Below are 72,089 nucleotides of genomic sequence, written 5' to 3'. Positions count from 1 at the left end.
AACCACTAACCCTCAAGCCTGTGCATAAAAAAAAAGTTTTCTGAGCCACGCATAGCCAAGTTGGAGCTTCTCTTCTCAAGGCTGGACAGGATGATGTCCCTTGTTGAGACCCTCTTTCAGGCACTTCTACAGACGCTTCTCCTCCGCTACTCACAATGGGTGTCCTTAAGATGGCTAACGCAAGCGGGGCCTCCTCGAAAGTTAACGAGATACTGGCCTTTATTAAACTACACGAATCAGACATCCTCTTGCTATCTGAATCACACTTCTCCTCTCGGTCTACCTTGACAATACCTGGATTCACCCTACACAACGCCAGTCATCCAGATGACAGTATGCATGGAGGCGTTGCGATCTTTATAAAATCCTCCATATCCCATCAGCCTTTCTCCATACTTTGCAAAACAACATCCAGGCAATCACGATTCAGCTTTCCGCAAGCAGAGGCTCTTTTAATGTGGCTTCTTTTAGCCTATAGATGGACCGAGGCCAACTTATCGTCGTTATTCCCACATTTTAAAACCAAGTTCCACCAAAGGCTTTAGACCGCAACAAATATCAGTACAAGTACTTACTGATGTGTCGTCAAACCATTTACCTCTGCTCTTTGAGCTAAATGAAGACTCCCAATTCTTCAAAGGCGTTTCAAAATTATTGCCACCACATGCAAACATTAAGGCTTTTAAAGCACACACATAGATGCCTCTATTAAACTCAACGTCCCCATTACCAATTGTAGAGAGCTCGATGATTACACAGTGTCTTTTACTTCCCTCATCACTGAACCTGCGCGGCAGGCTACCCCAGCGCCAATCTTAGAAGGTAGTACATTGCGTCAGGTGATCCAGCTGTGAAACAAATGTTATCACGCGTCACTAATAGACTGCACCGGCTGTTAGCCAAAAATCGGCAGAAAAACTTTGACACCTTGCTGGAAGGAGCTGGTCCAGACAATCACAGTGACTTCTCGATTTGGAAGCTCACTAGAGGTATGAAGAGACAACCGTTATTCCAGTCACTCATCCGGAGTCACAGTGGCCATTGGCTCAAACGGATTATGATAAGGCAAACGCCTTTGCTGTGCACCTCTCCTCTACCTTTACTCTCTTCGAGCTAACAGCCGATCATCATCGCGCTGAAGTTGCAACCTTCTTGAGCTCTCCTGTTCAAACGGCCCGCCCCATAAGACACACAGGAAATCATGTTGCAACTGAAGGCCCTACAACCGAAAAAAACGGCGACACATGAATGCATTGATAATCGAGCGGCGAAATTTTTACCACGCAAAGGAGTCCTTGGTCTAATAAAAAATTTTAACGCCATGTTTAGCCTAGGGTACTTTCCTAAACTGTGGAAGCGTGCGCGGATTGTCATGATCCCCAAAGCTGGAAAGCCACCCATATTGAGTCCCATCGCCCAATCAGCCTGCTGGCAACCTTCTCCAAGATTTTTGAGCGCATCCTCCTTAGCCGACTAATGGATCTTCCGCAGGTAGTGAATCACATACGCACATAAGTCTCTCAGTTTTAAAAACTCTCTCTCTCAGTTTTAAGAACTTTCCCAAAAGTTTTGTTATATTGCAGGTAAGTATATAAGTCGGAACCAGCCTATGCTTAAAATCAAAAAACTATCTGCCCCAATTTTTAGAAATCAAATAAAAGTCAGGCCAAATAGTTTTAAAAGATCATGACTTTTTTTCAATTCCTGTCAAAGTGACAAGGGGTGGACGGCTCCGATCAGAACATTTATCTGGGAACTCTCTAAAAATGTTAGATCTGCCAGAATGGCAAGATCCGGTGGACGGTAGCTTTCCGGCCAATTTAGGCAAAACGTAAGCTGCGGTTTCTAGCTGAAGGCCTGCGGAAGTTGACCAACGGGAATTGGGGTTGCCTTTATGCAACAGTGTATGAAGCCGCGCTCGACATGTGAAACAGCTGTGAGTTCTAGTACATTCGAAACAATTTAGGCAAACCTGTTTTTTTTTATGTAGTTCGTTCGGGCATCCACAGACATCTGGAGAAAACGCTGGCATAAGCGCACCGGATGACTTCCTTTTGAGCACAGATCGCAATTCTTTGGTTTTGTGATCACCCTACCTTCGAAGGAGTTGAGCTTCCTGGAAAAAGTTTGACTCTTGCGTTAGACTGATTGCTGGTACTGGGTTGCATATCCTCAATCGCCTATAACGTTCAGTATCGGTAGCTAAGAAACGTGTTCATTTGAAAAGGGACTGCTTCCATAAGGAGAGGGGCAGTTTTGGTAATGTACAGGCGCACAGGAATACCACGAGAATGGAATGTTGGAAAGAGCCAGCGCTATCAAACACCCTTGTATTGTGCTCTGTAGGTCTTTCAGAGCCTGGCCAGATTCAGATCTTAAGGAACTTAAATTAAAAAGGATTTTGAGTTGGCTGTTTACCAGCAGTTTCTTATTTTCGAAGCGGTCTCTAAGAGCTGCCTATGCTGAATCGAAACCCTCATATGCGAGAGGGGACTTGACTGCGATTGACTGATTAGCCTCGCCGCTAGCTTTAGCGTTGAGATAAAAACGTTTTTTGACCGATATCAACCTAGAATTGTTGACATAAGCTAATGAAGACTCCCAATTCTTCAAAGGCGTTTCAAAATTATTGCCACCACATGCAAACATTAAGGCTTTTAAAGCACACACATAGATGCCTCTATTAAACTCAACGTCCCCATTACCAATTGTAGAGAGCTCGATGATTACACAGTGTCTTTTACTTCCCTCATCACTGAAGCTGCGCGGCAGGCTACCCCAGCGCCAATCTTAGAAGGTAGTAAATTGCGTCAGGTGATCCAGCTGTGAAACAAATGTTATCACGCGTCACTAATAGACTGCACCGGCTGTTAGCCAAAAATCGGCAGAAAAACTTTGACACCTTGCTGGAAGGAGCTGGTCCAGACAATCACAGTGACTTCTCGATTTGGAAGCTCACTAGAGGTATGAAGAGACAACCGTTATTCCAGTCACTCATCCGGAGTCACAGTGGCCATTGGCTCAAAACGGATTATCATAAGGCAAACGCCTTTGCTGCGCACCTCTCCTCTACCTTTACTCCCTTCGAGCTAACAGCCGATCATCATCGCGCTGAAGTTGCAACCTTCTTGAGCTCTCCTGTTCAAACGTCCCGCCCCATAATTAGGAAATCATGTTGCAACTGAAGGCCCTACAGCCGAAAAAAACGGCGAGTCATGAATGCATTGATAATCTTAAGGAACTTAAATTAAAAAGGATTTTGAGTTGGCTGTTTACCAGCAGTTTCTTATTTTCGAAGCGGTCTCTAAGAGCTGCCTATGCTGAATCGAAACCCTCATATGCGAGAGGGGACTTGACTGCGATTGACTGATTAGCCTCGCCGCTAGCTTTAGCGTTGAGATAAAAACGTTTTTTGACCGATATCAACCTAGAATTGTTGACATAAGCTGCTGTAAAAAGATCCCTAAATGTTGGCCATTTCAGATAGAGGACTATCTGTTCGAATACATCAGTATCGTATGGAGGTACCCGGCACCCATACGGAATGTAAGTGGACTGTTTATTGGAGTTTCAATCGTCGCTCTGAAATGGCTCAAATGGTCGGACACCGTGATGAACCGTGCGAGGACTGCAATTGCGATTTCATTACTCATTTTTGTCTGAGAACGGGTTGCTGGTGACTTTACGGAGAGACGATCGTGTCTGATTGCTCGTAGGAACAGACAGCTTCTTGTCGTCTCCTTGGGTGGCTAAGGAAGTTTCGCTATTTGCCTTTGCGATCGACTTTGGGTCTTCTGGGCTTGCTGTGCGCGAGCTATTTTTGATGATGGTAGCATTAAGCGTAACTCTTTCGTCAGCGTGCAGTTGAACTATTGAGGAGTTGAGTCAACAATTGACATTGACTATACTATGCTGATCAGCAGTTTTTATAACCAGTGGGAGATACTAAGCGCCTGGTACTATCCCTAACTTGGCTACTGTTGGATTTTATACATTTGCAAGTGATTCTTAATCCAATAATATCAAAATGTTCTTGAAGTAAGAACAGGAAGGGCTTAAAATAGAACAAAAAGTGCAATTCGACTTAAAGTGGTGTACTGTGGGCTTTCTATATCGCGTTAGTACCTTTCGGTTTTCAGGGCTTAAGAACTAAACGCCCGCGAAAAACGTTATGCGATAGACCGCTGTTAAGGCGTTTGTTTCTGATTCGAAAGTTCCCAGGTTCAAGTATGCAGTATTAAAGAATAATATCTAAAATCTAATGCTGCATTATTTAAATAAAAAAATAAAAATAAATTTGTCACGGGGAGGATACGAACCACTAACCCTCAAGCCTGTGCATCAAAAAAAAGTTTTCTGAGCCACGCATAGCCAAGTTGGAGCTTCTCTTCTCAAGGCTGGACAGGATGATGTCCCTTGTTGAGACCCTCTTTCAGGCACTTCTACAGACGCTTCTCCTCCGCTACTCACAATGGGTGTCCTTAAGATGGCTAACGCAAGCGGGGCCTCCTCGAAAGTTAACGAGATACTGGCCTTTATTAAACTACACGAATCAGACATCCTCTTGCTATCTGAATCACACTTCTCCTCTCGGTCTACCTTGACAATACCTGGATTCACCCTACACAACGCCAGTCATCCAGATGACAGTATGCATGGAGGCGTTGCGATCTTTATAAAATCCTCCATATCCCATCAGCCTTTCTCCATACTTTGCAAAACAACATCCAGGCAATCACGATTCAGCTTTCCGCAAGCAGAGGCTCTTTTAATGTGGCTTCTTTTAGCCTATAGATGGACCGAGGCCAACTTATCGTCGTTATTCCCACATTTTAAAGGCAAGTTCCTAGCAGCAGGCGACTGGAAAACCAGACACAGCCTGTGGGGCAACTACAGAATGTGCGCTAGAGGCAGGGTCCTGTGCGATGCAATGACTGATGAGGGTAATGATATTGTAGCTTCTGGTGAAGCTACTCACTACCCCTATCGTCCTAATGCCAAACGCTATTGACTTTGGTATCTCCAAAGGCTTTAGACCGCAACAAATATCAGTACAAGTACTTACTGATGTGTCGTCAAACCATTTACCTCTGCTCATTGATCTAAATGAAGACTCCCAATTCTTCAAAGGCGTTTCAAAATTATTGCCACCACATGCAAACATTAAGGCTTTTAAAGCACACACATAGATGCCTCTATTAAACTCAACGTCCCCATTACCAATTGTAGAGAGCTCGATGATTACACAGTGTCTTTTACTTCCCTCATCACTGAAGCTGCGCGGCAGGCTACCCCAGCGCCAATCTAAGAAGGTAGTAAATTGCGTCAGGTGATCCAGCTGTGAAACAAATGTTATCACGCGTCACTAATAGACTGCACCGGCTGTTAGCCAAAAATCGGCAGAAAAACTTTGACACCTTGCTGGAAGGAGCTGGTCCAGACAATCACAGTGACTTCTCGATTTGGAAGCTCACTAGAGGTATGAAGAGACAACCGTTATTCCAGTCACTCATCCGGAGTCACAGTGGCCATTGGCTCAAAACGGATTATCATAAGGCAAACGCCTTTGCTGCGCACCTCTCCTCTACCTTTACTCCCTTCGAGCTAACAGCCGATCATCATCGCGCTGAAGTTGCAACCTTCTTGAGCTCTCCTGTTCAAACGTCCCGCCCCATAATTAGGAAATCATGTTGCAACTGAAGGCCCTACAGCCGAAAAAAACGGCGAGTCATGAATGCATTGATAATCGAGCGGCGAAATCTTTACCACGCAAAGGAGTCCTTGGTCTAAAAAAAAATGTTAACGCCATGTTTAGCCTAGGGTACTTTCCTAAACTGTGGAAGCGTGCGCGGATTGTCATGATCCCCAAAGCTGGAAAGCCACCCATATTGAGTCCCATCGCCCAATCAGCCTGCTGGCAACCTTCTCCAAGATTTTTGAGCGCATCCTCCTTAGCCGACTAATGGATCTTCCGCAGGTAGTGAATCACATACCGGCCCACCTATTTCGTTTCAGGAAATCCCATGGCTTCCCTGAACAGGTGCATCGTCTGGTCATCCAGATCACAAACGCTTGAGCACAAGCGTTGGCGTTTTCCTCGATGTCAAACAAGCATTTGACAAAGTATGGCATGAGGGTCTATTATACAAAATAAAGGATCTTCTCCCTGCGCCTTTCCTTGCCATCCTGAGATCCTTCATATCTGATAGGACCTTTGATGTGGCAATAAGAGACTCCTATTCCAGGAGTGAGTGTGAGATTAGTGCTGGGGTTCCACTTGGACCCTTCCTGTACACGCTGTACACTGCTGACATGCCGGCCCCCGGCAGCAACAATGATGACGACTCAGCTGCGAAGCTGCTCCTGGCCTAGCCTCCCACTCATCGCTGCAATCTGCAACAAATGCAGTTCAGGTCTGGGTCCATGCTGTGGTGAACTAGACTGCGAAATGGAATATCACTATTAACTGCGCTAAATTCGCCCGCATGACCTTCTCCCGTCGGCACGGTACTTTGGCTGGTCTCACCTTCATTAGAGAAGCCATTACTAATATTACTTCCCATTGCTACCTAGGAGTAGCCCACATCTCGGCAGTCAAAGCCAAATGCCTGCAGAACCTACAAAAGTTTGACTGGCTCCTGCGCTCGAAAAAACTACACTTCTCAAATAAGGCCCTGCTAATCAAAGCCATTATCACGCCTACTTGGACGTACGCCATTTAAGTATGGGGCACTGCTTCTAAGCATCAGCTCGAGAGGCTTAGTGTAGTGCAATCACGTGCAGCTCGGCGAGCATTCGAGCTCCCCTGGTACGTTACAAACGTTGTCATCGTGAGGGACTTTCGACTACTACTTATCGGAGACCATACAATCTACACAGCCAAATGCCTGCAGAAGCCACAAAAGTTTGACTGGCTCCTGCGCTCGAAAAAACTACACTTCTCAAATAAGGCCCTGCTAATCAAAGCCATTATCACGCCTACTTGGACGTACTCCATTTAAGTATGGGGCACTGCTTCTAAGCATCAGCTTGAGAGGCTTAGTGTAGTGCAATCACGTGCAGCTCGGCGAGCATCCGAGCTCCCCTGGTACGTTACAAACGTTGTCATCGTGGGGGACTTTCGACTACTACTTATCGGAGACCATACAATCTACACAGCCAAATGCCTGCAGAAGCTACAAAAGTTTGACTGGCTCCTGCGCTCGAAAAAACTACACTTCTCAATTGAGGCCCTGCTAATCAAAGCCATTATCACGCCTACTTGGACGTACTCCATTAAGTATGGGGCACTGCTTCTAAGCATCAGCTTGAGAGGCTTAGTGTAGTGCAATCACGTGCAGCTCGGCGAGCATCCGAGCTCCCCTGGTACGTTACAAACGTTGTCATCGTGAGGGACTTTCGACTACTACTTATCGGAGACCATACAATCTACACAGCCAAATGCCTGCAGAAGCTACAAAAGTTTGACTGGCTCCTGCGCTCGAAAAAACTACACTTCTCAATTAAGGCCCTGCTAATCAAAGCCATTATCACGCCTACTTGGACGTACTCCATTTAAGTATGGGGCACTGCTTCTAAGCATCAGCTTGAGAGGCTTAGTGTAGTGCAATCACGTGCAGCTCGGCGAGCATCCGAGCTCCCCTGGTACGTTACAAACGTTGTCATCGTGAGGGACTTTCGATTACTACTTATCGGAGACCATACAATCTACACAGCAATCGTAACGCTGACAGAATTGTGACGCATCAAAACAAAATTGGACAACTATATCATATAGCTGCCATAGAAACGATCGGAAAATTAGTCGGAAATATAAAAAATTATATCTATGGTTCTTTTTAACAGATAAGCTTCTTAGTTTGGAAATAAGATTTGTTAATTAGTTTTGAATTTCGAAATTAATTTTAATAAAATCGGACGATTATATCATATAGCTGTCATGGGAACAATCGAAAAATTTGTGGGAAAATAATATGAAGAAATTATAGCTTTGGTGCTTTTTGACATATAACCCTGTTAGCTTGGAAATAACAATTTTTCATTAGTTCTGAATTTCGAATTAAATTTTATCAAAATCGGTCGACTATATCATATAGCTGTCACAGGAATGATCGGAAAAATCGTGTGAAAATTAGTGAAGCACTTTATAGCTTTGGGGCTTTTTGACATTATCTTATACTATTGGGAATTTAACTTTTTTATTTTTTAGAATTTCGAATTCAATTTAACAAAAATCGTACTACTCTAACATATAGATGTCAATAATATGATGAAATGAACTTCCTTTCTTGTTGGAATACTTTTTGGCATAGAAATGGAGAGGATATAACAATATGGCGACGCTAATTACGTGAGTGGGAGCGAAAAAGACCTATTCGAAAATCGACTACTTCACACATGTTGCCTCGCTTGCACTAGCATGGTTTTCATCGCTTTTGAACTTAACGCCCGCGGAAAGCGTTGTGCGATAGACGACCAGCTGATGTCTGTTTCCGATGCCAAAAGTCCCAGGTCCATGTAAGCCCCTAGGCAGAGAATGGTTTAAGTATTTAAGAATAATATCTAAAATGCATGTAATTTCACATTTCAATCAAATAATAAAATTGTTACGGGGAAAACTTGAACCACTAACCCTCAGGCCTGTGCACTAAAGCGAGGTGCCAGCCCTCTGAGACACGCATTCATTTTTTTTCCCCGAGGGAAATATGCTTTATTGTGACAAAAAAGCTATAATGCAAAAATTATATTACCGAAATATCGCTTTTAACATTTTTCGGTTATTGATATTTGACGTATCAGGGCCGATTTGATACTGGATTTCATTATATTGACCATCGTATCATATCTATTTGTATCATATCAATTTGTACTCGTAGAGTAAAAGGGTATACTAGATTCGTCGTAAAGTATTTTACAAGTAAAAGGAATTGTTTTCGACCTTATTAAGTATATATTGATCAGGATCACGAGTCGATATAGCAATGTCCGTCTGTCCGTCCGTCCGTATGAACGCAGAGATCTCGGAAACTATAGGAGCTAGATCAGTCAAACTTGGCGCTTGCCAATGCCTGGGCTTCCTACGCAGCACAAGTTTTTTTCAGAGGGGTGCCACGACTACTCTACCCACAATCCGCGAAAATCTGTAATGCCTACAGTTTTTATGAATATTTTAACTGAAATGTATTTGTCTCATCAGTACCTATCGATTGACGCAAAAAAAATGTATTTGTCTCATTTAAACATTTCGATTGATCTAAAAAATATTTTCCAAGCCAAATCTAACATATACCAAAATAGCCGGTAGGTGGCACTTTAAAACATTCCTTTGCTGATTATATATATCCCTTTTCATTTTGCTCCCGCAAGCTGAGTAACGGGTATCTAATAGTCGAGGCACTAGCGTTCTTCCTTTTTTTCTGTGCACGTAATGAAAATTACATTTCACGAAGCAGGTTCATATAAATTGTATACTTAAATTACAAAACTTATCAAAAGATTTTTGACCAGTTTAATTTCTGCCGCAGAACAATTGTTATGTAACAATAAACGTATTGCTAGAGATAATTTTGAAAAGTGTTATTTTCGGATATAATTGGTTTCAAAACAAGCAGCCCGTAGTGCAACAAAAATTGTCTAATTCAAAAAAATGTATGTATAACGATCAAGCTCGTCCAATGACCATGAATTAAAAATAAACTCGTATTGCCAAGATTTTTTTAAATTTCGTAGCTAGCTTGAAAGCTTACCAGTTTTCAACGAAGTTAGGGAATAATAATCTCCTTTTTTTCCCAAGACTTAAGAAGAGTTCTTTCTAATCCAACCCAACTTGTTTAAGAATATCTACAGAAAGATTTTCTTAAATTGTTAAATCTTTCCTGTTATGATGTTCATGTTGACTTCTATTTTTAATGAGCTATCATCGTGAAAAGGGTCCAATCCAACTTTTAAAAAAACATTTTATTTTTTAAAAAATTGATATGATATTATGGTCAATAGCACAGAGCGCTAGCGCTTCGTTTTTGATGCACAGGCATGAGGGATAGTGGTTCGAGCTTTCCCCGTGAAACATTTTATTTTCATTCATTGAATGATTTCAGTGGGAAGTTTGCAACGCAGTGAAGAAGACATTTCCGACCCCATAAGGTATATGTATTCTTGATCAGCGTCACTAGGCGAGTCGATGTCCGTCTGTCTTAAGTTAACTTAAAGTTAACTTTCTTCCTTGTTTGGTATTAATATAGTATCAGTATCGGACATTATTTTGAGTTTTCATACTACTTGAGATCTGACTGGTAGGATAAATGTATTTTTACTAGAAGAATTTGTTATTTGAATATAAATGTGAATTTTATATATATATATATTATATTATATTATTATATTATTTGGTCTTACTATAAACCAATCCTCTGTAGGGTTAAGATCTATTTGACAGTTTAATTTTTTTTAAAATAGATTCCTATTGTTTTATTACATGGAATCACCAAATCTTGATTTACAATATGAAATATATGGAATTATATATTTGTCTTTTTGGAGTTCTGTTGGATCAAGACCTTTGGATTTTATGATTCCCTCGCCTATTCCTTGAATATTTATTGTCTTTTATATTTGTATATTGTTAAATATATCTGGATTTTCCCTTAGAAATATTTACTATCCACTAGGAACGTAAGCTGCTTCCCTGTTTCTAAATTAATAAATGGTACGAAGACATTATATTGAGGTTAATTGTATAAACCGTTAGTATTTTTAATTTCTCGTATCTAAAGGGGTCTGGAAGTTTTCTGAAACTGACTGGGTAAAGCGGACATTATTGTTTTGTTGTGTATTGCCGTATTTCCTTTTTTTTATTTATTGGTGTTTCCTCTAGAATTTCCACGACCTCTGTTATAGTTATTAGTCAGGTTATTACAGTTTTGATTATAGCCATTATTGTGGCTGTATTTCGCTTGTGGAAGTTATACTGGTAATACTCTACTTCTATAAGAGTAGTTTCCTCTGAAGCTGTTACCTCTATAAGCCTGTCCCCTTCCTGCAAATAGTATTGCGTTTGCATTATCCGTCATTTCAGTACTATGTTGTATGTACTTGGTGACAGCCTCATTCATTGATGAGTCGTCCAGGCTCACACCTTTTGACCATTGATATCTCAGCGGGGAATCTTTCATCAATATATGAAGCTCAAGTAGCTTTCGTAAGTTGTCAACTACAGTTGTGAATTTTTCAGCTGTTTTTACTTCTTGAGTAGTTTTTGCCATTTTCGTTTTGACTACATCGAATTTTATAATATTTTATAATTCCGTTTAAAGTAGATTCATTTTGCACCTTGTACAAAGCTGATCGCACTATTTATCGAGCCCACAGTATCGTCCGGCATTATTAATAGTTGGTGTTGTCCGATTTCGCAATCGCAATCAGCTGGTTCCTGATCTGATAATTCAGATGGAAAAATCGTTCTGTTCAACTGTTCTGTCAAATTCAGATTCTTCCACCTGTACTTGGTCGACTTATGGTGGGTCTTATGATTCCAAATTGTTCACAGTTTCTACTTTCAAAGGGGTGATTAGTATGGTTGGTATTGTAGTAATACCTTTCTCAAATTTCGATACTTCAGTGCAATGATTTTTATCTAGTCGATATCTTTGCTCATGTATTATTGTTGAAGCGAGTTATTAATATTTCTGCATGTTTATTTATAGTAGCTTGCTGTATCAATCCATTTTGCGTTAACGATTTATATATTTTATCGAAATCGCTTTTTAATTTATAATTTATTTAATTTAGATCCTTATATACAATCACTCCATTCCATTATAAGATGGGTATAAACTATTCTTATATACTACTGAAATGCTAGTTCCACCTAATCTGTCATGATGGCTCGAAATTGATCTGTCGTGTATTTTCTGCAATTCGGCGACGAATCAGGCAATAGTTCGGCATATTACAGCCCTGTGGCCGTTTTGCCCTTCTACAGGTAGTCGATGTAGATGTAAGTCCCAAAAAACGGTGGCCATCACCTTTCCGACCGATGGGACAGTCTTCGCCTTTTTCGGAGCAGGTTCGCCGGGAGAAGTCCACTGTTTCGATCCATGCTTTATCGGCGGTCACGAAAAGCAGCTTAAACAGCGTCAAACACTGCTGTGAAGTCCGGAGTGAACAAACGCGGCACCCATCGCGCCGACAGCTTCCACATGCCAAAAATTTTATGCATGTATTTTTTTAACGGTCGCCATCCTTCCAAGCGCTCTTTGATTTCGCTACGCGATTTCCCTTCCAAAAACAATAATCGAATCACAGACCGATATTGCTCTTTCTCTATTTTTCTAAAATCCGCGGACACTTTCACACACAGTCTAAAGAATTACCTTTATTTTTTAATTTAAATTGTTATTATTCATAATTGGTTGTCAAGAGGTGCAGAGCGTATAATGATTTCAGTCAGAAGTTTGCAACGCAGTAAAGGAGACGTTTCCGACCCCATAAAGTATATATATTCTTGATCAGCGTCACTAGGCGAGTCGATCTAGCCATATCCGTCTGTCCGTCCGTCTGGCCGTCTGTCCGTCCGTTTCTACGCAAACTAGTCTCTCAGTTTTTAAGTTTATCGGGCTGGTAGTATATAAGTCGGAACCAGTCGGATCGGACAATTAGAACGATCGAGGAAAAAAATTTTAAAAAAATATATCTTCGGTTTTTGTTAATATATAACCTTCTAGGCTTGGAAAGAACATTTTTAAATTAGTTCTGAATTTCGAAATAAATTTTATCAAAATCGGACGACTATATCATATAGCTGCTATAGGAACGATGCATTCCCTTGCCTCAATGCTTGTATAAGATTGATTGACTGATTCTGCAAATCATATATAACTTTTCGTCGAAATAAGGGTGCTTTCGTCTTTATAATTTGAATTAAGCACTATACCATTAAAGCTATATAGATACTCCGGTAAAGTACTTAAAAGAAGTACAATTAAATTGTTTAAATGTTTCGCTAAAATCATCTAACTGTCTTAGATGTAATTAAAAGAAAATAAAATACATATGTACTTTAAGCGTCCATTTTATCCAAACTTATTTTTATTTTTATAATACATACATATATAAGAGGAAAAAGATCGCAAATTAAGTTTAAATTGCCATTCGTTGAGTGGGTGCTGTGGGTGATGCAAGCGGATGGCAAGTGTAGGGTTACCATGCGTACGTGTATATGCCAGAAAAGTGAGCATTTTAAAACTAATAAATAATTCACTACATAAACGTTATTTTTACTTTTAGTTGACGGTTACAAAATTATTTATAGAATTTATACATGATTTATACGTAATTAAATATTTTACATCTTGCATTGTGTATTAACTATAAATCTGAATTCGACCTACATTCATATGTATGTATGTACATTAAAGTAGACTTTTTTAGGTCAAATAGGCCTACCATCTAAAATGGTACTTTTATGAACAAAATAAATTAATGCAAAAGCAAAAGTTGTTTTAAAGTTAGGAGATGCGCAATGGCCAAGAATTATCAGAAACATGACTCACACACCATCTAAAAATTTTACTTCCCTTACTTAATTTGTGAACTTTTTGTATCTGTTCGAAGAACGGAAATAAAAAATAGTTTACTTTATAAGTTCCTAGTGCGTAAAGTTGTTTGGACCAAAATTATTAAAGCTGTAAGGAGTTTTGTGGAATTTAGAACATTAAGAGCAGTGTAAGCGTAAAGGAACTCTCAAATAGAAGCTATAATTTTTTAAATGTAAGTTAAGGTGATCACGGTTATTAATATTTGTATACTCGTTACTCGTAGAGTAGAAGAAAACGTCTCCAACCTAAAGTATGTGATTTTAAAATAGTCGAGGGACTCGACAAGTGCGTTCTTTCTTGTTTTTAAGCAGGATTTTGTTTTAAGGGATTCCGATTTTATAAACCAATTTAGAGCTTAAATACAAGTCTATATCATCTAGACTAATATTGAATTTGCTTTATAATCTTTAAAACCCAAAAAAAATATATAAAGGTGTGAAAGTATGAATTAAAAAATGTATACAAAAAGTCCGCCCAATGTACATACATGAATATATGTATTTAAATAAAACGCAAGAGAAGAAACCTGGATCTGTTGTATTTACGGCTATAAAAATGTGTCTTCTTCGTCGCTTAAATCTTTTTTAAAATCGCTTGAGAAGGAGCGGCTTATTCTTGTCTGCAAAGGCCGTGTTGATCCACTTTATGTCCGGCTTGGCAAATCGGACTGTCTGCCCGTCCCCGCAAGAGTTCTCACCGGCGAAAATTCCCTTAAGGCGAATATTTGAACCGCTGCCACAGGCCAGAGCGCTACCCACATCAAACTGGCAGGCGTCAAACTTGGTAGCACTGCACACGCTGCTGGCATCGGCACGGCACTCACTACGGCCCATCACAAAGGTATCGGTTACGTGCATTACAGCGCCCTCTTCGTGAACTGTTGAAAAAATGAGGTAGCAATTGATAGTCAACATGAGAAAATAAGTTCAGTAAAAAATTCTTTGAAAACAATTCTTTGAATTCTCGTTTAGATCTTCTACATTTATAAACAAGAAAGGAAGTTAACTTCGGCAAGCCGAAGTTTGTATAACCTTGCAGTTAAAAGAAATAATCGATAATAAAATTTTTAAGGATTCTTGCTGACTTGTGATTTTATAAAAAAAAATTAATTCCCCTTTCATACCCTTGCAGAGGGTATAATGATTTCAGTCAGAAGTTTGCGACGCAGTGAAGGAGACGTTTCCGACCCCATAATGTATATGTATGTCACAAGACTAGTCGATCTAGCCATGTCCGTCTGTCCGTCTGTCCGTCCGTCTGTCCGTCCGTCCGCCCGTTTCTACGCAAACTAGTCTCTCAGTTTTAAAGCTATCGGTCTGAAACTTTACCAAAGGCCTTCTTTTTATTGCAGATAGCACATAAGTCGAAACCGGCCGGATCGGACAACTATATCTTATAGCTCCCATAGGAACTATCGGAGAAAAAATTTAAAAAAATTATATCTTTCGTGTTTTTTAACATATACCTTTCTTAGATTGGATATAAAACTTTTAAATTAGTTCTGAATTTCGAAAAAAATGTTATCAAAATCGAACGACTATATCATATAGCTCCCATAGGAACAATCGAAAAATTAGTGCTTAAATAATATTGAACAAGAAAGGAAGTTAACTTTGGCAAGCCGATGTTTGTATACCCTTGCAGCTATAAAAAAATATCAATAATTTTATTAAATTGAATTTGAAATTCTTAAAAGTATAAAAATGTATACTCCCAATATTATAATATAATATGTCGAAAAGCCCCAAAGCTATAATTTGTTTCACATTATTTCCCAACAATTAACCGATCGTTGCTATGAAAGTTATATGATATAGTCGTCCGATTTTGATAACATTTAATTCGAAATTCAAAGCCAAATAAAAAATGTTATTTCCAAGCGTAGGAGGTTATAAGTTAAAAAACACCGAATATATAATTTTTCAATATTATTTTACCACTAATTTTTCGATTGTCCCTATGGGAGCTATAGTTGTTCGATTTTGATAAAATTTATTTTAAAATTCAGAACTAATGTAAGTATGTTATATCCAAGCTATGAAAGGAAAAAAAGGAAAAACATGAAAGATATAATTTTTTAAATTTTTTTCCCCAATAGTTTCTATGGGAGCTATAAGATATAGTTGTCCGATCCGGCTGGTTCCGACCTATATACTACCTGCAATAGAAAGAAGACTTTTTGGAAAGTTTCAGCCCGATAGCTTTAAAACTGAAAGACTAGTTTGCGTAGAAACGGACGGACAGACGGACGGACAGACGGACAGAGGGACAGAGGGACAGACGGACAGAGGGACAGAGGGACAGACGGACATGGTTAGATCGACTCGTCTTGTGACGTTGATCAAGAATATATATACTTCATGAGTTCAGAAACGTATCCTTCACTGCGTTGCAAACTTCTGACTGCTATCATTATACCCTTTGCAAGGGTATAAAAATTATATCTTCGATGTTTTTTAACTTATAACCTCCTACGCTTGGAAATAACATTTTTATTTGGTTTTGGATTTCGAATCAAATTTGATCAAAATCGGAAGACTTTATTATATAGCTGCCATAGGAACGATCGGAAAATTATTAGGAAAACATGAAATAAAAATGATATCTTTCGTGCTTTTTAACATATAACCTTATTAGCTTGAAAATAACATTTTTTAATTAGTTCTGAATTTCGAATTAAATTTTATTAAAATTTAGATTTCATAACAACGATCGGATAATTGTTGGGAAATAATGTTAAACAAATTATAGCTTTGGGGCTTTTTGACATATTATCTTATAATATTGGGAATATACATTTTTATACTTTTAAGAATTTTGAATTCAATTTTATAAAATTATTGATTATTTTTTATAGCTGCAAGGGTATAAAAACTTCGGCTTTCCAAAGTTAACTTCCTTTCTTGTTTTAACCATTTTTTGTTACATCTATATGTTAGAGTAGTTCGATTTGTATTAAATTTAATTCGAAATTCTTAAAAATATAAACAATTATTTTCCAAATATTATAAGATAATATATCGAGAAGCCCCAAAGCTATAATTTGTTTCATATTATTTTCCCATTAATTTTCTGACGACAGCTATACGATATAGTCGTCCGATTTTGATAAAATTGAATTCGAAATTCAGAACCAAATAAAAAATGTTATTTCCAAGCATAGAAGGTTATATTTTAAAAAACACTAAAGATATTATTTTTCATATTACCCGACTAATTTTCCGATTGTTTTTATGGCAGCTATATGATATAGTCAACTGATTTTGATAAAATTTAATTATAATATAATAAGCACCAAAGATATCATTTTCTCATATTTTTCGAATAATTTTCCGATCGTTTTTGATAAAATTCAATTCTAAATTCAGAGCTTATTAAACATTTTTTTTCAAGACTAGGAGGTCAAAAAACACCGAAACTATAATTTGTTTCAATTTTCCGATCGTTCCTGTGGCAGCTATATGATATAGTCATCCGATTTTGATCAAATTTAATTCGAAATTTAAAACTAATTAAAAAATGTTATTTCCAAGTGTAAGGGGTTTTATGTTTAAAAACACCAAAGATATAATTTTTTTAAATTTTCACCGATAGTTGAACGATCTCTGGCAGCAGCTTTGTGACTTAGATGAAGAAGTCCAGCATCGGCATTATGCACTGAAGATAAGTATGTAACCAGACTAAGAGAACTAAAGGAACTAGTAGAGAAGTATCGGAAAGTATTGACAGACAACATGGCGTCAGCAAACGGTCCTTAACAGGAACCTCGTCGAAGCCAAGACTACCCTAAGGATCCGTAAATCAAGCAAATCAAGAGTGACTCATCGATCGATATACTACAAAGTCGATGCAACGAATAAGAATCATCTCTTATTCTTGTGTCTAGCTCGCCTATTAGTGGAAGCCGCTGAAGAAGAAGTAAGTTAGTAAAAAAGGAAAAAATATTATGGCATTGCTTCGAGAAAACGACGGTTCAATTAGCCCAAAATCAATCTCTACCGGTTTTAAGTAAAAATCTGCGAAGCGTGCCGTGCCACCCCTGTTCCGAAGGTCCGATTTTCATCGACCTTTTTTGCTTTTCCAGTTCACAACGGCAAAACAAAATCTTCATTTGAACGGTTTTGCGAAATTTTGAGTTTTACCAGAGTTATAGGGGTCAGAATATGGCATTTTTGCAATTTTTCGAAAAAAAAGTTGCACTCAGTCATTATTCCATATCTTTTTAATAGTTGAAGATGTCTTCACTAAGAATTATTTTGGACTTCACCAGCTATAGAGTTTAAAACCATTTAAAAATGAAGTTTGATTCATTACAAAGAAGATCAAAAAAACAGGGGCCCGGACAAAGGTTTTTCGCAATATTTATTTTACGAAGCGCATACAGCGGTTTTCCATATAAAAACTGAAAAGTCCGCGCAACTTAATATTAATAATATTTTTCAGTTAGTTCTGAATTTCGAATTTAATTTGATCAAAATCTGACGACTATATCGTATAGCTGTCGTAGGAACGATCAGAAAATTAATGGGAAAATAATATGAAACAAATTATAGCTTTGGTGCTTTTTGACATATTATCTTATAATGTTGGGAATATAACTTTTTATATTTTTTGAGAATTTTGAATTCAATTAAATAAAAATGGGAGTAGTCCGATTAGATTATAGATGTCAAAAAAATGGTCTTAAAACAGAATGAAATAATTTTCTTTTTTAATATCACTGAAGTCAGCAACAATCCTAAAAAATTTTACCTGGTGTTACGAAAGTTGATTATTTCTTATAACTGCAAGGGTATAGAAATATCGGTTTACCGAAGCTAAATATTTTTAATAAGTTCTGAATCTCAAATTAATTTTTATCAAAATCGGACGATTATGTCAAATAGCTGCCATAGGAACGATCTGAAAATTAGTGAACAAAAATATTTCTTTGGTGTTTTTATACCCGTTACTCGTAGAGTGAAAGGTTATCTAGATTCGTTGGATAGTATTTTATAGGTAAAGGAAGCGTTTCTGACCCCATAAAGTATATATATTCTTGATCAGGATCACTAGCAGAGTCGTTCTAGCCATACCCGCCTGTCCGTCCGTCCGTATGAACGCTAAGATCACGGAAACTATAAGAGTTAGAGCAGTCAGACTTGGAATGCACATTCATGGGTTTCCTACGAAGCGCAAGTTTGTTTCAGCGGGGTGCTATGCCCACTCTAACGCCCACAATCCGCGAAAGTCGGTAGCGCCCATTAAAACCTTTCGATTGATCTAAAAAAAATGTTTGCCACGATAGATCAGCAAAAATACCTGTTTAGGCGAGTGATGGACGCCTTTTGGCCGCGGCTTAAAAAGCAAGACATTTAATCTTTAGCTTTGTTCTTTTGGAAACGGCGTGGAATTTTAAAAATGGAAGGAAACTCAAGAAATGAAAAAGGGGTCAATAGCACAACAGTTTGATGGACAATCGGAATTGAAATGCAAAAGACGAGGCATCCAAGACACTAGAAGGAGGCTACAAAATTCGTCCTTTCAAATTGCTCCAGCTTTTCGACATTAAGTCCATTCTACTTGCTTTTTAGGTGACCTTTAACATTTTCGAACATACTTCGAAGAACATAATTTATCTACTAGTGAAACTCTTAGTTTTTCTGATTACTAGGCTGTATATATAAAACTTCTCCAAAAGTCTTACAAAACATTGGCAAATTGTACACTTACTATATATTCAAAGCAATGCGAGGCTACTTAAATTTCAGTCTGAAATTTTAGACGATTTAGATGTGTTCTTCTGGTTAGTACTGTTTATTTCGATTTAATCAAGTCTCTCAAATTTATGTTATAATGATAAAAATTTTCTAAAACTTAAATTTTTGTCAGATTGTATAACTTTAAATGGAACTCAACTTCAACTTTATATCTCCCAGCTATATATTCTATAGCTCACATAAAAAAGATAAGAATATTATAACTCTTACTTTTTTTTAGTTATTTAGGCTAGTAAATAAACGGCGTTTCTTGAAATTCAAAGTATATATAACCTTCATCAGGATCACAGGGCGATTCGATCTAACCATTTCCCCAGTCTCTCAGTTTTAAGGCTATCGGCCTGAAACCTTCCCAAAAATCATTTTTTTTGGAGGTAGTACATAAGGCGGAACCAGCTGAATATGACAACTATGTCTTAAACTGCCATAGAAACAAGGGGAAGGGAAAATTAGAAAAATATATACCTTCGGAGTTGTTTAACATGTAATCTCTTATGCTTGGAAATAAAATTTTTTTATTAGCTGAATTTCGAATTAAATTTTATCAAAATCGAACGTCTGTTTCATATATCTGATAAACGGATGATCGGAAAATTTGTGGAAAAATAATATGAAACAAGAAAGAATTTTAACTTTCGGCAAGCCGAAGCTTGCTTCAGTGATATTAAAAAAATTACTTCATTATTTCTCTGCCTGTTTCTTTGACAGCTACATGTTAGAGTCGTCCTATTTTTATTAAACTCAATTCGAAATTCTTCTAAATATAAAAAAAAAATATATTCTCAATATTAAAAGATAATTTTACCAAAAAAAAAAAAAACACGGAAGCTATAATTATTATATTATATTATATTATTTTTCCACCAGTTTTGCCATCTATCCCATGAAAGCTATATTAAAAAAAGTTATTATACCCTTGCAGAGGGTATAATAATTTCAGTCAAAAGTTTGCATAAAGTATATATATTCTTGATCAGCGTCACAAGACGAGTCGATCTAGCCATGTCCGTCTGTCCGTCCGTTTCTACGCAAACAAGTCTCTCAGTTTTAAAGCTGAAACTTTCCCAAAAGTCTTCTTTTTATTGTAGGTAATATATAAGTCAGAATCAGCCGGATAGGACAACTATATCTTATAGCTCCTATAAGACCTATGGGGAAAAAATAAAAAAAAATTATGTCTTTCGTGCTTTTTAACATATACCTTTATAAGCCTGTATATAACATTTTTAAATTAGTTCTGAATTTCGAATTAAATTTTATTAAAATCGGACGAGTATATCATATAGCTGTCATAGGAACGATCGGATAATTGGTGGGAAGTAATGTGAAACAAATTTTAATCTTGTGGCTTTTTGACATATTACCTTATAATATAGGGAATATAAATTATTATATTATTAAGAATTTCGAATTCAATTTAATAAAATTATTGATTATTTTTTATAATTGCAATGGTATACAAACTTCGGCTTGCCGAAGTTAACTTCCTTTCTTGTTTTCCGATTATTTCTATGGGACCTATAAAATATAGTTGTCGCATCCGACTGGTTCCGACTTATATACCACATTCAACATAAAGAAGTTTTTTGGGAAAGTTTCAGCCCGATAGCTTTAAAACTGAGAGTATAGTTTGCGTAGAACCGGACGTACAAACAAAAGGACGGACGGTCAGACGATCATGGCTAGATCGACTCGTCTAGTGATGCTGATCAATAACTTATATACTCTATAGGGTCGGAAATGACTCATTCACTGCGTTACAATCTTTTGACTGAAATCAATATATATAAAGAGGGGTTCAACCCAAAACAAATATCCTGGGCAAAGCTCTTGGTCAAAGCAGATTTCTGGTTTTAAAAGCGATATTGCTTTAAGTCAATGTTTTTTTGCGATGTTACTTACTCAATAATGCTTGCTTTCCCCAGCCGGAAGTGATGCAGTGTTCAGTGGCCTTTGGGTCCTCATCGCTAATGCAAATAGGTTGGATGTGGGTGGCAAACTCCAAGCGTCTCTCGAGACGAATGATGGCAATATCGTGAGCGTTGGTCGAGGGATCGTATGCGGGGTGGACGTCGATAGTTTTGACGCCAGTCAGCTGGAAAGGAAGAGGCTCGTTTGTGCTGCCCAGCTCCCACTCACCGGCCTTAACGCGTATGTCGGTCATGGGCAGTCTAGGGAAAATGGATTTATGTTTTTGGATTACATATGATTTGTGGAACAATAGGAAACAAGTATTTAAACGGTAAACGGAAGAGTTTCTGACCCATGTTACTTACCCATTTACGCAACTGGCGGACGTCAAAACGAACTCGTCTCCGATTATAGCTCCGCCGCAGATAAGTGTCTTGCTCGACTCGCGCAAGATCATGGCCTGCCAAGAGATCTCGGCAAAGTTCGCATCCAAATCCTTGACTCCTGTAGGTTTTGTCCTAGAAAAGAAAGTACTGTTTTTAGTCACTGCGAAAGAATTTGAAAGAGCCTTCCTACCGCTTGTTCCTTGTCGCGCAAACTCCAGCCAAGTTAACAGGCCAGGGGTCTACATAGTTCGGGTCACGGCAACACTTGCCGGGGGTGCCATTTTCGTCCTGCAGGCAGTCAGTGAGAGGAACTCGGAAAGCGGTTTCTATGGGAGTCAACTCCACGGCGGACTCGGTGAGCACTCCGATGGCGTTGCAAAAATTCTCGGAAGTGCACACGAGAGCGGAGGCGCATTTGGCGAAGTTTTTCAGCTTCTTAGCTGTCTGGGGTATGGGAAAGATCTGGGGAGACAGTTGATCCTCGCCGCGGTAGATCGGCATCTCGTTTGAAGGCTGCGGAACGCGGTCGGATTCAAACGACGTGACCTCGTTGGCGGACATTGGTGGTAAGTACTCGCTTGTGGGCTTGCGAGTCGGCTTTGAGCGTAGCGGCTGGTGAACGTGTTGCCCGGTCGTATGAACAGGTCGCAGGGTGGTCGAAGGTGGTAGATAATTATTACCAGGGCGGGTGGCTGGTACCACCATCGTGAGCTCTAAACGGTGCATCGGCGAAGTGGTGCGTACTGCTGGAATCGTTGGATTCGACGGTAGCGGGAAGGTTTTGCTTGGAAGGCTTAAGATATATCCATCTTCGGTCAGCGTTGTCGAAGGCATGCGGCAGCAAACATAAGGAGCATAGCAGCGTATGGACTGTTAAGAAAAAGGAGTGTATGTAGTCACCCGAATGGTTGGCTATGGATGCCAACACAACATAATATGCTTAAAGCTTTTTAAAATAAAAATTATATATTTAATTTTTCGTTTTTTATCCACAAACAAAAGAACTTGCCGCTAGTTTTTTTTAAAGTTATTGAATGTTTTGCTTGATATCAAATATGCATGGTACCCCCCTAATATATGATTTTCCAAAATATGTGTTTTCTAATATTTTGCCGTTTAGTATTTGTAATTTAATTTTGATAACATCAAAAATACGACCTTGTGTAGATTGTGTTTGATCTGCAAACTTTTTATAAACGCAAAATTTTTGAGTTAAAATCTGTAAAGCGTGAGTCCCCTGTTCCGAAGGTCCGAAACAAGGGCAAAACAAAATCTTCATTTGAATGTTTTGCAAAATTTTGAGTTTTACCGAAATAAAGGGGCATTTTTGGAACTTTTCGAAAAAGTTGCACTCAGTCATTATTCCATATCTTTGGAATGGTTGAATATATTTATACCCTTGCAGAAGGTATAATGATTTCAGTCAGAAGTTAGCAACGCATTGAAGGAGGCGTTTCCGACACCAAAAAGAATATATATTCTTGATCAGCGTCACAAAACGAGTCGATCTAACCATGTCCGTCTATCCTTCCGTCTTTCCGCCCGTCCGTCTGTCCGTCCGTCGGACGACTATATCTTATAGCTCCCATAGGAACAATCGAAAAATTAGTGGTAAATAATATTGAAATATTATATCTTCAGTGTTTTCTAACTTATGACCTCCTACGCTTGGAAATAACATTTTTTATTTGGTTTTGAATTTCGAATTAAATTTGAACAAAATCGGACGACTATATCATATAGCTGCCATAGGAACGATCGGAAAATTAGTCGGAAAGCATGAAATAAAAATGATATCTTTGGTGATTTTTAACATATAACCCTATAAGCTTGAAAGTAACATTTTTTAATTAGTTCTGAATTTCGAATTAAATTTTATTAAAATCAGACGACTATATCATATAGCTGTCATAGAAACGATCGGATAATTGGTGAGAAATAATGTGAAACAAATTATAGCTTTGGGGCTTTTTGACATATTATCTTATAGTATTGGGAATATAAATTTTTATATTTTTAAGAATTTCGAATTCAATTTTATAAAATTATTGATTATTTTCTTTAACTGCAAGGGTATACAAACTTCGGCTTGCCGAATCACTGATATTTTAATATCACTGAAGTCAGCTATATGATATAGTCGTCCGAATTTGATAAAATTTGATTCAAAATTCGGAACTAATTTAAGAATCTTATTTCTAATCGTTGGAGGTTATATTTTAAAAAACACCAAAAATATAATTTATGTTAAATTTTTTTTCCGATAATTCCTATAAGAGGTATAAGATATAGTTGTCCGATACCGCTGGTACCGACTTGTATACTACCTGCAATAGAAAGAAAACTTTTGGGAAAGTTTCCCGATAGCTTTAAAACCGTAGAAACGGACGGTCGGTCAGACGGACATGGCAGTCCAGCTAAGCGCTTAGCCAAACCGCGCAGCAGAGCTTTCGGAGAGTGAGAGGAAGGTCGCCGTATAACAAATCTTCCTTGTCATTGATTTCTGCTGCTGCAGCAGGTCACCGGCTGCGTCCTATCGTAATCTATGTTCAGTTTCTAATTTTCTACTTCGTTTCGCATGCAAACGGCAAGTATTAGGACAGCCGTCTTTGCAATCATCAAAGCATTTATTTTGAATTCATAAAACTCTGTATAGTTGCCAATAAGCAACAAAATACTTATATTGTTAGCACGGACAATTTGTGGTTTAGTGGTTTACTTAATGAAGTTTTGAGCGCCGTATTGGCCAACATTTCTTGTGAAAAGGCTCACTCTAGCCGCAACATATACATTATAGGATCGGAAACGTGTCCTTCACTGCGTTGCATACTTCTGACTGAAATCATTATACCCTCTGCAAGGGTATAAAAAAGTTTTCGGGTTGTAAAATAAATTCCCATATTTATAATTTAATAATTCGTGTTAGTCGTAAAGTAAAAGGGTATACTAGATTCGTCGAAAGGAATGTAACAGGTGGCTAGCGTTTCCGACCCCATTAAGTATATATTTTCATGATCAGGATCACAAGCCGAGTCGATCTAGACATGTCAGTCTGTCCGTATAAGCGCTGAGATCTCCGAAACTATAAGAGCTAGAACAGACCAACTTAGCATGCAGATTCCTGGGATTCCTCGCGCAGCAAAGTTTGATTTTCGGGGAGCGACGCCAACGAAAATCTGTAATGCCTACAGTTTTTATGACAGAAACAAGACTTTAATTCCTTTTTATTATATTTTTATTTGTCTCATTAATACCTACCTCATTATACCTCGCCAAATGGTGTCACGCCAACTCTGTCTGCCACCCACATAACATATACTAAAAAAACCGGTAGGTGGTGATAACAGGCGTTAATCATCCGTAATCATTAATGAAAATATTATATTTGTAACCCTTTTCATATATTTTTGTATTTCAGCTTTTAATGAAGTAGCACCGAATGACCTTTTCGGACATAAAAACAGTCGACGGCATAACAAAGTTTTTAATGTTAGTCGTGATTTTACGCTTGCCTTATTATACTAATTTGTCCTAAAGAAATGTCAATGTGAAATCACTTGTGTCTAATGAGATGTCACTTTTAAAAATATGAATATAACCTTTTTATACCAGTTACTCCTACATTAAAAGATTCATATGAAAGTATGTAACAGGTTCAAGATCACTAGCCGTGCCGTCTGTCTGTTCGTCGGTACAAACGCTGAGATCACGGAAACTACAAAAGCTAGAAAGTGGGAATTTGGCTTGTAGAAATACCTATCGATTGACTGAAAACAGGTGCTACGACCAATGGAGAATGGAGAGAGCGGAGACTTGGCGGGCGGAGCGAGAGTGCCGTGTGCAAAAGGGAGTAACGGGACGCCGCCGGACTTTGGATGAGGCCGTGAACTTTGGACCGAGAGAGAAGGTGCCACATTTCGGCAGCGGTGCGGCACACAAGCATGCCATATGCATCACCGGAATCAGCGGGACGGCAGCATCAGGCTGGACGTCGGCGGGAAGCAGTGCGTTAAGGGCAAGAGGGTCAAACAGGAGCCATGGACTTTGACCCGGTGTAGAGTTTCGGCGGGCCGTGCGCAAAAGGGGAATAACGGTTCCCGGAGGCCCTATATAAACCCGCAGGGCGCTGGCAGCGGGATCAATTAGTGGATTACGTTCAGTCGAGCACGATCAGTCGATTATGATCAGTCAGTCGATTACCGTCAGTCGAGCACAACCAGTCAAGACAAGCATTTGAACCACAACAAGGTGAGTCGTCGGAAGCAGCGCCGTGGAAGCCTACAAGGAGCCGAGACGTTCGGGATTGGGATTACAAGGAATCTCCGATCGAGACACAGGTGGCTGAGGTCTAAGAAGACACCACACGGCTAAGTCAAGGCGGTCTGTTCATTCCTGCCAACGAAGTCCGGGCGTTAGCAGTCCAGACTTAGAGCAGTGAAGGCCGGCGACTGGGAATTGTGAACTCGGGGGTAAGCCTGTCGAGCCCCAGTGTACCTCGCCTCAAGCACTACTTGGGTCATAAGAAATTTAAAGGGAACTGTTGATCTAAAATTAACATTTATTAAAAATGAAGATTTTCACAATTATTGGATTTGTTGATTCTGACTGGGCAGGAAGTGAAACATTTATATTTAAAATGTTTGGCTCAAATGTAATTTGCTGGAATATGAAAAAGCAAAATGCAGTTGATGCTTCTTCCACAGAAGCGGAATATATGGCTTTATTCAAAGCAGTTAGAGAAGCTTTATGATTGAAATCGTTAGTATCTAGAATAAAATTTGAATTAAGTAAACAAATAAAAATACTAAAGATAATCAAGGTTGCATTAGTATAGCTAATAATCATACATGCCACAAACGATCAAAACATATTGAAATTAAGTACCATTTCTCAAGAGAACAAATTGAAAATAAACTAATTGTTTTAGAAAATATTCCCACAGAACACCAAGTGGCAGATGTCCTCACGAAGCCGTTGTCAGCTGCTAGATTCTTGACCCTAAGGAACGAAATGGATCTCTAGAACTAAAACTATATCTTAAATGCATAAAACTACATTTAAAATCAAACCAAATGAAACTATTGAAACTGATATTAAATCAGAAAAAAAGGCAAAATAATATCTAAATAAAAAGTTTAAAAGGCCTATATAATATTTCGAAATACCTCTCTAACGTCGTAGCCTGTAGCTTCAGTACTTCACAAGTTAAGGGTTTACAAACTTTAGCTATTTACAGCTGTCTTTTTTTGGCCAAGGTAGCTAATTTGTTAAAAGTGTTATAACTAATGTTTGTTATATTGAGCTGTTTAGCATCGTCTAAAATTTTCAGGGCTCTAAAATAACGTAAAACCTTCTTTTTCTATCGGACTATTACAGAAGATTTTCATTTCTTCGTGTTTATAAGTTAACTAAGTTAACCGAGCGACGGCAATGACCGATCGTTCGACAGCTCGCTCCGGCCAAACTGCTGACACAGCGTTTAACCGGATGCCCATACATAACCGGCAAATACAGCATATTGGATATGTGATATCCAATTTTTGTTAGCCTTAAGTCCAGTTCTGTTTTATATTACGAACAAAGAGCACGCTGCTCATAAACTTTACTCCGCCTATCGCCGTTAAAACTAATTTACATTCGTCCACTGAACTTAAGGCCAGGAGCACAGGGGGACAGTTATCCCCTCACCGTAATCTTCAGTTGACTCATCAGCGGCCATAGTTGCCCAGCAGCCAACACCCAACCACTTGGATGAGATCTTAGCAGGGGCTACCTTACACTTAGCACTTCAGCGGCTATAGTTGCCAATGACCAGCTCCTAACCATTTGAACTATTACTACACAGCAAACACCCTTCCGGTGCCCCCTCGCCCTACATCTAGCTAGCTCCCAGCCGGTGCCCTCTCGCTCTACGTCCAGCAAGGAACTTACCGGTGCCCCTTCAGCCCCGGCTCGTGCAGGAAATGTATCGCCATCGGGCTGCCCTCGCACACTTGTGCCCCCGCACACTTTCCTAATGCACTTTGTCACTACGTGAACTGCCGTCCAACTTTTATAAAAAAAAGAAAATTGAATTCTTAGCAATTTTTTCTGATTTCAATCCGTTGATCTTAAAATAAAGACATTTTTATTTTTTTGTATCTAATGTCCTCTGTATACTTCAATTCCGGCTTAAACCGATAAACAGTTTATATTATTTAAATTAATAATAAACAAGAAAGGTAAAAAATCATTTAATTCAAGAATATGGATTATAAAAAGCCGTTTTCCTTCAGAAAAATGATACTTTAATATGAAATGAAGTTTATGAAATTATGATATCAAAACTTTTGTATTATTTTTCACCTCTTTAAGAGGTGTTTTTGTTTGATATCAGAAGTTTTTAAAGGGGATAGCTTTTACAGCACCATCTATAAAATTCTGATTCCGTTACCCGAAGGTGGTCATCTTGCCACTGTTTTGTGAAATGTTTTTGTTTTTTAAGGAAGGCGATGACGCACGTATAAAATAAAATTAACAAAAAAAAAACTAGGGTAACTAACAAAAACTGTAATTGACAGATAAGTTATTCAACATAATATTTAATACAATTAAAATAAAATGAAGTAAATGAGTTTTCCTTGTGAAATCCCTTGCAAGTGAAACGTCCCAGGTGAAATGACTTCGGAAATCCGGAAAATTTCTTTTGAATATCCGAAATTATTTCACCTGAGACGTTTCACATCAAGGTGACAGGCCATGCAAAAAAAGGGTATAAAGAACAAATGAAATCCGAAAAGACTTCGAAAAAGTTTCTTTTGAATTTTTACTTGGGAGAAAGAGGACATCCCATACAATTTTCTTTATGGGGCGCCCCTTGTTCTTCACCGGTGCAAACTGGCACGTCATTCCGGAACCACGAGATGATTCACAAGGGAAACTTTTTTTTTTAACTTTTTGTAGTAGAAATCAAATGTATTTTCAGGAACAATTCGATATTTGAAAAATGAAAAGTGGTTCCGACTTATATAATACCGATTGTAGATAAAAGGGGGGGAATACTTTAATGTTAATAAACAATTTTTATGTTGGGGCAATAGTAAAAATTTAAGTAATTACAAGTATAACCGTCGTCGCATGCAGACGGGAATTTATTGTGCTCCCGAAAAATGTATTAAATAAAATCATAAAAGTGCAGTGACTGGTTCAATGTACAATAAAGCGAAAAGACGCTTGCTGCGTCTTCATTAATTAATTAAAATAAAATATAACACTAAAAATTCGTACTAAATCAACCACGATTAAAATGAGTCAAAACGACTTTCGAACACAACGTCGACGTGAGCAAGACAAAAGACGGCTCTCAGTACACAGGAACAACACGTACTTCTCTTTTAAAGCACCCGAAAATAACGCAAGCTCTGATCAAGCGCGGTCAATTACTTCCAACTTGACCGAATTCCTAAACGTATAGAGCAATAGGGCAAGTTCTTCTCAACAAAATTATTGAGCTTATTGGCATGGATAACTTCCACATAATACCCCTTGAAAAGGGCAATATTTAGAAAACAAATTAAGTCTGAAGATAATTACAGAGATTTATCGAAATATCCTACCGAGAATAAAAATAACTTTTACGCGTATAAAGCAGCAATGGTCTGCAAGTCGTACTTAAGGGATTAGATTCCGAAGTAACATCTGCAGAGATAACAAAGGCAGATAACAGAAGAAGGGATTTAGCGCTATGATAGACTTCAATATCCTTAACAGGGATAGAAAGCCGCAGTCAATCTTTAAGGTTGAGCTTGAACCAGAATATAAGCCCCTAAAGAAATACGAAGTGCACCATATATACAATCTTCAGTCCCTGCTGCACCGCGGAACCGCAGTTGGGGAACCGCACAAAAGCAATAATCCGGTACAATGTTCGAACTGCCAAGAATATGGCCATACAAGGTCATACTGTAAACTGCGCCCGGTGGGGGTACGAGGAGTTTGTGGAGAGCTTCAGCGAGCAAAGATAACTGCAACTCGAAAAAGAACGGCAACTGCGGTGGCAATCACACTACTAACTATTGAGGCTGCCCAATTCATAAGGAGCTGAAAAGCCGCATACACCAGAGAGGAATTACTGCCCGCACTCAAAATAAAACGTTGATTGCTTCCAGATCAAACCCTGAAATCCGCCGCCGCATACTGCCCCCCTCGCTTCACTATAGCTGTAGATGAATTTATGCAGTATTTCAATTCACTAGGAGACCGCCTCATAACAGTAGGAGACTACAATGTTAAGCAGACACACTGGGGATTTTGTCTCGTGACTCCAAAGGGAAACCAACTATATATTGCAATTATTAACGCCGACATAATGGTCGGCAGACCCGAAGATACTACCCGATTTAAAAGACTTTGCGATTACCAAAAACATTCCTTAAAATCTGATAGCGCCGAAAGCCTTTCGGATCTTTCATTTGATTAGTCGCCTGTCCTGTTTATTCTACTACACCACTACATAGAGAAATTGTCGAAATATAGTACAAAACACAAACTATGGAGAGCTCACTCAACTCTGAGCTCACCGAAAAAAACCGTGATGTCTATTCAAAATCCCACAGGCGGCCGGGCGCGCTGCGATGCAGACAGAGCCAGCACGTTTGCCAACATCCTTGTCCGCTAATGTCCTCCTTGCCGACTTTACCATATGAGCCTCAGCTTCCACATGAGCCAATTGAATTTCGCCCAAACGAAATCGTTAGCATCATTAAAAATCAATTGAATCCGAAAAAATACCCGGGTGCGACCACATCACTCCCAAAATTATCATTGAACTACCATATTGCGCCGTTTGCACTATCACCAAAACTTGGCCACTATCCAGGGAGATGGAAAAAGTCAATTATAATAATGATAGCAAAAGACCACACAATCCCCACGTCGTATAGACCTATAAGCATACGAGGTGTGTTCAAAAGTAAGGTGACTTTTCAAATTTCGCGGGCAACATATTTTCGATTATGGATTTTTTTGTTTTGTTATGTTGGTACACTCTTCCCTAACATCTGTACCAAGTTTCAATTGAATCCCCTTTTTTGTTTAGTTGTGAGTGGCGTAAAGGTAAAAAGTTATTTTGCGTGCTCAGCGATTTTTTGCTATCAAAAAATATGGATCAAAGGATTTGCATCAAAGTTTGTGTAAAAAATAAAATTAAGTGAAGCCAAAGCCCAATCGCCACAATGGAAGAGCCCAGGTGAGCCAAGACCGAAAAAAGCACGCCAAGTTCGATCAAATGTCAAAGTTTTGATCATTGTATTCTTCGATTACCATGGCGTGGTGCATCAGGAGTTCTTACCATATGGTCGTACGGTCAATAAATAGTATTATCTGGAAGTTATGCGCCGTTTGCGAGAAGCAATACGAAAGAAACGTCCAGACTTGTGGAAAAACAATTCATGGCTTTTGCATCACGATAATGCCCCTGCTCACTCATCATTGCTTGTGAGAGATATTCACCACACCATATTCACCGGATTTGGCCCCATGTGACTTTTTCTTGTTCCCAAAACCAGAGACCTATGAAAGGACGGAGATGTGCAACGATTGAAGAGATAAAGACTGCATCGCTGGAAGAGCTCAAGGCTATACCGAAAAGTGCTTATGGGAAGTGCTTTGAGGATTGCAAAAACCGTTGGCATAAGAGTCTTGTATCTGAGGGGGATTAATTTGAAGGGGACAACATTAATATTGATAAATTAATTAATAGTTTTTTTAAAATACAAAGTCACCTTACTTTTTGAACACACATCGTACTTTCATGCTTATCTAAACTCTTTGAAAAATGCGTATTGACTCGGATAAACACATACCTAAGACTCCAGAAAGGAATCCCGTCACATTAATTTGGGATTCGTGAAAAGTACGGAACAATTGAGCAGGTCAACCATACAACATCAGAAATTTGGAACGCGTTAAAAATTAGAGTACTGCACTGCCATATTTTTAGATGTCTCTCAAGCATTTGAAAGAGTCTGGTTAGCAGGTCTCATGTTGAACACCGACAAGCTTTTATAGTCTTACCTTTACGAAAGAACATTTGAGGTGCAACACTGCTAAATCTGATGTTTTTACTGTTGGTGCTGGAGTTCCTCAAGGTAGCGTGCTAAGGCTAACATTATATGTCCTCTACACAGCAGACATCCCGGCTGGCACACGACTAACAACATCTTCTTTTGGCGAATAAAAGAGAACGAACAAAATGCAAGCACGTTACGTTCTCCCTGAACAGGCAAAACTGCCCGCCGCTTACGTTTAACAAGGCTCTACTCCCGTAGGCAAACGAAATAACACATCAGGAGTACACATGGACAGAAGACCCACATAGCGCATAGTCAGCAGCATTCATAGCCTTAAATATAAAGTCCTGCTGTATAACTCGGGAGTAAAACCATATGGTTGGACGTCTCCCAGTTATAGGGGAATGCCAGCAATAGCAATATTTACATAGGCCAGCGGGTTTAGTCGAAGATCTTGAAAACATTTACCGGGGCACTGTAAACCGTTCGAAACGAAAACGTGCATCGCGACTTAAACATTCTACCAGTCAAAAAAGTGATCGCAGAACAAAAGGAAAATTACTTTTGTTGCACCCTAAGCACATGGCGAGAGGTCTGACAAGGCTGAGCATCCACCCAGCGACCGACTTGGAGGACGCGTAACTAAAATGTTAGTTAAATTTTGATATGAAAATTCGTAAACTCAATGTTAGTCTCAAAATTAAGAGAAAAATCAATAATAAAAGCAAAGATAAAAAAAAAAAAATGTTTCTTATTTTTAAGAAATTTAAAATGTTGTGCATAAAAAAAGTATCTAAGAAGTAGAGGACATAGAGGATTTTATTCAAAAACAAGAAAGAACGTAGATGTTTTGTTAAATTTTTATACCCTTGCAGAGGGTATAATAATTTCAGTCAGAAGTTTGCACCGCAGTGAAGGAAACGTTTCCGACCCCATAAAGTATATATATTCTTGATCAGCGTGACTAGACGAGTCGATCTAGCCATGTCCATCTGTCCGTCTGTCCGTCCGTCTGTTAGTCCGTTTCTACGCAAACTAGTCACTCAGTTTTGAAGCTATCGGGCTGAAACTTTCCCAAAAGTCTTCTTTCTATTGCAGGTAGTATATAGGTTGGAACAAGCCGGATCGAACTATAGCTTATAGCTCCCATAGGAACTAACGGGGAAAAAATGTAAAACAATATATATATCTTCGGTGTTTTTTAATATATAACCTTCTATGCTGGAAATTACCATTTTTTAAGTAGTTCTGAATTTCGAATTAAATTTCATCAAAATCGGACGACTATATCAAATAGCTGCCAAACGAACGATCGCAAAATTAGTGGTAAAATACTATGAAACAAGAAAGGAAGTTAAGTTTGTATACCCTTGCAGTTAAAAAAAATCAATAATTTTATTAAATTGAATTCGAAATTCTTAAAAATATAAAAATATGTATTCCCAATATTATGAGATAATATGTCAACAAAAAAGGAAGTTAACTTCGGTAAGTCGAAGTTCATATACCTTTGCAGTTGTAAAAAATAATCAATAATTTTATTAAATTGAATTTGAAATTCTTAAAAATATAAAAATTTATATTCCCAATATTATAAATAAAAGTGTTAAAAAGCCCCAAAGCTATAATTTGTTACATATTGTTTCCCATCAATTATCCGAATAATAAAATTTAATTCGAAGTTCAGTACTATTGATAAAATGTTATTTTTAAGCTAATAAAGTTATATGTTAAAAAACACCAAACATATAATTTTCATTTCATGTTTTCCGACTAATATTTATGATATAGTCATCCCATTTTGATACAATTTTATACGATATTTAAAATCCAATAAAAAATGTTATTTCCAAGCGTAGGAGGTTATATATTAAAAAACACCAAAGATATAATTTTTTTAAATTTTTTCCGCGATAGTTCCTATGGGAGCTATAAGATATAGTCGTCCGATCCGCCTGGTTCCGACTTATAACTACCTGCAATAGAAAAAAGACTTTTGTGAAAGTTTCAGCCCGATAGCTTTAAAACTGAGAGACTTGTTTGCGTAGATACGGACGGACAGACGGACGACAGACGGACATGGCTATATCGACTCGTCTTGTGACGCTGATCAAGAATATAAATACTTTATGGGGTCGGAAATGTCTCCTTCACTGCGTTGCAAACTTCTGACTTCTGAAATTATTATACCTCTGCAAGGGTATAAAAAATTATATCTTCGGTGTTTTTTAACTTTTAACCTACGCTTGAAAATAACATTTTTTATTAAGTTCTGTTCAAGTTAAATTTTATTAAATTCGGACGACTATATCATATAGCTGCCACAGTAACGATCGGAAAATTAATGGAAAAATAATATGAAAAAAAATTATTATTATATAACTGCGAGGGTATACAAACTTCGGCTTGCCGAAGTTAATTTCCTTTCTTGTTTCCGATTATTCCAATGCGAGCCATACGATAAAAAGCCGGATTCAGCTGGTTGCGTTTATATACTACCTGGAAAAGAAAGAAGATTTTTTTTTAAATTTTCAGCCTCATAGCTTTAAATCTGAGAGACTAGTTTGCCTAAAAACGGACGGACAGACAGACAGGCGGACATGGCTAGATCGACTCGTTTAGTGATGCTGATCGGAAACGCCTCTTTCACTGCGTTGCAAACTTCTGGCTGAAATCAATATACCCTCTTCCTACCCGCTATTTTCAGATGGACAAACGGACATGACTAGATCTACTCATCTCGTGAACCGATCGAGAACAAATATACTTTATGGGTTCGGTAACGTCTCATTTACTTATAAATTATGTGGACACTTACGAACTGGGCCACAATGAGACAATCAACTGACCAACTTACAAATGTTTATAAAGGTGAGCTTAAACTTCTGAAGCCCAAAGTCTCTATTAGATGTTGCTTTAAAACGATGATGTTTGAAAATTTAAATTAAATTATAATTTATTTTTTATAATTTTAAAATACTAATAGAATATAAATAACGGGGTTAGAGTATGACCCAAAAAATTGCAAATAAACAAAGGTTCGCTTTAGTGTACATGCCCCAGAACTTGTTTCTAAACTATCCAACTATATACTTTGCACTCTTAAAATACATTTATTTCCGCCATAAGAATTTCTCTTAACTGGAAAAAAAGGTTAGAAGATAAAAGCCTTACTGGCAGCATGTATTTCTAAAAAACAAATCTAACAATAATAACAATTACTTTAAAATTCTCGTGTTTAAAGAAAGACAACGACGATAGTGCACGGCAGCATACTTTTCCTGTGGCGCTCATTTTTTGAGGCATTGAATTGCAGCAGCAGTGAACGCAGCTGACCCGTTTTTCCAGCCGATGCAGATAAACAAATTATGCAATTAACTGGCCTGGTGGAAACTGAGATCTCTCTTAGCTGCATGTTTCGTCGTATCTTTCTTGTCCTCTCTTCATCACGCGAGACACTGAGCCAGTAAACCGATGTACCTTACCTTCATTTAATATCTTAACATATGTATGTGTGTACATTGCATGTGTGTATGTATGATGTCTACATATATATTTATAAGTGCCCTGCGTAAATTTTAAACTCGCATAAATGTTTGTACATTTGAATGTATGTTCAACCGCATTCCAGTTTGAATACTGCCTATGGTTGCGTCAGATTCGCTCCCGCTGCCAAAGTTTTTTTAAATCTTCGCCCGAAGACATTACCAATGCCGAATATGACGCTCTAAAATGGTGCAAATCATCGGCCTGTAAAACTTTTTGTAATTTTTTGGACTTTCTATTTAATAGAATCTTATGTTGAATAGCAGAGCAGCCAATAAAACTAATTGTGTTCTAATAAGATGTAGGTCGCTGAGTTAGATTTCTTTTTCATGGTTTTTACGTGGAAAATTTGTAGATAAGTTCCATCGAAATTGTAAAATGAGGTGATCTGATTTCGGCAAAGCCAGTTTTATCTGCTGGAGACGCTTTGTTTGGCGTGTTCGTCTCGTCACTGGTGCGAAATTAAAACACCTTGGCCGAATTGGTATTGAAATTACGCTGGGCAAGCCGCTCAAATTAAAACCCTCTTGGTTGCTGAACTAATTTGGAGTAAAAATGTCACAAGTAAGCACTTACTTCTTGCTTCTTTACGTAAGTTATGGCACTTATTTCACCGTTGCGACAGTTTTCTAGGGCCACACAGTCCGAGTCGCGGGGACAGGATGCAAAGGGCACAGCAGTGCTTATTGTAGTGATGGGTGGCTCCTGGTAGGTGCAGCATGTATTGGTTTCCGGCTCACAGTTCTGAGAACGGAAAGAGAAGTTGGTCAAAGAATGTATATGAGGTTTGATCAAATCGATCTTACTATGATAAAAGAAGGAAGGGTTTCATAGTCACGAGACTCGGCGCAAGAGTTATCTATCTCTATCTATCATATACAAGCAGCAAAGAGAGATTGTAACGCCACCCACACTTGACTTAAATATCTGGTTGTGTGGGCGGTAGACAGATTCAAGCATTAAAACTTTTTTCAGTAATCTAGGAGCATTATTTTACAAGCAATTACCTCATCCTTAAATTATTTTTAAAATATTAGTCAGACTTGGCATGCAGATTCATGTGCTTCCTGCGCAGCGCAAATTTGTTTCAGCGGCGTGCCTTGCCTACTCTAACGCCCACAATCCGCAAGAATTTGTAGCGCCTAAAGTTTTTATGATAGAAACAAACTTTAACTGAAATCTCTTTGTCTCACCAATACCTGTAGATTGGCCCAAAAGAATGCGACACGCACACTCTAACGACTACAAATCGCCCAAAACTGTGGTGGCCACCGTTGTCATTATAGAAAAAAGTGTTTTTCCAAATTAACACTTTTCTATTGAACTGGTAATATCATGACATTTAAAAAAAATAATGCTTATATAATCTGGCTTTATTATTATTTAAAAAAAAATTTCAAATAATGAATTATTTTTAAAAATTTAGTGCCAATGAAAAATAATTCATCACTTTGACAAATGTAAAGCTAATAGAACATAATTGCAATACTTTCTAAAAATATAATGACAATACCATAGAATTTCATTACATTAAAAAAAAATACCAATAAATAATATGTTCACTACTTTCGGCAAGCCGAGGTTTAGATACCTTTGCAATTATAAGAAATATTCAATGGTAGTAACACCATGTTCAATTTTTAAGATTTGTTGCTAGCTTCAGTAACATTAAAGCAATAAAGCAAAATTAAAGAAAGTTTTTTTTTCCAAGCGTAGAAGGATATATGTTGGATATATATAATTTATTAAACTCTTTTTTCCGATTATTCCTATGGGAACAAAAAGATATAATTGTCCGTTCCGGCTGGTTCCGCCTTATATACTACCTGCAAAAGAAAGGGGAAAGTTTCATCCTGATAATTTTAGAACTGAGAGGCTAGTTTGCGTAGAAACGTACTGACAGATGGACTAGTTTATTAATTTGAGTACCTAAAAAGTTGTTATATAGTACATAACAAAAAGTTATGGGTTAATTTGTAGAACGAGTCATAAATAAGGTACATTTTTACAGAAAAACATTTTATTAAAAGGTAAAACTTAAAAAAAACAATAACTTGAATGCCAAACCTGAGAAAAGAGATTACCCGTAACCTTTTTTTAAAGAGTTACACAAGAATATCCCAAAAGAATGATTTAGGGGTGACGATTCAGCCGGTTGTTGTTGTTTTTTCCGTTGCAGCTCAATATTTAAAACAATATTTTTCTACATAAAGATATTTAAAATCAATTATTTTAAATTGCTCTATTTTTTAATATTTTTAATCCCTTTGGTAACATTTTCGTTGCCCCAAAAAATAAATGTGTCGATGCTCTAAAATAATGCAACCCGACATACCTGTACAAACAGAATAAAATATATTGAAAAAACTCGCCTATCTGTAACCTACACAATGGTGCTATTATATTGTCGAAGATGTATCTTAGTTTCAGGCAACAACAGCCACCAAAATTGAAAATATTAAAGTTCACCAATGTCAGCCACTTCTTAAGTGATTCGCAGAAAGATGAGCTGTCAGCCGCTAGTTGCAATGGCCAGCGCCTAGATGAATTCCATTTGCTTTCATTTTGCCGTTGGAGTTAGGCGGAACTTTACTAAGTTTTCTTTTCTCATTTTGATTAAATAGCTGGCATTTAGCAAATGAACTATTGCATATTAATAACTATGGCCAAAGGTCAGAATCCACATGTTTAAGTCAATAAACTTCATTACTTGCAAAGATGAAACGTCGTGCCATGAAGAAAATTTGAAATATCCAGTTCAGATAAAAGAGTTGCCAGCACTGGCATTTTATATATCAATCTACCTCTAAATATAACAAATAAAACTTCATAATTACACTTATTTATGACCGCTTTAATGGTTCTCAAGCAAGAAAAACTAAAATCGAAAACAGTTTCTATTGTTTCTGAGATTATTTTGAAGGTTGACCTTGACTGTTAAAGATCTTTGGCTTCAACGCGAGTTGGACTGCTGAATGGGGATTCAATGGCAGGCCCACTTCTTGCGGTTTGAGAAAGCACTCAAATCGGTTTTCAGTTTTTTTGAAGCCCATTTGTGGAACTAAAATCAGCTTTAGATACCCACGGTACCGGAACAGCTAGAATTGCCGTAGTTTGAGCCTGAATACATATGTACATGTGAATTTGACGCTCATGTTGATAAACATATAAGCGAGCAATGCGGCTGGGGAAGAAACGCTTCCAGCACAATTGCCGGTTTCCGACAATATAAGTTAGCTTACTCTTTTTATAGCTTGTAAGCTGTGTTGTGGTTATTTATCTTCCAATATAACCTTCAACATTTTTTTGGCTTTGAATAGATTGACTTTGGTATTCGACGATTTTCCACCCTTTTTGTTTGGTAGTTGTATATAAATTCTTACTGAATACGAATTATATTTTAAATATCACTGTGGGCGCACTACAAGTAGTGACAAAGCGCATGCGAAAAGTATGCGAAAGTAACCCAGAAAAATATACTCGTATAGAGAGACAAAATAAGGAATCATAGACCTGTTATGAGCCATTTATAATTAAGGCCATAAATTGACTAAAATAATATAAAAATATAAAACATTATGACATATTGTTGAAATAGTCTTAATTTATACAAAAGCATTTAACCATTGGTTGTGTCAGCTCTTTTTCTTCTTATCATAAATAAAAAATGTTTTTTATACCCGTTACGTGTATACTAAAAAGGTCTACTAGATTCGTCGAAAAGTATGTAACAGGTAGAACGAAGCGTTTTCGTTATATTATATATATATTCTTGATCGAAATCCGTCTGTCCGTCTATCCGTATGAACGCTGAGATCTCGGAAGCTATAAGAACTAGAACAGTCAGAATTGGCATGAAGATTTATGGACTTTCTGCGCAGCGCAAATTTTTTTCAGGAGGTGCCAAGTCTACAATTCGCAAATCTGTAGCGTCTACAGTTTTTATGATAGAAACGAAATTTTAACTGAAATATATTTGTCTCATCAATACCTATCGACCCATCAAAAGGGGCTACGCCCAGTCTTACGCCCACAAATGGCCAAAACGCTTAAATCTAAGTAATGGGTATTCTTTTAGACGAAGCACTCGACTATAGCGTACTTCCTTGTTTTTTTTTTGGCAAATTGGTAAGCTATTTGCTAAGCTATAATTTTTTAAACATTGTAAAAATTGTATTTACCTAAGCGATCGGTAATTTTTCTGCCTCTAAGGCAAAAAAATGCCGGTTCAAGTCCTACTGGTATAGGTAATAAAAGATTTGATTTTGATAAAATTTAATTCAAAATTGAAAACCAAATAAAAAATGTTATTTTCGTAGCGTAGCAACACCAAAGATATAATTTTTCAATATTATTGTACCACTAATTTTCCGATTGTTCCTATGGGAGCTATTTTATTCGAAATTCAGAACTATATTAAAAATGTTATATCCAAGCTTAAAAAGGTATATGTTAAAAAATACCGAAGATATAATTTTTTTTTAAATTTTTTTTCCCCGACAGTTCCTAGGTAGCTATAAGATATAGTTGTATATACACTCGTATACTACCTGAAATAGAAAGAAGACTTTTGGGAAAGTTTCAGCCCGATAGCTTTAAAACTGAGAGACTGTTTGCGTAGAAACGGACGGATAGACGGACATGGCTAGATCGACTCGTCTTGTGACGCTGATCAAGAATATATATACTTTATGGGGTTGGAAACGTCTCCTTCACTGCATTGCAAACTTCTGCCTGAAATCATTATACCCTCTGCAAGGGTATAAACATGTCACATGCATAAAAAAAATTAGGGAGCTGATACAAATCTTCTGGGCCACGCCCTTGTCATTGTTTCGAGTGTCTAAATTCTCTTGTTCGTTTGGATAAAAATATGAATCTTAAAAATGGTTTATTTTATGGACAATATGGACCATCCATGAAAACTAAAAGAAAACTAAAAACTAAAGTTTTTTTTAACCTTTTTAGCCAATACACAAATCAGAAGTTATTCCGATTTTCATAATTTTTTGCATATATGTAGACCTTTAATAGGTCGAGAAATTTAGAAGATTTAACTTAGGGAATCTGGAAACCCAAGTTGAGAAATTGCTTATCTTTTTCATATTCATTACCGAAATACTCATCGATTTTACCAAAACCATAGAAGTGCTCCATTGCAATAGTATGTGATATATAAATGCATTTGTGTCCATTTTCCATTATTATTTTATTTTTTTTGAGATACTGTCCTGGAATTTTTCTTGTCGTATTAGTCGATAGAGCTTAAAATATTTGTTTTAACATTTTTTTAAAAACCTGAAGGAAGGTAACTTCGGCAAGCCAAAGTTTGTATACCCTTGCAGTTAACCCTTCAATTTTAGTAATGAATTTTTAATGATTGTTGATAGCTTCAGTAATACTAAAAAAAAATATTTTGTAAATACTTATTTCATTATTTGTGTGACCGTTTTTTTGTCAGCTATATGTTAGAGTCATCCGATTCTTCTTAAGTTTTATTTAAAATTCTTTAAAATACAAAATATGATTTTCCTAATAGTATAAATTAAAATGTCAAAAAACACCGAAGCTTTAATATGTTTCATATTATTTATCCACCAATTTTAAGATTATTCCTATGGCAGCTATAAGATAAAATCGTCCGATTCTGATAAAATTTAGTTCGAAATTCAAAACTAATTAAAAAATGTTATTTTCAAGCGTGGGACCACATATATAATTTTCAAACATTTTTTTCGGATTATTCCTATGGGAGCTATAAGGTATAGTATAATATAACTTATATACTACCTCCAAAATAAAGAAAACTTTTGGGAAAGTTTCAGCCCGATTGCTTTAAAACTGAGAGAGTAGTTTTCGTAGAAGAACAGACAGATGGAGATGGCTAGATCGACTTCTCTAGTGTTGCTGATCAGAAATATATATACTTTATGGGGACGGAAACGCCTCCTTCACTGTGTTGCAAACTTGTGACTGAAATAAATATACTATCTGCAAGGGTATAGAAAGCTAGAAATTGCTAAATACCAAAAGGTTACAGTCCCAAAACGTCTGAAACTAAAGATACTTTTTATATGTCTCTGGAAAGATAAATGTAAGATCTAAACACTTTACTTTGGTATAATTGATTTTCGTAAAATATACCATTTTCATTATAAGCCATTGACGAATGAATACTTGGACAACTCATCGTCTGCTCTAGAGTTTAACGTATTTATGTTCTCTTAAGAGTCCACTTACTTGTATTCTTGGAAACTTTCGAGTAAAGAATCCGTTCAGGCACTGACCACGGGAAACGCATTCCTGGCCGAGGTCGCACTTTAAATACTCCTTCGGTGGCAGATAGGTGGGTCCCTGGAATGGGGACGCTTGTCGGCTGATGATGGCGTGGTTAAGAAACACATTCGATGAGGGTTTTAATGAATGTTGTGTTTCTTGTTGGTCCTTGATGCCGTTTCGGTACTGGCCATTCAGAAACATGTTTGCCTGGTAGTCAGCACTGACTAAAGGTATCAAAATCAGTGTAATACCCAAGGCGAGCTGCTTTCGAAACCGTAAAAAAGGCATGGCTATTTGATTCTCTAGATATGAGCCTAATGAATTGGAAGCAAATAAACAAAAGGAAACTAAATAAATTTTAAATAAAGTATAGGTTTTTGAGACTATAAATACGAGAAGCCCATAACTCGCTATCATCTGAGTGCAAACACACCGTGACGAAATAATTTCAAAACGATATCGTGCGAGTACCAATACGCTACCCTAAAGAAATAGTGTTTAGCTGGAAACCAAATTAAATATCATTTGCTGACTTCGCAGAAGAGAACAGGTTTGACTAAAAAGGTATTTCAAAGACTTTGTCCAACCCCCTTAACACACTAAAATTTTAGTTTTATAGAATTGATTATCGAAAAAAAACAATATGTTGACTACTGCTTACTTTAAGGGTTGTGGGAGAATTCTTAAAAAAATAAATAATAAACCTTTTCATTTTCCAGATATAATATTTGTTTCTTATAAAAAAAATTACCCAAATTCAGTGAATTTTTTTTTATAAATAATAGAAAAGTAACCCTAAAACGAAAATGCACTTAAGTTAAGAAAATCCTTTCTAAATGTTTTGATCAAAAAACAAGAAAGGAAGTCAACTTCGGCAAGCCGAAGTTTGTATAGCCGTAAGAAATTTTTAAGGATTGTTGGTAGCCCTAGTAATATTATAAAAATTTAAAATTTTATTAAAATTAATTCGAAATTGTTTAAAATTTCAAATATTATATTCCCAATATTAAAGAATAATATGTCAAGAAACGACAAAGCTTTATATTGTTTTATATTATTTTTACACTCATTTTCCGATTTTTCCTATGACAGCTATATGATACAGTCGTCTGATTTCAATAAAATTTAATTCGAAATTCAGAACTAATTTAAAAATGTTATTTCCAAGCGTGGGCGGTTATATGTTTAAAAACACCAAAGATATAATTTTTTTCCGATAATTCCTGTAGAAGCTATAAGATATAGTTGTCTGATTCGGCTGGTTCCGACTTATATACTACCTGCAATAAAAAATACTTTTGGGAAAGATTCAGCCCGATAGCTTTAAAACTGAGAGTCTACTTTGCATGAAAACGGACGGACAGACGGACATGGCTAGATCGACTCGTCTTGTGACGCTGATCAAGAATATATATACTTTATGGGGTCGAAAACGTCTCCTTCACTGCGTTGCAAACTTCTAACGGAAATCATTATACCCTCTGCAAGGTTTTAAAAAGGAAGAGCGCTATAGTCGAGCGCCTGGACTATCAGATATCCGTTATTCAGCTCGGGGGAGACAAAAGAATATGGTGATATATAAGCGGCAAAGGAATATTGTAAAGCGCCTACCGACTGTTTCGGTATATGTTATGTGGGGGGGCTTAAAGTTTTAGATTTTTTACATTTTTACATTTTTTTTAGGTCAATCAAAAGGTTTTGTTCTTAGCAAAAAATAATTTTCTAGCTTGACAACTGTGCTTTGGGCGGTTTGTGGGCATTAGAGTGGGCGTGGCACTTAGGTAGGTATTTTTGAGACAAATACATTTATCATAAAAACTGTAGGCGCTACCGATTTTCCGATTTGTGGGCATTAAAGTGGGCGTGGCAACCCGTTAAAGCTAACTTGGGCTGCACAGGAAGCTCAGGAATCCTCATGCCAGGTCTGACTGTTCTAGCTTTTATAGTTTTCGAGATCTCAGCGTTCATACGGACTGACAGACAGATAGAAAGACAGACATGCAGACAAACAGACAGACATGGCTAGATCGTCTCGGCTTGTGAGCCTGATCAAGAAGATATATACTTAATGGGGTCGAAAACGCTTCCTTCTGCATCTTATATACTTTCTGAAGAATCTAGTATACCCTTTTACTCTACGAGTAACGGGTATAAACATTTGTTTTACCACTTTTGGAAAAACTAGCTAGTTTGGCGCGAAAACGGCTAGAAATAGCTTACTTTTTTACACCCGTAACTACTAAAGCTACAGGCTTGTGCTATACGTCGCTAGGAAAGTTTTTCGAAATACTATGGACGCCTTTTAAACCAGATTTCTCTACATAGCAGCGTTTAAATATTATGGGCCAAAGTTGTTGTTAGGCTTTTTCAGTTTTTTAAAAACGGCTATAACGACACATTAGCATTTCTTAATATTTTTGATTCTGCATGCTTCTATTCTATATGCATATTTACATGAACAATTTTCATAGAGCGTGCCGAATCTAAAAACCTTAAGAAAATGTAATTACTTAGTAGATCTTATATACATTTTCGTCACAAAAGTTGATATCAAAACTGTTTTTTGCTGTAGGTGTGTTACTAGATTTTAGCTCGTTCAGAGGTGTTTTTGTTTTATTCTGTTTTCTGGATGTTTGAAATTTAAAGAATGAATAAGTGGATTGCCAAATTACAGTTGCAGTTCATAAGTGACTGCTGCAAAAGTAATCTTAAATTATATGTTCCTGATCATATTCGCGTAAAACATCTGTTGCGATTAAAGTCAATCATTCGATCTTAGCGCGTGACTCAAAGCTAAAAATAGTAAATCTCTCATCCTAAGCAACAAAAAAATCAACGTCTATATATAAGTTTGTATAAACAAATCAAATTGCGGGGTATATCCAAAATAAAATTTGCATAGTAGATTTTCTGAATGACTATTAATTTTGTTTTTTAATTTCTACGATTCTACGATTCTTTCGTCAATTGAGTTTCTATTTCTCGATTTTATAATTTATGGAGGTTATTTCAAAAAGTTGTTGATATATTGGATAAATGATTTATTTATCCCGATGGGAATACAACCAAAAGTCCATTCGTTTTTAAATTAGAATGAAAAGAATTTTCAAACAAATACGTATAGTTAAGTAATAAAGTAAATTTGTGTATGTATATAAAGTGATCACAATTTCAAAAAACTTTCTTACCAAAACTTAAAGTATTAAAACTGTTAGCATTGTTTTAAATAATTTCCTACTTTATTCCCACCTTAGAATTACTTGATATAAATCTAACAAAATTGGCGGTTAGTGCTCGTGAAACTATTGTTTCCGATATTGTCGAGCTGTGCGTTTTTGCCTATTGTTGTCTTGCCTCATTAGACAATAATTCAGCAAAACACAGTACAAAACAACAAGGTTCAGATCGCATCACCAACAAATAAATTTCCATCAATCTAAACACAATCCACAGTGGCAGTCAAGTCCGAAAATAAAATGACTGTACTAACGACGGACTGGCGGTCAAAGGTAGGAACCCGCAACCTCGAAGCAGCGGCAACTGAAACCGAATCAATGGAACTATCCATCAATCATTTAACCGCAACTTAATTTAATTTTAACTGCAAAAGGCTACGGTTGCATATAGAAAAGCATATGGAAAATATGCTCTGAATACATTGCAGAATAAAAAAAACCTAGGTTTGCGGAGACCTAGATGTCCCTCATTTTTTAACTTCACAACAGTCTGATCGGACAGTATTTCAAATGCTAGGTCAGGATGAGTTTTCAGATGTGAACCACGGACTTCCAAGTTCAACACTTTTGTCCCTTACAGTGGAAAAATCGCGTTTCTTCTCGGACTCGAAGTCAAACGCGCGAACGAACCACTTGAATATGATTGTGAATACTTAACCATGATCGTTTGTTTTATATGTGCCCAGCAAAAAGCCAACACCATCGCTTGGCAGAAGCTGCGCAGCCGACGTCAGCCGTCAAAGATGCGAACAAGTGAATCGCAGTTGGTAATACCGCAGCGCTGCTTGTGGCGGCAGATGAGTAAACGCTTGCGTTGACGACGGCGCTACGCTCGTGCTCTCCGTAAGCTCTTTTGTTTGACGCGGATCTTGATATTGGCTGCTCTGCCCAGACGCAGCGCCCAGTCGCATAGGAAGCGGCAGATGGTTCAGACTTGGGCTCTGCACTTTATCAGATCTAAGGTCCCACAATTCTCTACTTCCGATCGTCTAGCAAAGCGGTCTAATTAAGCATGAACATTCCAGGGGCTTTATATTTTTAGCTGTGCTGTGTTGAGCCCATGTAGGAGCTTTTACTTATTAAATGTGCTTGAGGGTGTGGCTTTGGCCTTTGAGATTGATTTTACTTTGACATCCAAGAAGTGGTTTTATAATTTAACGAGCCTGCAAGGTACAGCTATATTCTACAGCTATATTTTATTAAGTTAAATTCCAAATTTTTAAAAGCACAACAATAGATATTTCCAATAGTGTAAGATAAAATGCCAAACAAGAAAGGAAGTTAAGGAAGGTAACTTTGGCAAGCCGAAGTTTGTATACCCTTGCAGTTATAAGATAAAATTAATGTTAGTAACACCATGTTAAATTTGTATTTAACAAAAACACCTCTGAACAAGGTCAAATTTAGTGACGATCGCAGTTACAACAAACAAAAGTTCTGATATCAACATTTGTGACGAAAATGTATTATACGATCTAAATAAATACATTTTCTTAATTTTTTACATTTGACACGCTTTATGAAAACTGTACAGCTAAGCACAAGCAGCGTGCTGAATGTAAAAAAATTAAGAAAATGTATTTACTTAGATCGTATAATACATTTTTGTCTGTTTCTGTTTAGATTTTTAGGACTTTAAAATAACGTTTTGGGACAAACTGACAAGCAAAATAAAATTTTCCCTTTGAGGGAATCCAGAAAATGTTGTTTTGCGTATTACTTTTAAACGGAACATCCGATTTTGACAATGAGCTGTCTATCAACTCGTATTGTAATTGAGAATACAACTTCGACAAGCCGAAGTTTCTATACCCTTGCAGTTATAAGAAATAATCAACTTTAGTAAATAATTTTTTCATATTATTTTCTCACTAATTTCCCGATTGTTCCTATGACAGCTATATGATAGAATCGTCCGATTTTGATAAAATTTAATTCGAAACTCAGAACTAATTTAAAAATATTATATCCAAGCTTAGAAGGTTATATGTTAAAAAACACCGAAGATATAACTTTTTTAAATTTTTTCCCCGCTAGTTCCTATGGGAGCTATAAGATATAGTTGTCCGATCCGGGCGACCTATATACTATCTGCAATAGAAAGAAGACTTTTGGTAAAGTTTCAGGCCGATAGCTTTAAAACTGAGAGACTAGTTTGCGTAGAAACGGACGGACAGACGGACGGACAGACGGACATGGCTAGATCGACTCGTCTTGTGAATATATTTACTTTATGGGGTCGGAAACGTCTCCTTCACTGCTTTGCAAAACTTATTATAACCTCTGCAAGGGTATACAAATTTGGAAAATTTGATCTGTTAGGGCTGGTGGGGATAATTACGTCGAATTACACCTTAACTGTCAAAACCGGATGCTCCGTTCAAAAGTAATACGTAAAACAAGATTTTCGCGGTCTTCCCGTTTAGTCCAAAAAGTTATTTTAGATTCCTGAAAATTTTAGACGATGTTAAACAGGTCAATATAAAAAACTATTGTTCTGTCACTTTTGGGAACCAGCTTGTTTGTCAAAAAAAAGTTATAAATAGCTTTATTTCTTATACCCTTGACTTGTGAAGTACTGAAGCTACAGGCTCTATACGTGCTAAACGTCGTTCGAAAGGTATTTTGAAATACTATAAAAGCCTTTTAAGCAAGGTTTGTCTAAATACGACCGTTTTAAAACTATGGTCTAAACTTATTTTTTTACACTTGCAGAGGGTATAATGATTTAAGTCAGAAGTTTGCAACACACTGAAGAAGACGTTTCCGACCCCATAAATTATATTCTTGATCAGCGTCACAAGACGAGTCAATCTAGCCATGTCAGTCTGTCCGTCCGTCTGTCTATCCGTTTCTACGCAAACTAGTCTCTCAGTTTTAAAGCTATCGGGCTGAAACTTTCCCAAAAGTATTATTTTTATTGCAGGTAGTATATAAGTCGGAAGCAGCCGGATCGGACAACTATATCTTATAGCTCCAATAGAAATTATCGGGGAAAAAATTTAAAAAAATTATATCTTTTGTGTTTTTTAACATATACCTTTGTAAGGTTGGATATAACATTTTTAAATTAGTTCTGAATTTCGAATTAAATTCAATCAAAATCGGACGTCATCATATAGCTCTCATAGGAGCTACGCTTGGAAATAACATTTTTTATTTACTTATATTTTTTTTACATTTTACTTACATTACATTATATTTTATTTACATTTTTTATGTATTATATAGCTGCCATAGGAACAATCGGAAAATAAGTCGGAAAACATGAAATAAAAATTATATCTTTAGTGTTTTTTAACGTATAACCTCCTACGCTTGAAAATAACATTTTTTAATTAGTTTTGATTTTCGAATTAAATTTTATTAAAATCGGACGACTATAACATATAGCTGTCACAGGAATGATCGGATAATTGATGGGAAATAATATGAAACAAATTATAGCTTTGGGGCTTTTTGACATGTTATCTTATAATATTACAATTTAATAAAATTATAGATTATTTTTTATAACTGCAAGGGTATACAAAATTCGGCTTGCCGAAGTTAACTTCCTTTCTTGTTTATTTAGATATTATTTTGCCTTTCTTCTGATTTTTAAAAACAAGAAAGAAAGTTTTAGTCGAGTCCCTCGACTATCAAATACTTGTTACTTTAGCAAATAAGAAATGGAGATATGTATATAACCCGCAAAGCGATATTTTAGGGCGCCTTTTAACGGCTAACATATAACTGTCAAAGAAACAGTCAGAAAACTAATAAAATAAATATTTACAAAAGTAATTTTTTAATATAACTAAAGTTAGCAACAATCCTTAAAAATTTACCATGGTTTTACTAACATTTAATATTTCTTATAACTGCAAGGGTATACAAACTTCGGATAGCCAAATCTAACTTCCTTTCTTGTTTATAAAAAAAAAATTTTGCTATGTTGTTTTCGGCTTAAAAAAAATCAATTTAATCAAAAATCAATCCGTTGGGGCCGGTGGGGATAATCGGGGATTCCACCTAGTTGTATTCTCAATTACAATACGAGTTGATCGACAGCTCATTGTCAAAATCGGATGCTCCGTTTAAAAGTAATACGCACAACAACATAGCAAAATTTTTTTATAAACAAGAAAGGAAGTTAGATTTGGCAATCCGAAGTTTGTATACCCTTGCAGTTATAAAAAATATTAAATGTTAGTAAAACCATGGTAAATTTTTAAGGATTGTTGCTAACTTTAGTTATATTAAAAAATTACTTTTGTAAATATTTATTTTATTAGTTTTCTGACTGTTTCTTTGACAGTTATATGTTAGGTCTATAGGATTTTAATCAAATTAAATTCAATATTCTTAAAAAAAATTCTAAAGAAAACGTGTCAAAAAAACATGGAAGCTATACTTTGTTTCTTATTATTTTCCCACCAATTTTTCGATCGTTCCTATGTAGCTGACTATATGGTATAATCGTTGGATTTTGATAAAGTTAAATTTTAAATTCAAAGAAGACTTTTGGGAAATTTTCTAGCTTGCGAAGAAATGGATAGACAGGCGGACAGATAATTGCATAGAGTAAAAATCTGCGTAGGGTGCCACCCCTGTTCCGAAGGTCCGATTTTCATCGATTTTTTTTGCTTTTCCAGTTCACAACGACAAAATAAAATTTTCATTTGAGTGGTTTTGCGAAATTTTGAGTTTTACCGGAGATAAAGAGGTCAGAATATGGCATTTTTGGCACTTTTTCGAAAAAGATGCACTCAGTCATTATTCCATATCTATGGAATGGTTAAAAATATCTTTACGATGTCTTCACTAATCAACCAAAAATTATGGTAGTTGCAGAACTTTATATGGGGAAACAGAAAGCGATAAGTAAAGAATTATGGTGGTTGCAGAACTTTATATGGGGTAACAGAAGGCGATAATTATACTTTACAAAGTGTATTCTGTAAAGAGTATTTATACCCGTTACTCGTAGACACTAGATTTGTCAGAAAATATGTAACAATAGGAAGAAAGCGTTTCCGATCCCATAAAGAAATTATATTACTGATCAGGTTTACTAGCCAAGTCGATCTAACCATGTCCGTCTGTTCGTCTTTGTCTGTCCATCCATCCGTATGAACTATGGGATTCAGATTCCTGGTCTCCCTGCGCAGCGCCAGTTTGTGTGCCATTTCTCTTTTAACGACTTCTAACAAATTTTAACAGAAATCACACTGTCCACATAGTGACGTATGTGTATTTTTTAATGTATCGTATATTACATTTTCGTCACAAATGTTGATATCAAAACTTTTGTTGAAAGTGCGATCGCCACTATATTTTTACCTCGTTAAGAGGTGTTTTTGTTTGATATCAGAAGTTTCTGTTTTGTATTTAAGCAAATTATCTTAGAAAGGCGTACACATTTCAAAATACTTTTCTAATAACATGTAGCTTTAGTAATTCACAAGTTATTGGTGTGCAAAATGTATCTTTTTATAGCTGTTTTTTCTCCAAACTAGCTAGTTTTTCTAAAGGTGGTAGCATTAAAGTTTCTTCTATTAAGCTGTTTAAATTTCAGAAAGTTCAATGCTCAGGCAGTGTAGGATGCTCCAAACCTGTAAATGTGGCCACTTTTGTTTATTAATAACTTTGAAACGGCTATATTTAGAAGAATATGTCGTATGCCATAAGTTGAGGAGTCGAGGGCTATAGACCTTAAAATTTTATTTGAAATCATTAGAGACATTTTTATATTCGTTACTCGTAGATTAAAAGGGTATACTAGATTCGTTGGAAAGTATGTAACAGGTAGAAGGAATCGTTTCCGACCACATAAAGTATATACATTCTTGATCAGGATCACTAGCCGAGTCGATCTAGCTATGCCCGTCAGTCCGTCTGTCCGTCCGTCCGTATGAGCGCTGAGATCTCGGACACTATAAGACGTATAATATTCATACTTGGCATGCAGGGCTTCCTACGCAGCGCAAGTTTGTTTCAGCGAAGTGCCTCGCCTATTCTAACGCCCACACTCCGTGAAAATCTGTACCGCCTACAGTTTGTATGAAAGAAACTTTTAACTGAAATGTGTTTGTCTCATCAATATCTATCGAATGACCAAAACCAAATTTGCCACGCCCACTCTAACGCCCATACGCGGCTTAAATGCTTAAATCTGCCTGCCGCCCACATAGCATCTACTGAAGTAGCCGTTAAAAGGCGCCCTAAAATATCGCTTTGCGGGTTATATACATATCTCCATTTCTTATTTGCTAAAGTAACAAGTATCTGATAGTCGAGGGACTCGACTAAAACTTTCTTTCTTGTTTTTAAAAATCAGAAGAAAGGCAAAATAATATCTAAATAAACAAGAAAGGAAGTTAACTTCGGCAAGCCGAATTTTGTATACCCTTGCAGTTATAAAAAAAAAATTATATCTCTCGAGTTTTTTAACATATAACCTTATGAGCTTGAAAATAACATTTTTAATTAGTTCTGAATTTCGAATTAAATTTTATCAAATTCGCCCGACGATATCATTTAGCTTTCACAGGAACGATCGGATAATTGATGGGAAATAATATGAAACATATTATCTTATAATATTGGGCATATACATTTTTATATTTTTAAACATTTAAAAATGTTATCTCCAACCTTACAAAGGTATATGTTAAAAAAAACGAAAGATATATTTTTTTTAAAATTGTTTCCCCGATAGTTTCAATGGGAGCTATACGATATAGTTGTCCGATTCGGCTGGTCCGACTTATGTATTACCTGCAATAGAAAGAAGACTTTTGGAAAAGTTTCAGCCCGATAGCTTTAAAACTGAGAGTCTAGTTTTCGTCTTGTGACGCTGATCAAGAATATATATACTTTATGGGGTCGGAAACGTCTCCTTCACTGCGTTGCAAATTTTATCAAAATCGGTAGACTGTATCATATATCTGCCATAGAAACGATCGGAAAATTATTCGGAAAATATAAAAAAATTATATCTGTGGTGTTTTTCAACATATTACCTTCTAGGCTTGGATATAACATTTTTTAATTAGTTCTGAATTTTGAATTAAGTTTTATCAAAATCGGATCACTATATCATATAGCCTCCCGCCAGGTGGTTAGGGTGCAAAAAAAACTTGGTAAAGTACTTTTTCTTTTGTTCTGCGATCACCTCTTTGACTGGTAGAATGGTTAAGTCGCGATGTATGTTTTCGTTTCTTACTCGGAACTGTTAATAAGAATTTAAATTTTAAATTTGATTCCAGAACCATTGTATAGACTATGGATACGGACATAAAAATCCAAAGCTCAAACAGTGGTATATGTTATTAACTAGCACTTGTTTCCATTTTTGTTGATTTAACTTTTAACTTTCACCCGAAATCCGTAGAGCAACATTCAAAAATTAAAAAAAAAAGTTTAAAAAAGTTTGACCATCTTTTTTAAACGGTGGTAAATAGACAAAGCCTGTTAGAATGGCGTACAAGCATACAAAAATAGTTTCTTATATTGAGCTGGTTAATTGAGCTAGGTAATTAGGTAACAGATTTGTGGGCGTTAGAATGGGCGTGAAAAATTTAATTTAGGGCAATCGATACGTATTGATGAGACAAATATATATTAGCCAAACAAATTTTTTAGCATGATAAATGTAGCCAATAGCTCTGGGCGAATTGTGGGCGTGGCACATTTTTTTAGGTCAATCGATAGGTATTGATAAGACAAATTCACTTTAGTTGAATTTTTTCTATCATAAAAATCGTAAGCGCTACAGATTTTAGACAACTTTGGGCATGGCACCCCGCCTAAACAAATTTGTGCTGCACAGGAAGCCCAGAACACTGAATGCCAAGTCCGAATCTTCTAGTTTTTATAGTGTCCGAGATCTCAGCTTTCATACGGACAGACGGACATTGCTAGACCGACTCGGCTAGTGATCCTCATCAAATATATTTTGTGCACCCATAACTTATAACCTACTAAAGCTACCGACTTGTGCTATATGTCAAAAACCTTTTTACGCCTTTCAAACATGATTTGTCTAAATAACACCTTTTCCAAATTTTGCGCCAAAGTTTGTTTTTATTCTGAGTTGTTAAAGATTTCTTTTTTTGATTGCTCAAAAACCGCACTAAAGGTTTTAAGTTAAATTAAAAGCTATATAGTTCTTGAGATTTCTGAATTTTTGACGTACAACACATTGCTGTAAAAAGCCTCGTTTCAAAGTTTTTAATAAGATCCGAAAGAAATACCCTTGCAGTTACAAGACATAAAACGGTAGTAACACCGTGTGAAATTTTTAAGTATTGTTGGTAGCCCTAGTAATACTAATTCCTTTAATAATTCCTGTGACCATTTCCTTGACAGCTATATGTTAGAGTAGTCAAGAAACGACGAAGCTTTAATTTGTTTTATATTATTTTCCCACCAATTTTTCGACCGTTCCTATGGCAGCTATATGATATAGTCGTCCAATTTTGATAAAATATATTTTTTTTTTACATGGACGTTGATGCACTTCGAAAAGTACAAACAAGTGGCTCAACGACACCAAGAACGTGCTTGTTACGCGCGGGGCCCTTTTATCAATTTGGTCAAAAAATGCGAGTTCGCGAGGAAGATACATACATAAAACAAATAGAGACGGGACACAAATGAAGATATAAGACACAACTAAGAATGAAACAAGTGAGTTAAATTATTAGTTTTTAATACCTTGATAGAAGTTGAAATGCAAATTAAATGATAAAGTTTATTAAAGTTATTACATAGAACGCGAAAGGGCACGTGCAGACAAAAATTTGATGTACATCGTGCCAAATTTAGAGGATAATTATTTCGTGTTAGTCTAACGGGAACGTTGAATGTAAGGCGGTTTAAAAGTTCTGCAGAATCAATGTCACCTCTTATAAGATTTTGTATAAAAATAGTACCAAGCATTGTTCTACGATTTACAAGGTAAATTAAGCATTTGTAATCTACTCTCGTAGGAAGGAAGCCTTACGTTTTGATCCCAGTTTAAACTACGCAGGGCAAATAAGAGAAATTTTTTTGTACCGACTCAATACGGTCGATGTGGACTCCAAACCGACGAATAATATTCCAAAATAGGACGGACAAAAGAGGTAAATAATAATTTGGTCGTATAAGGGTCATCAAATTCTTTTGACCAACGCTTTATAAACCCAAGAACACTCATGGCTTTGTTAACAGTGGACATAATGTGGCAGTCAAATTTAAGTTTAGGGTCAAGAAGAACACCTAAATCGTTAACTGAATATATACGATCAAGTGGCGTATTTTTAAGAAAGTAAATGATAAACGTAGGAGTACCCCTATAAAAAGTCAAAACGTTGCATTTTAAAAGGTTGTACTCACACCATCCATGAAAACAATCAATATCCGTAAGTTAAATCCCAACGCTATATCATTAAAACAAACAAAGCTTAGCATCATCAGCATACATTAGTACACGAGAATGTGTTATGATTGAGGGAAGATCGTTAAAAAACAAAGTAAACAGCAAAGGGCCCAAATGACTACCCTGAGGCACTCCAGATGTCACGTAGATCAAGAAACAGCATTCTTGAATATAACCCTCGGAGTCCTACCATTCAAGTAACACGAAATCCAAGATAATAGATTACCAGAAAACCCAAGCTGATCTAATTTAAATAAAAGAAGTGAGTGGTTAATGGAGTCAAAGGCCTTACTAAAATCCGTATATACAATGTCAGTCTGCATTTTTTTCTTAAACCCATTTATTACAATAGATGACAATTCAAGAATGTTGGTGCTGGTCGATCTTCGCTTAACAAAACCATGCTGACAATGTTGCAAATGAGAAGTGATAATACGTTCAAATGCTTTAGGAAATGCCGACAATTTAGAAATACCTCTGTAATTTCCGGCATCAGCTTTCGCACCTTTTTTATGGAGTGGAATAATAAAAGAGCCCTTCCAGATAGAAGGAAAAACTGATGATGAAATAGACAAATTAAAATGTTTAAGAATTGGTTTACAAATGGTTGACGCACAAAACTTAAGCACACAGCCAGCAAGTCCATCTGGACCGGGAGAATATGTTGGCGTTGTTGTTGCTAAATCTCTTACAATTTTCCCTATTTAAGGGATTAGGGTAGTTAGAATTTGACCAAGCTGTCGAACTATAAGTAGTTTGGAAAAACTCAGCAAATAAATCAGCAATTTCAGAATCCGTCGATGCATCCATTGAGTTTAGACGTACCGATGAAGGCAATGCCGATGCCTTACGCTTGGCATTAACAAAATTGTAAAACTGTTTCGCATCGTTTGAAAATTCAAATTTACATCGACTTAAATACAAAGAGTAGAAAGACTGTTGAGAACATTAAAATCTGTTCGAGCCACAACATATTTCGAAAAATCTGGCGGTCTACCCGATTTATTATACTTTTTATAAGTGTTAGACTTAAGGTTTTTAAGTCTTTGAAGCGCATTGCTAAACCAAGGAGGTCTGTTTAGGTTTGAAAGAAACCGATCAGGTACGCATTCATTAAAAAACGTGTTTAAGACTGTATAGAATAGGTCAGTGGCACTTTCAATGTCTGTACAATTGTACAAGTCTGTCCAATTATAATGAGAAATCACATCGTTAAGTTTATTATAGTTACATTTACGAAAACATGTCATTTTAGTTGGAGAAACTAAAGGAGAGAGGGTATCAGAGCAGGGGAGGCAAATTGTCAGCTCCATAGTTGGATGATATGGGTCTTTAGGTACAACAAGAGCGTCAATTCTACATACTGTGATTTCAGACGGGTCTGAAACAAACACAAGATCTAATTGTCTTCTTAAGGAATTTTTTTTAAAGCTTACTTGCTGTAACGATAATTCTAAAAGGCCATCCACAAAATCATGGGCGGATAACGGCATGGCGACAAATGAGTCAGTAGGAGGAGACCAAGAAATATCAGGTAGGTTAAAGTCACCTAAAACAATCAATAGGTCTCTGTTAGAAAGAAGGGATAAAACAGATTTTATTGCAGACAGATGGTGCTCATAAATTACTAGGTCAGAGCCAGGTGGAATACAAGAACATGTAACAAAAACAGATAAAGATTGCAAAGAAACTTTTACGCTTAGAAATTCAATTTCATTGGGTATATGAATGAGAATTCTTTCAGATGTTAGGCTAGAGCTAACGGCAATCAGGACACCGCCCCCCCCTACGTGAGTGGCGCTTGGTCCTATAAGTATTAAAGTTAATAGCCAGAACTTCAGAGTCAGATATCCCTGGTTTCAGCCAAGTTTCCGTAAAAGCTAAAATATCTTCTGTAAATGCAGAGGAGTCAGCATAAAGCTTGGGTAGCTTCATACTTAATCCCCTAACATTTTGATACGCCAACATTAAACTTTTTAGTTTTTTGTCACAGTGTTATTTGTTCTCGGTTTATTTGGGACAAATTTTTTAAATACTAAACCATCATTAAGCCAAAAGCTTTCAGAAAGTAAAACATTAAAAATGTCAGGCGGAGCAAATATTTTAAAAGAAGATATCCTACGAACATATAAAAATCGAAATTGTTTAACTGCAATATCTTCAGATGGGTATTTTTCATGTATAAATTCCAAAACATCCTCAGATGTGGTATCTGGGGTGAATCTAGAAACAAATAATTGCTTCATTTGTGAAACAACTGTAAGTTTCTTACGCTCCCTAGCAGCAATCTGAACCTCACTAGGCTGAGATCCAGGATCGGTGCCTACAGTACCTATAGGAACGGTCGGCACCGATTTATTTGACTTAGCCAGTACAGAAGCTTTTAGTCCGGAAACATGGACTACACTCGAGCTAGCCGTATCCATACGCACAGTTGGTTCGCTTAACCCTGTGTCGACAGGAACTGCTGCTACCAAGTTACATTTGACGTGCATCATCGAATCGCAGAGCCATCAAAAAATAAAGGGGTCTTTCTTTCAAAAATCACAAAGACACAAAACACAAATAAAAAAAATTAGAGCGCGAGATCGCCAAAATTTATCAAAACGTAAAAGAGCACGAGAGAGAAAAAAAATATTCTATCGACTGAGCGTGGCTTGTGCGACACTAACAACTTTCAGTACGAACAAATACAAAGTAAATCGAGCAAGAGAGAGAGAGTTGCAGAAAATAGCACCGAATAAGTATTCTAGAAATTCAGCGGGTGCATAGAGAGCAGGTTACAGTTATAAAATAGAGCGAGGGAGATTGAGAGAGAGTAAAAGAGTTTAAGCAAGTTTAGGAGCGTAAGTTACACAAACAAAGCTATAAGATTAAACAAATCTAATAGAAATGCTAAAATAACTATTAACACGTACCCGTTTACTGGGAGATCTATTTAGAATTACTAGCACAATTGTTAGGCTAATCTTTGTAAATAAATACACACAGAACACTCGCATAAAATCACTGGAAAAGACAAAAAGTCGGAGCACAAAAGTAAACACAGCTGTTCACAAGCGACGCTAAATCAATTGTGATTTGAAATTTAAAAATGATTTAAAAATGTTATTTCGAAGAGTAGGAGGAGATATGTTAAAAAGATATAATTTGTATTCCCGTTACTCGTAAAGTAAAAGGTGACGTAGGTGTTCACTAGAAATCAGTATAAATCCCTGTCCTATAGACGATTCGGCATTGTGCACTTCTTACATTTGCTCGGTACAAAACTCGTCGGCAGAGAGAAATACCAGCGTTTTGAGTGGCTTAGGTGCTATTTGCCCTCGACATTAACTTCGTTGTTCAACGACGGACCAAGATTTGTTCAACAATTACTTTCGTTTCAATTTCAAGATGGGTTAAGCTAAATTTACGTACTAATTTATGTGATGATAATATGTGCCTTAACGTTGAATCCCGGTTAATTCAAAATGTTCGCATGTAAAATATATCTCGAAGGTCACTTACGGAAGATATATCCTTCGCTGCTCTTTCACTGGCCCCATTGATGATTCAGGTGCTGTGTGTCTTAGACTTGTAAAAGCATTTTCATTTTATATTAAACGGGATAAGTGTTGGCGTACCTATCACATATCACTAGTTGGTGGCTGCGCTGGCCGAATTAATTTTCTCCAGATCAGATTCAGTGGTAAATACCTATGCCGTGGTGCCTCTCCTTAGTGTGAGAACGTTTAGAAGTCAGGGAAAGGTGCGCAGGTGGGCGTGCCCATCCGCGTGTCAAATCTGGGCAGAGGAGTCTTAGCTGCACATGTGGCCTGAGGCACACTTTGCGGAGTTAAAAGCGTAAAGCGCCTTGCGTACTGACCGGCCTTCTGTCTACATAAAAATTTTAGGTTATGTTCACCATTTCAGATTTCACGCGCCGGTGAAACAGATTTATAGTGATATCTTCTTTAGTCGTCAGGTTGTGGCTCTTTATTAGATACTCACATTCCACGTGGGAAATAGACGTGTGATTAGTTTAGATTCGACTCATCGCGAGCTGCGATGAACGGGACTATTCCTGATTTCTCCTTTTCCTCTGTTCTTCTTCGCACGTTCCGCTTGTACGCAAGAGCGAGAGAGAATATCTAGCTCTGTGTGTGAGAGTAGTGCGACTAGTGGGTTCTACGTTTTACCCTATTTTTTGACTTGGGACGTAGGCGAATTTGGATGAAAGTTGAGTTATTCTGCGTTCGTTAGGTTTTCTGTTTTCACCACCAACCTGACCCCTAAATACCAGATTCGTCGGAAAGTATGCAACATGTTGTTTTCCCATTAATTTCCCGATTGTTCCTATGACAGCTATATGATATAATCGTCCGATTTTGACAAAATTTAATTCGAAATTCAGAACTACTTAAAAAATGTTATTTTCAAGATGAGGGTTATATGCCAAAAAGCGCCAAAGCTATAATTTGTTTCACATTATTTCCCACCAATTTTCCGATCGTTCCTATGACAGCTGTATGATATAGTTGTCCGATTTTGAAAACATTTAATTCGAAATTCAGACAAAATTTAAAAGTGTTATTTCCAAGCTTAAAAGGTTATATGTTAAAAAACAGCGAAACGTCTCCTTCACTGTGTTGCAAACTTCTGACTGAAATAAGGGGGATGAGAGGTTTTCTCGATGGTTTTGTTTAAAATCATAATCAGTTTGTTTGCTATCCGTGGGAATACTATCGTTTTATTACATTTAAAAATATTGTGACCCTTTGCTATCTTCTGAGAATGTCCATGAGAAAGTGCACGTCCATACCCACGAACTCGAGTATCACCACTTCCCTCGAGTCCTTGTGTGTGTGGGTCTGCTTGTGCGTGGTTGCTTGTGCGTAAGGTATAAAATTCAAATTTTTAATTTTTTTTTCAAAATGTGCAATTTTAATTTTAGAATCGTGAATTATACCATTGGAAAGGGCTTGAAAAATCCACTCCATTGACACCATTTTTTTTTTTTTTTGTGACGGTTGAAATTTATTTGAGTCATCGACGGTCGTCGGCATTTTTCACCTGATTTTTTTAAATTTTCTACAAGACACCTTTTAGATCTAAGCAGTTATAGCAGTGCCCAAATTCAATTTTTATCAGTAAATAACTAAAGTAAACGAAATTGTTCAATATAAAGGGAAAAGTTTTAAGATCTGGCAACAGTCTCAAATCAGTCAGAAAAAGAAATAGTTTAAAATAAAAACGTACACTCTACAAATCGATTTATTCTTGATTCAATTTGAAGGCATGCTTTTTAAGCAACACCTGCGACGGATGGAATTTTTGAAAGCTACCCTGGAGGATTTAGAGGAAAAAGATTTAATTCATTCAAAGTTCGGATTCCACTAAAAACTTTGCCCCTGGAGCGACGATGATGCTTCATCTGGACCCGACCCATGTCAGTGTCATATGCTGCCGGCACTGAAAGAAGAAGCCCTTAACCTTATGATTAAATATTATAAGTTGAACAAACAAATTGCCCCAAAACCATAAAAAAAATAAATTAATTTTACTTAATAAACATTTTTTATTTTTTAAATTGGTTCTTAAACATTTGTAGTAATAATTTATCATTGTATGAAAAGTCATTATTCTTTTTACTTTTAAAATATTTATAGGCGTTAGATTTTAAAAATTTTATAAATTCTATTTTCTGGGGATATTGTCCACATGAATCGAAAAATTCTGCTGACCTATGACTATCAAAATAGAATGCAATCCAATGAGTTCCTTTCTGATCTGAAGCATCGGTGTTTGCAATTATTAAAGCGGGATACTTTAAAATAGATTTCTGTAACTGGTCCGAAGGAAAGACTTAGAAAGCAAATGTAGAATTTGTAAAGTAAAAAAAAAGCGTTCGAAAATTTCTATGTTTATCAATATCAAGCATGGAATCGTATTCACAGTATACTAAACAAGTGACTGCTTCAGTAAGTGGTTGTGAAAATCTTCCTTCGATTCTTATAGTACCTTGCGAGATCAAATTTGAACATACAGTTGAATTTGATTGATCAGCAGTTAAGTCAAAGGCTAATATAAAACTCTTTGTATCAAACATTTCCTTTGTAATTTGCAGTCCACGATCGTAATGTTTTATTCCACATGATCTAAATAGCATATTATAACCTCTGCAGCTTTGAACCTTTTCCGGGTTAGAGAAATCAAATTCTAAAGCCTGGGAAGGAACTTGAACTCCATTAACCAATAGATTAAAGCGTTGAATTTTAAAATATTCAAAGTTAAACGGGTTTAAGGTCCGGTTTCCTGAGTATCAACGGTTTTTAACCATACAAAAAGCCAGAAAATTTGGTAGCTGACCAATAACTGCGTTATCTATTGACAGTGTATTGTTGCCCGTAAAAATTGTAAATTTTTTTTTGACTTCGACTTTGCTGAATGGGTATATAGAATTTTTTGTTTGTAAAACATAATGATGAGCCAATAAAATGCTGGGATTAATTGTTATGTGATTCATAAAAATTGTGCTTCTAGTATCTTTAAATTTGATTCAGTGTCTGTTTCCTTTAAATAAAATGCTGTTTTTTTAATATTAAAATTAATTCTTAAATCAACATTATTGACAAGCAGTTTGTTTTATAATATATGTTTTAAAATATAATAATTCAACCTTAAAACTATTTTGGAATACATTTTTAAGAGTTTCATTCGTGTTGGAATAAACATATTTCCAGCTGTTATTCTTCCAAAATTTTGGAAATAACCTTGGGAGGCCAAGTGACTTTCAGAGGCATCACTCCCATAGATTAAAATTGTTTGCAAACACGCTCTATAAGGATAATTATTATCACTCTGCGATACCATAATATTTTTTAAATAAACTGAGGAACTTCTAAATATTGAATGTAAAATATTGTTTACTACACCGACAGCATTTCCTTTGATAACGTTGTTATCATTTTTTCTAAGTTGCACTACAAGTCGTAGGTAAACACATGATAAATCTCGGTACTTTTCACCATTTCCTAAACAAACAAATTGGATTGAGGAGGCGCCGTCAAAGGAAGCAATTGGATTATATGAGACTTCTTCAGTTCTTAGAATAAAGCTTTCACTTTTCATACATATGGTTATGGATATGGTTACTCATTTTGCTTTAGAGAAAATATCGCTTTAATTTAATTTTCTTGTTGACTTCTTTTTTTTTTTTGATGCGTCTTTGTATATTTACGTTGTCGTTTAGATGTTAAATGAAGTGGTTTTTTTCTAGTACCCCTCTTTTTATTTCTTGTTCCACTTCCATTTTGAAATCGTGTAATTTTATCAATAGCTTTATTTGCTAGATTTTGTAAAGCAATTTTACTTTGTTCTTGAATTATATTTCTCAGCGGCTTTCTCCCAAATTCATTTATTACAGCGTTACCAGTCTCAGCGGCCTGATTTTTTATAACAGTTATGCCCAAAAGAAAAAGTGGTTTAATGTAATTAAAAAGACCACAAAAAAGTTTCCGATTCCTCGTCCTTGTTGCACTATTTGGGGTGATACATAAAGGCTTTCCATGATGCTTAATACCCCGCCACCCTGATTTACATAATAATCCTGATAAGATTTCACCATGATCACTGTTTATGTTCTAAGTTCATATTTTTTGTGTATGTTTTATTTATAGAGTTTTTAGGTATACTTTGCAATAGAGCTAACCTTCTTCTAAAGTGAAGAGTAACGAAAATAGGAACAGCTGAAGCTTCAAATGGGATCTTGTATCCATTTGAATTCCTAATTAGTATTGATATTTCCTTTGGGGACCATATATCCAAAGGATAATATTCAATATTTTTAAATTGAATATTTTTCTCTTTTCCGTTATAGTGCATTACACAAAGGCATCTTGGTCTTTTACTACCTACTGACCTTGGTTTTATTATGTCCGTGTAAAATCAATCCATTTGACTCATGGGATACATTTTTATACCTAAATGCATTTACTAAACTAACGATCTCGGTTTCTTCAACACTTTTATTTTGATTAGGTGTATCTTTAATGTAATTATTCAAATACATATCTGTAATACCGACTTCCCAATCGTCGTTCATGTCTTCAGGAATATTAACAATGTTTGTAAATGCGCACTTTACGTTATCAGGGAAAACATTCATAGAACCATTACTAAGCAATGTGATAAAAATCTCTTTTGAATAACCCAAAGTTGGTCTCTTAATTTTAGTTATTGATACAAAATCCAATTAATTTTGTTTTTACCAGTTTGTACTGGATTTTTTGTTCGAACCAATCGTGTTAACTTCTCACGTCCTGTTACATATCTAAGATCGCGATATTGTATTGTTTTCGTTTTTAATTTTTTGTTTTGCTTTTAATTTACTTTGTCGTTCAGTAAGCTTCCCACTTGACACTGTCTTTTCCAATCCTAATTTTTTTATATCTATTTTACTATTTAGAAAAGAAGTATCTCTTAACTTTCGTTTTTCTGGTAAAATATTTTCCTTTGAATCTAAATTCTTGTCATCACCCTCAGGTGGTAATGGGAGGAGCTTTAATTTTTCGGGAAGTGAGTGTTCATACTTTGATATTGATTTTGATGTGCTGGGTTTTGAGGTTTGAGTTTCATTTTTTCTGGTTGAAACAAGAGGCGCTTTTTGTTCATTATGAACATTGACGAGTTTGGATCCACTTGTCGAAATCACCTATTTTGTTTTTATTTAAAATTGGTAAAAATTTTATATTTATTAGTTTATTTCCCCTATCATTGTTAAAAAATTTATGATAGGAGTTAGGATGCATTAAAATAACTTTGGTTAAGTTGTGTTTATTTTTAATCATTTTTTAAAAGTTTTCCAAAAATTCCAGAAAGCAATAAAATTAACAGAATAGGTAAAAATCCCCCTTTTTGAATAAGGATTTTTCTCTTAGAGTTTAATGTACGTTTTGGACTCGAAAGATATCCCAAATCATTTTTATACTTTTTTAGAGCATCTAGATGTGGTTTATTAACTTTATGGTTTCCTTGTAATGTGTTCAATACTATCTCCACTATTGTTTTTACGAGTTCACTATCACTATTGTTTATAATTGCCTTACGTAGCCTATTATCGGCTTTTTTGAGCGATTTCAAGCGATTTAGACTCTTTTTGTAAACCATTTTCATCTGAATAGCACACTGTATATTCCGAATTAAAAATGTCTGATCTAAATCTTAATAGATCGTTAATTCCCTAATTGAGATCAATAAGTAAATATCCGTGTGGTTTCTCCGTTACTTCTTTATATATTCTATATAACTCCGTTTGGTTTTCAGGATAAAGTTGTCTTGCTAAACATTGAAATTGAAGCTTATCACGAGGATTCTTAAAAGCAACCATATTTTTGGTATTTAGTGAAATATCTCTGGTATGCGAAGATTTATGAAATACGTTCTGAGTCACCACTACTACTGATAACACACATTTTTGTTATACGCTCCCATCATCAAATCGTCCAATATTAAAAGAATAGGTCATTTGTTTCATTTTCAGTTGTTTCAGGAACTCCTTCAAACTATTCAACCTTTTTAAAATTTGGCTTTGCGCTCTCCTCTCCATAACACCAAATAATTCGATCTATTGAAATATTAATAAGATCACTCTTCTTAGTAATTAGATTTTCTAAAAAGGTTGTTTTGCCCGATCCTGATGGTCCGCAAATTAGCATTGTAAAAGGGTGTATAAATTGCGATAACATTTTTTATATATTATAAATGTATATTTCATAATTTGTTTTTTCTAGGAATACAAACAACTTAAACAAATTATTTAATGAACACCGAAGTGGACGTTTTTTCTTGTGTATTCTACAATTGGTGAAAAAATTGGGTAGTTGTGATAAACTTTTTCCGATATCAATATCGATAATGTTTGTTGATAAATACTTAATTAAAAAATGTTTTTTAATTTCACCACGAGTAATAACTGTAAGATTCTTATTAAGTGGTGCTAGTATTTCTTCAAGACTTGTATACTGAATATTTCCAGCTGACCAATCCAATCCGTTTTTATTCTGCTTATTTAGGTGTTGCTGCCTAAGAGCCTCATTTTTCCATTCTTTTATGTTAAAATGAAAGAAATTTGGTAGCACCGTTCCAGCAGGCATGAATGCTCCTAAAAAAAAATTTGATTATTGTTTCCAAATACATATTAAAAATTTACTATAATGCTTGAATTACGATCACGATTGGTTAAGATTTTTATGCTTGCGCTTTCCCCTTTATATACCGGTAGGACTAGAACATACTTACAGTTTAAATAAAGTACTACCTCCTCTGACAACAGTCTCAAATCAGTCAGAAAAAGAAATAGTTTAAAATAAAAACGATCGATTTATTCTTGATTCAATTTGAAGGTGCTTTTTGAGCACCTGCGACGGATGGAATTTTTGAAAGCTACCCTGGAGGATTTAGAGGAAAAAGATTTGATTCATTCAAAGTTCGGATTCCACTAAAAACTTTGCCCCTGGAGCGACGATGATGCTTCATCTGGACCCGACACATGTCAGTGTCATATGAAGCCCTTAACCTTATGATTAAATATTATAAGTTGAACAAACAAATTGCCCCAAAACCATAAAAAAAAATAAATTAATTTTACTTAATAAACATTTTTTATTTTTTAAATTGGTTCTTAAACATTTGTAGTAATAATTTATCATTGTATGAAAAGTCATTATTCTTTTTACTTTTAAAATATTTATATGCGTTAGATTTTAAAAATTTTATAAATTCTATTTTCTGGAGATATTGTCCACATGAATCGAAAAATTCTGCTGACCTATGACTATCAAAATAGAATGCAATCCAATGAGTTCCTTTCTGATCTGAAGCATCGGTGTTTGCAATTATTAAAGCGGGATACTTTAAAATAGATTTCTGTAACTGGTCCGAAGGAAAGACTTAGAAAGCAAATGTAGAATTTGTAAAGTAAAAAAAAAGCGTTCGAAAATTTCTATGTTTATCAATATCAAGCATGGAATCGTATTCACAGTATACTAAACAAGTGACTGCTTCAGTAAGTGGTTGTGAAAATCTTCCTTCGATTCTTACAGTACCTTGCGAGATCAAATTTGAACATACAGTTGAATTTGATTGATCAGCAGTTAAGCCAAAGGCTAATATAAAACTCTTTGTATCAAACATTTCCTTTGTAATTTGCAGTCCACGATCGTAATGTTTTATTCCACATGATCTAAATAGCATATTATAACCTCTGCAGCTTTGAACCTTTTCCGGGTTAGAGAAATCAAATTCTAAAGCCTGGGAAGGAACTTGAACTCCATTAACCAATAGATTAAAGCGTTGAATTTTAAAATATTCAAAGTTAAACGGGTTTAAGGTCCGGTTTCCTGAGTATCAACGGTTTTCAACCATACAAAAAGCCAGAAAATTTGGTAGCTGACCAATAACTGCGTTATCTATTGACAGTGTATTGTTGCCCGTAAAAATTGTAAATTTTTGTTTGACTTCGACTTTGCTAAATGGGTATAGAGAATTTTTTGTTTGTAAAACATGATGATGAGCCAATAAAATGCTGGGATTAATTGTTATGTGATTCATAAAAATTGTGCTTCTAGTATCTTTAAATTTGATTCAGTGTCTGTTTCCTTTAAATAAAATGCTGTTTTTTTAATATTAAAATTAATTCTTAAATCAACATTATTGACAAGCAGTTTGTTTTATAATATATGTTTTAAAATATAATAATTCAACCTTAAAACTATTTTGGAATACATTTTTAAGAGTTTCATTCGTGTTGGAATAAACATATTTCCAGCTGTTATTCTTCCAAAATTTGGGAAATAACCTTGGGAGGCCAAGTGACTTTCAGAGGCATCACTCCCATAGATTAAAATTGTTTGCAAACACGCTCTATAAGGATAATTATTATCACTCTGCGATACCATAATATTTTTTAAATAAACTGAGGAACTTCTAAATATTGAATGTAAAATATTGTTTACTACACCGACAGCATTTCCTTTGATAACGTTGTTATCATTTTTTCTAAGTTGCACTACAAGTCGTAGGTAAACACATGATAAATCTCGGTACTTTTCACCATTTCCTAAACAAACAAATTGGATTGAGGAGGCGCCGTCAAAGGAAGCAATTGGATTATATGAGACTTCTTCAGTTCTTAGAATAAAGCTTTCACTTTTCATACATTCGATATGGTTACTCATTTTGCTTTAGAGAAAATATCGCTTTAATTTAATTTTCTTGTTGACTTCTTTTTTTTTTTGATGCGTCTTTGTATATTTACGTTGTCGTTTAGATGTTAAATGAAGTGGTTTTTTTCTAGTACCCCTCTTTTTATTTCTTGTTCCACTTCCATTTTGAAATCGTGTAATTTTATCAATAGCTTTATTTGCTAGATTTTGTAAAGCAATTTTACTTTGTTCTTGAATTATATTTCTCAGCGGCTTTCTCCCAAATTCATTTATTACAGCGTTACCAGTCTCAGCGGCCTGATTTTTTATAACAGTTATGCCCAAAAGAAAAAGTGGTTTAATGTAATTAAAAAGACCACAAAAAAGTTTCCGTGATGCTTAATACCCCGCCACCCTGATTTACATAATAATCCTGATAAGATTTCACCATGATCACTGTTTATGTTCTAAGTTCATATTTTTTGTGTATGTTTTATTTATAGAGTTTTTAGGTATACTTTGCAATAGAGCTAACCTTCTTCTAAAGTGAAGAGTAACGAAAATAGGAACAGCTGAAGCTTCAAATGGGATCTTGTATCCATTTGAATTCCTAATTAGTATTGATATTTCCTTTGGGGACCATATATCCAAAGGATAATTTTCAATATTTTTAAATTGAATATTTTTCTCTTTTCCGTTATAGTGCATTACACAAAGGCATCTTGGTCTTTTACTACCTACTGACCTTGGTTTTATTATGTCCGTGTAAAATCAATCCATTTGACTCATGGGATACATTTTTATACCTAAATGCATTTATTAAACTAACAATCTCGGTTTCTTCAACACTTTTATTTTGATTAGGTGTATCTTTAATGTAATTATTCAAATACATATCTGTAATACCGACTTCCCAATCGTCGTTCATGTCTTCAGGAATATTAACAATGTTTGTAAATGCGCACTTTACGTTATCAGGGAAAACATTCATAGAACCATTACTAAGCAATGTGATAAAAATCTCTTTTGAATAACCCAAAGTTGGTCTCTTAATTTTAGTTATTGATACAAAATCCAATTAATTTTGTTTTTACCAGTTTGTACTGGATTTTTTGTTCGAACCGATCGTGTTAACTTCTCACGTCCTGTTACATATCTAAGATCGCGATATTGTATTGTTTTCGTTTTTAATTTTTTGTTTTGCTTTTAATTTACTTTGTCGTTCAGTAAGCTTCCCACTTGACACTGTCTTTTCCAATCCTAATTTTTTTATATCTATTTTACTATTTAGAAAAGAAGTATCTCTTAACTTTCGTTTTTCTGGTAAACTATTTTCCTTTGAATCTAAATTCTTGTCATCACCCTCAGGTGGTAATGGGAGGAGCTTTAATTTTTCGGGAAGTGAGTGTTCATACTTTGATATTGATTTTGATGTGCTGGGTTTTGAGGTTTGAGTTTCATTTGTTCTGGTTGAAACAAGAGGCGCTTTTTGTTCATTATGAACATTGACGAGTTTGGATCCACTTGTCGAAATCACCTATTTTGTTTTTATTTAAAATTGGTAAAAATTTTATATTTATTAGTTTATTTCCCCTATCATTGTTAAAAAATTTATGATAGGAGTTAGGATGCATTAAAATAACTTTGGTTAAGTTGTGTTTATTTTTAATCATTTTTTAAAAGTTTTCCAAAAATTCCAGAAATCAATAAAATTAACAGAATAGGTAAAAATCCCCCTTTTTGAATAAGGATTTTTCTCTTAGAGTTTAATGTACGTTTTGGACTCGAAAGATATCCCAAATCATTTTTATACTTTTTTAGAGCATCTAGATGTGGTTTATTAACTTTATGGTTTCCTTGTAATGTGTTCAATACTATCTCCACTATTGTTTTTACGAGTTCACTATCACTATTGTTTATAATTGCCTTACGTAGCCTATTATCGGCTTTTTTGAGCGATTTCAAGCGATTTAGACTCTTTTTGTAAACCATTTTCATCTGAATAGCACACTGTATATTCCGAATTAAAAATGTCTGATCTAAATCTTAATAGATCGTTAATTCCCTGATTGAGATCAATAAGTAAATATCCGTGTGGTTTCTCCGTTACTTCTTTATATATTCTATATAACTCCGTTTGGTTTTCAGGATAAAGTTGTCTTGCTAAACATTGAAATTGAAGCTTATCACGAGGATTCTTAAAAGCAACCATATTTTTGGTATTTAGTGAAATATCTCTGGTATGCGAAGATTTATGAAATACGTTCTGAGTCACCACTACTACTGATAACACACATTTTTGTTATACGCTCCCATCATCAAATCGTCCAATATTAAAAGAATAGGTCATTTGTTTCATTTTCAGTTGTTTCAGGAACTCCTTCAAACTATTCAACCTTTTTAAAATTTGGCTTTGCGCTCTCCTCTCCATAACACCAAATAATTCGATCTATTGAAATATTAAAAAGATCACTCTTCTTGGTAATTAGATTTTCTAAAAAGGTTGTTTTGCCCGATCCTGATGGTCCGCAAATTAGCATTGTAAAAGGGTGTATAAATTGCGATAACATTTTTTATATATTATAAATGTATATTTCATAATTTGTTTTTTCTAGGAATACAAACAACTTAAACAAATTATTTAATGAACACCGAAGTGGACGTTTTTTCTTGTGTATTCTACAATTGGTGAAAAAATTGGGTAGTTGTGATAAACTTTTTCCGATATCAATATCGATAATGTTTGTTGATAAATACTTAATTAAAAAATGTTTTTTAATTTCACCACGAGTAATAACTGTAAGATTCTTATTAAGTGGTGCTAGTATTTCTTCAAGACTTGTATACTGAATATTTCCAGCTGACCAATCCAATCCGTTTTTATTCTGCTTATTTAGGTGTTGCTGCCTAAGAGCCTCATTTTTCCATTCTTTTATGTTAAAATGAAAGAAATTTGGTAGCACCGTTCCAGCAGGCATGAATGCTCCTTAACAAAAATTTGATTATTGTTTCCAAATACATATTAAAAATTTACTATAATGCTTGAATTAAGATCACGATTGGTTAAGATTTTTATGCTTGCGCTTTTCCCTTTATATAACGGTAGGACTAGAACATACTTACAGTTTAAATAAAGTACTACCTCCTCTGACAACAGTCTCAAATCAGTCAGAAAAAGAAATAGTTTAAAATAAAAACGATTGATTTATTCTTGATTCAATTTGAAGGTGCTTTTTGAGCACCTGCGACGGATGGAATTTTTGAAAGCTGCCCTGGAGGATTTAGAGGAAAAAGATTGGATTCATTCAAAGTTCGGATTCCACTAAAAACTTTGCCCCTGGAGCGACGATGATGCTTCATCTGGACCCGACACATGTCAGTGTCATATGCTGCCGGCACTGAAAGAAGAAGCCCTTAACCTTATGATTAAATATTATAAGTTGAACAAACAAATTGCCCCAAAACCATAAAAAAAAATAAACTAATTTTACTTAATAAACATTTTTTATTTTTTAAATTGGTTCTTAAACATTTGTAGTAATAATTTATCATTGTATGAAAAGTCATTATTCTTTTTACTTTTAAAATATTTATAGGCGTTAGATTTTAAAAATTTTATAAATTCTATTTTCTGGGGATATTGTCCACATGAATTAAAAAATTCTGCTGACCTATGACTATCAAAATAGAATGCAATCCAATGAGTTCCTTTCTGATCTGAAGCATCGGTGTTTGCAATTATTAAAGCGGGATACTTTAAAATAGATTTCTGTAACTGGTCCGAAGGAAAGACTTAGAAAGCAAATGTAGAATTTGTAAAGTAAAAAAAAAGCGTTCGAAAATTTCTATGTTTATCAATATCAAGCATGGAATCGTATTCACAGTATACTAAACAAGTGACTGCTTCAGTAAGTGGTTGTGAAAATCTTCCTTCGATTCTTATAGTACCTTGCGAGATCAAATTTGAACATACAGTTGAATTTGATTGATCAGCAGTTAAGTCAAAGGCTAATATAAAACTCTTTGTATCAAACATTTCCTTTGTAATTTGCAGTCCACGATCGTAATGTTTTATTCCACATGATCTAAATAGCATATTATAACCTCTGCAGCTTTGAACCTTTTCCGGGTTAGAGAAATCAAATTCTAAAGCCTGGGAAGGAACTTGAACTCCATTAACCAATAGATTAAAGCGTTGAATTTTAAAATATTCAAAGTTAAACGGGTTTAAGGTCCGGTTTCCTGAGTATCAACGGTTTTCAACCATACAAAAAGCCAGAAAATTTGGTAGCTGACCAATAACTGCGTTATCTATTGACAGTGTATTGTTGCCCGTAAAAATTGTAAATTTTTGTTTGACTTCGACTTTGCTGAATGGGTATAGAGAATTTTTTGTTTGTAAAACATGATGATGAGCCAATAAAATGCTGGGATTAATTGTTATGTGATTCATAAAAATTGTTCTTCTAGTATCTTTAAATTTTATTCAGTGTCTGTTTCCTTTAAATAAAATGCTGTTTTTTCAATATTAAAATTAATTCTTAAATCAACATTATTGACAAGCAGTTTGTTTTATAATATATGTTTTAAAATATAATAACTCAACCTTAAAACTATTTTGGAATACATTTTTAAGAGTTTCATTCGTGTTGGAATAAACATATTTCCAGCTGTTATTCTTCCAAAATTTGGGAAATAACCTTGGGAGGCCAAGTGACTTTCAGAGGCATCACTCCCATAGATTAAAATTGTTTGCAAACACGCTCTATAAGGATAATTATTATCACTCTGCGATAACAGAATATTATTTAAATAAACTGAGGAACTTCTAAATATTGAATGTAAAATATTGTTTACTACACCGACAGCATTTCCTTTGATAACGTTGTTATCATTTTTTCTAAGTTGCACTACAAGTCGTAGGTAAACACATGATAAATCTCGGTACTTTTCACCATTTCCTAAACAAACAAATTGGATTGAGGAGGCGCCGTCAAAGGAAGCAATTGGATTATATGAGACTTCTTCAGTTCTTAGAATAATTTTCACTTTTCATACATTCGATATGGTTACTAATTTTGCTTTAGAGAAAATATCGCTTAAATTTAATTTTCTTGTTGACTTCTTTTTTTTTTTATGCGTCTTTGTATATTTACGTTGTCGTTTAGATGTTAAATGAAGTGGTTTTTTTCTAGTACCCCTCTTTTTATTTCTTGTTCCACTTCCATTTTGAAATCGTGTAATTTTATCAATAGCTTTATTTGCTAGATTTTATAAAGCAATTTTACTTTGTTCTTGAATTATATTTCTCAGCGGCTTTCTCCCAAATTCATTTATTACAGCGTTACCAGTCTCAGCGGCCTGATTTTTTATAGCAGTTATGCCCAAAAGAAAAAGTGGTTTAATGTAATTAAAAAGACCACAAAAAAGTTTCCGATTCCTCGTCCTTGTTGCACTATTCGGGGTGATACATAAAGGCTTTCCATGATGCTTAATACCCCGCCACTCTGATTTACATAATAATCCTAATAAGATTTCACCATGATGACTGTTTATGTTCTAAGTTCATATTTTTTGTGTATGTTTTATTTATAGAGTTTTTAGGTATACTTTGCAATAGAGCTAACCTTCTTCTAAAGTGAAGAGTAACGAAAATAGGAACAGCTGAAGCTTCAAATGGGATCTTGTATCCATTTGAATCCCTAATTAGTATTGATATTTCCTTTGGGGACCATAT

The 72,089-nt window shown here is 35.8% G+C and overlaps 1 protein-coding gene across 2 annotated transcripts; it reads right to left on the bottom strand.

The window, feature by feature from the left end:
* Nucleotides 1–13,053: 13,053 nt before the first annotated feature.
* Nucleotides 13,054–45,430, bottom strand: LOC108032902 (inactive serine protease scarface). Of its 2 annotated transcripts, none has more exons than XM_017106952.3 (7): nucleotides 45,340–45,430; nucleotides 41,487–41,839; nucleotides 35,823–35,990; nucleotides 21,842–22,521; nucleotides 21,631–21,783; nucleotides 21,257–21,525; nucleotides 13,054–14,472 (listed from the first exon to the last, which is right to left on the bottom strand). In XM_017106952.3, the coding sequence occupies exons 2-7, from the start codon at nucleotides 41,811–41,813 to the stop codon at nucleotides 14,180–14,182; spliced, it is 1,890 nt and encodes a 629-aa protein (XP_016962441.1). In that variant the 5' UTR covers nucleotides 41,814–41,839; nucleotides 45,340–45,430; the 3' UTR covers nucleotides 13,054–14,179. The 2 variants fall into 2 exon arrangements, with proteins under 2 accessions (XP_016962441.1, XP_050745946.1); XM_050889989.1 differs by having other exon boundaries at nucleotides 41,487–41,872; nucleotides 45,340–45,386.
* Between the last annotated feature and the right edge of the window lie 26,659 nt (nucleotides 45,431–72,089).

The sequence above is a fragment of the Drosophila biarmipes genome, unplaced genomic scaffold (genome assembly GCF_025231255.1).
Source record: "Drosophila biarmipes strain raj3 unplaced genomic scaffold, RU_DBia_V1.1 ptg000009l, whole genome shotgun sequence".
Classification (NCBI taxonomy): Eukaryota; Metazoa; Arthropoda; class Insecta; order Diptera; family Drosophilidae; genus Drosophila; species Drosophila biarmipes.
Note: the sequence above shows the minus strand (reverse complement) of the source record. Positions and strands in the feature narration are given on the sequence as shown.

Bases quoted from the DNA above. Each gene is read 5' to 3' on its own strand.
- LOC108032902 (XM_017106952.3), bottom strand. From the start codon at position 41,813: ATGCCTTTTTTACGGTTTCGAAAGCAGCTCGCCTTGGGTATTACACTG. The intron at 21,526-21,630 runs GTAAGTAACATG...CATTTTCCCTAG, and splicing joins TCCGCCAGTTGCGTAAATGG to ACTGCCCATGACCGACATAC. The intron at 14,473-21,256 runs GTAAGTAACATC...TTTTTTCAACAG, and splicing joins GGGAAAGCAAGCATTATTGA to TTCACGAAGAGGGCGCTGTA.